General features: G+C 40.9%; 1 protein-coding gene across 1 annotated transcript; it reads left to right on the plus strand.

The window, feature by feature from the left end:
* Window positions 1–51,212: 51,212 nt before the first annotated feature.
* Window positions 51,213–52,058, plus strand: LOC138910321 (uncharacterized). The gene is made up of 2 exons (XM_070201552.1): window positions 51,213–51,329; window positions 51,720–52,058. Exons 1-2 carry the CDS (start codon window positions 51,213–51,215, stop codon window positions 52,056–52,058), a joined length of 456 nt encoding a protein of 151 aa, XP_070057653.1.
* The last annotated feature ends 20,031 nt before the right edge of the window (window positions 52,059–72,089 follow it).

Here is a 72,089-nt window from a genome sequence, read left to right on the forward strand (position 1 = left end):
TTGGGTCATTCAAAACTCGATCCGGACATACGCCAAAGTCCAAAATCATCATACGAACCTGTTGGAACCTTCAAATCTCGATTTCGAGGTCGTATACTCAAAAATCACACGTTAGTCAATTCATCCAACTTAAGGCTTCCAAAATTCGAATTTTCTTTCCAAATCAACTTCGAACTTCCCGAAATTAAATTCCGACCACGCGTTCAAGTCCTAATACCTGAAGTGAAGCTTCTCAGGGCCTCAAACCGCTGAATGACTTGCTAGAGCTCAAAACGACCAGTCAGGTAGTTACACGCTTGAACCCTCAAAATGTGTAAAACAACATCATGATACCCCAAACCAAATTGATTCGACTTAGAAATTTCAAATTCTTCAAACTTACTCCGAACGCGCCGAAACATACTCAAACAACTCGGAATGACACTAAATTTTGCGTGCAAGTCTTAAATTACCATATGGAGCTATTCCCAAGCTCGAAATTCCAAACGGACCTCAATTACTCCAAAACCTACTCCTAACCAAATTTAAAGAACCTTAACCTTTAAATAGTTGATTTTTCACTATTAAGCATTGAAACGCTCCCGGGTTGTCCAAAACCCAATTCGAACATACGCCCAAGTCCAAAATCATCATACGAATCTATTGGAATCATCAAATCACGATTCTGGGGTCATTTTCTTAAATTGTTGACCGAAATCAAACTTGGCCTTTTAAAGCCAAATTAAAGACCTAAGTGTTCTGATTTCAACCCGAACATTTCCAAATCCCGAACCAACTGTCCCAGCAAGTCATAAATTAGTAAATGCACATACGTGGAGTTTATTTAGGGGAAAGGGGTTCTAAAAATCAAAATGACCGATTGGGTCATTACATTCTCTTAAACAAACGTTCGTCCTCGAACGAGTTTAGAATTGTACCTAGAGTGATGAATAAGTGTAGATATTTGCTTCACATGTCTTCCTCGGCCTCCTAATTCACTTCCTCGACTGGTTGGCCCCTCCACTAGACCTTTACTGCAGAAATCTTCTTAGACCTCAACTGGCGAACCTGTCTATCAACAATGGAAACTGGATCCTCTTCATAACCCAAGCTTTTATCTAGCTGAACTGTACCGAAGTCTAACACATGTGACAGGTCGGCGTGATACTTCCGGAGCATAGATACATGGAAAATCGGATGGACTCCTGATAGACTGGGAGGCAAAGCAAGCTCGTAACCAACTTCCTCAACTCGTCTCAACACCTCAAATGGGCCTTTAAACCTTAGGCTCAACTTGCCCTTTTTCCCAAATCTAATGATTCCCTTCATCGACGAAACTTTCAAGAGAACTTTTTCACCCACCATAAATGATAAATCCCCCACTTTCTAATCCGCGTAACTCTTTTGTCTGGACTGTGCGGTACGAAATCGCTCCTGAATCAACTTTACCTTTTCCAAGGCATCCTTCACCAAATCAGTACCATACAACTTAGCCTCACCGGACTCAAACCACCCGATAGGCGAACGACATCACCGACCATATAAAACCTCAAATGGAGCTATCTCGATGTTGGATTGGTAACTGTTGTTATAAGCAAACTCGGCCAAAGGAAAGAAACGATTCCACTGACTTCCAAAATCAATCACACATGCCCTGAGCATATCCTCCAAAATCTGAATTGTCCGCTTCGACTGCCTGTCGGTCTGCGGATGAAAGGTTGTGCTGAGATCTACACAGGTCCCCAATTCACTCTATACTGCTCTCTAGAAGTGTGAAGTAAACTGAGGGCCTCTATCTGATATGATGGAAATTGGCACACCGTGCAATCGAACTATCTCCTGAATATAAATCTAGGCCAACCTCTCCAAAGTATACGTGGTCACAACCGAAATAAAGTGTGCCGACTTGGTCAACCTGTCGACAATGACCTAAACTGCATCAAACTTTCGCAAGGTCCGCGGCAACCCAACTACAAAGCCCATAGTAATCCGTTTCCATTTCCACTCTGGTATAGTCATCTGCTGAAGTAGGCCACCTGGCCTCTGGTGCTCGTATTTAACTTGCTGGAAATTTAGACACCTAGCTACATACTCAACTATGTCCTTCTTCATCCTCCGGCACCAATAATGCTGCCTCAGGTCACGATACATCTTTATAGCACCTGGATGAATAGAATACCGAGAACTGTGTGCCTCCTCTAGAATCTTTTTCCTCAGTCTATACACATTAGGAACACATAGACGATCCTGGAGTCGCAGAGCATCATCTGCGCCAATAGTAACTTCCTTGGCACCACCCCGTAATACCGTTTCTCGAAGAACCATTAAGTGTGGATCATCATACTGGCGAGCCTTGATTTTCTCAAATAATGAAGACTGGGCCACAACACATGTAAGAACTCGGTTGGGCTCTGAAATATCCAGCCTCACAAGTCTGTTAGCCAAGGACTGAATATCCAAAGCTAATGGCCTCTCCTCTGCTGAAATGAAAGCCAAACTACCCATACTTTCCACCTTTCTACTCAAGGCATCTGCAACCACATTTACTTTGCATGGATGATACAAGATAGTAATATTATAATCTTTTAGCAACTCAAGCCATTTGCGCTACCTCAAATTTAGGTCCTTCTGCTTGAACAAATGCTGCAAACTACGATGATCAGTGTAAAACTTAAAAGACACTCCATAAAGATAATGCCTCCAAATCTTAAGAGCGTGAACAATAGCGGCTAACTCTAAATCATACACCGGATAATTCTTCTCGTGGGGCTTCAGTTGACGTGAAGCATATGCAATAACTCACCCCTTCTGCATTAATACACAACCCAGACTAACGCGGGAATCATCATAATACAATGTATACATCCCCGAACTGGAAGGCAATACTAACACCGGTGTTATAGTCAATGTTGTCTTGAGCTTCTGAAAGCTCACCTCACAATCATCGGACCATCGGAATGGAGCACCCTTTTGGGTTAATTTGGTCAAAGGTGCTGCAATAGATGAAAAGCCCTCTACGAATCGACGATAATAACCGGCTAAACCTAGAAAACTCCTGATCTCATTCACTGAAGTGGGACGATACCAATTCTAAATTGCCTCTATCTTTTTGGGATCAACTCTAATACCCTTGCCGATACAATATGCCCCAAAAATGCTACAGAATTTAGCTAAAACTCACATTTGGAGAACTTAGCATATAGCTTTTGTTCCCGCAGTGTATGAAGCACCACTCTTATATGATGTTCGTACTCCTCCTTACTGCGCTAGTAGATCAGAATGTCATCAATGAAAACAATGGTAAACGAATCAATATATGGCCTGCATACCCTGTTCATCAAATCCATGAGCACCATCGGGGCATTAGTCAAACCGAACTACATCACCAAAAACTCATAATGACCATATCTAGTTTAGAAGGCAGTCTTTAGAACATCTGAATCCCGAATCTTCAACTCATGGTACCCCGACCTCAAATCGATCTTAGAGAATACCCTAGCACCCTGCAACTGGTCAAATAGATCATCAATACGTGGCAATGGGTACTTGTTCTTAATAGTGACTTTGTTCAATTGCCGATAATCAATACATATCCGCATAGTACCATCCTTCTTCTTTACAAATAATACCGGTGCACCCCAAGGCGATACACTCGATCTGATGAACCCCTTGGCTAGTAACTCCTTAAACTGTTCTTTCAACTCCTTTAATTCTTTCGGAGCCATGCGATACGGTGGGATAGATATAGGTTGGGTATCTGGAGCCAAATCAATACAGAAATCAATATCGCGATCTGGTGGCATGCCTGGAAGATCTGAAGGAAATACATCGGAGAACTCCCGAACTACAGGCACTGAATCAATAGTCGGAGTCTCTGCAGTAGTATCCCGAACATAGGCTAGATAAGCCAAATAACCCTTCTCGACCATATGTCCGAACATAGGCTAGATAAACCAAACAACCCTTCTCGACCATATGTCAAGCTTTTAGAAAAGAAATAACATGATTAGATGCGCTGACAGACGAACCCTTCCACTCCAACCTAGGTAATTCTGGCATTGCCAAAGTAACAGTCTTAGTATGGCAATTTAGGATGGCATGATGTGGGAATAGCCAGTCCATGCCCAGGATAATCTCAAAGTTGGTTATATCTAGCAGCAAAATATCTACTTTAGTCTCATAACCACAGAATGTAACAATACAGGACCGATAGATCTGATCCACAATAACAAAATCGCCCACATGAGTGGACACATAAACAGGAGTACTCAAGGACTCTCGAGAAACACCTAGGAAATGAGCAAATAGAGATGACACATATGAATACGTAGATCCTGGATCAAATAATATGGAGGCATCTTTGCTGCAAACAGAAATAATACATGTAATCACAACATTTGAGGCCTCTGTATCTGGTCTGGCCGGAAAAGCATAGAACCGAGCTGGAGCGCCTACTGGCTAGCCTCCACCTGGCTGGCCTCCACCTCTAGGACGGTCCCTACCCACCTGTCCTCCACCTCTAGGTGGTCGGACGACTGGTGGAGTAACTGGTGCGGTAATCATAGGTTGATGACCCTGCTGCATTGGTCTACCCCAAAGCCTAGGGTAGAATCTGCTCATGTGACTGAAATTCCCACATTCATAACAACTTCTCGGTGCGATGGGATGCTGAATAGAAGTCTGGCCCTAGTGTCCTGAATACCCACTGGAAGAACCATGAATAGACGGTGGGCGGTAAGAACTCTGTGGCATAACACTGAAATAAGGTCGCACTAGAGCACCCCGAAGAGGTGGTGGTGCTGGATATGGGGGCCTGCTGGAGTGCCCTCTCACGAACTGACCTTTACCCCTAGATGGAGCACCTCTGAACTCTCCAGAATATCTAAACCGCTTATCTCTCATAACCTGCTCTCAGCTACGCTGACGCACACCCTCAATCCTCTGGGCTAACTCCATGACCAGCTCATAAGAAGTACCCATCTCAACATCTCGGGCCATAGTGGCCTGAATACCAGAGTGCAAACCGGCAATAAACCTCTGTACTCTCTCTGCGTTAGTAGGGAGTATCATAAGTGTGTGGTGAGATAACTCAGAGAACCTTGCCTCATAATCGGTCACTGACATCTGGCCCTACTCGAACTAAAACCATAACTCTTCCCTCTGGGAGGGTGGAATATACCTATCCAGGAAAATACGGGTGAACCTGTCCCAAGTCATGGGAGGAGAATCTAGTTGTCTGCCAAGAAGGTAAGACTTCCACCACCTACGGGCCCTGCCCTCCAGCTGAAAAGTAGCAAAGTCTACCCCATGAGACTCCAATATCCTCATGTTGTGAAGTTTGTCCCTGCACCGATCAATGAAGTCCTGGGGATCCTCATGTCACTCACTCCCAAAGACAGGAGGATGTAGTCTAGTCCATCTGTCTAATAACTTCTGCGGCTCGGCGGCCGCAGCTGGTCTGGGCTCAGATGTAGTTGCTGCCACTGGTTGGGCTGTACCCACGGGTAGTGCACTCTGGGTCTGATATACAGCAACTGCCTGCCCATGAGATTATTTTGTAGGGGTCTGTGCTCCCCTGCCCTCCTGAGATGTGGCTGGGTCTGTCGGAAATAAAACGTCCTGAGTCATAGTGTCCATTAACCGCATCATACGACTCATGACCTCCTGGAATCCCGGTGCAGACGTAAAATCCATTGGAGCTGGCTCTGCCACGGGCACCTTGCCATGTTCCTCAATAATGGGATCCTCTACTGGACCCACTGGTGGCATAACTGGAACAATCCTAGGACGTCCTCGTCCCCTACCACGGGCTGGAGCCCTCCCTCGGCCTTTGCCTCGGCCTCTAGCAACTGGGGGAGTAGCTCTTCTCTGGTCTGGAACCTCATTAGAGCGCGTTCTCACCATCTGTGAGAGAATAAGAGAAAGATATTTAGTACTACATCAATTGCACGATGGAAGATGAAGAAATGTAGTTTCCTAACACCCTATAGCCTCTCGAAGATAAGTACAAACGTCTCTGTACCGATTCGCAAGACTCTATTAGGCCTGCTCATAACTTGTGAGACCTACGTGAACCTAGTGCTCTGATACCATGTTGTCACGACTCAATTTCACCTATAGGTCGTGATGGCGCCCAACATCGCAGTTAGGCAAGCCAACTAGTGATACACAAAATATTCAATTCTTTAAAAACTTTCCGAATAATTAAACTCTTCTTACGTGCAAGAATTAAGAAAATATGAAAGATCTGGTAAATTAAAAACCAAGAAAGTAATTAAATCCAAAATTCTACTAGTGTGTTCCAAGACTTGGTGTCACAAGCGTATGAGCGTCTAGGCGATAATACAAAGTTCTAAATATTGTCTAAAATAAAATAGACATAATACAAATACAAGAAGAGGCATTAGTTACTGCAGAACGGCTCAGAAAGGTAGCTCACCACTAAGCCTCGAGATGACGTGTGTACGCACCGGTAGGTCCAACTATAGCACCTATCTCAGGTCCCGCACAAAAAGTGCAGCAAGTGTAGCATGAGTCTGTAAACAACGTGTACCTAGTAAGTATCAAGCCTAATCTCGAAGAGGTAGTGACGAGAGGTCGACTTTGACACTCACTAAGGATCAATAATAATAAATAAAATAAAAATAGAAATATTTGTATCAACATGATTTATAGGATAAACATTAATTTTCTTTAACCAGCAGAAATAAATAAGTTCCTTCAAATGCGACGATTTCCATTTTATTAATTAACTTCACAAGCTGCAATAAATAGCAAGGTATTGTGTAATTATTTTTTATTGGGCACGATGTCTGCCAAGGTCATTCGGCCCTATCCAGAGTGTCATGTACACTGCCGAGGGACGTGCAACATGATCCATAGATGCATCTATACTGCCGAGGCGTTCGGCCCGCTCCACAAGAAAGGAGGACATTTTCTTATGTACATCCGGAATGATAGTATATATATTATAAGATTAATACGAGAGGATGTACAATTTCAATTTAGCAGTTAAAGATTTTTCACGAAAATTCAAGTACGTGAAATTTCAGTCTTTTACTATTTTCTCTAACAATTACAATATATTTCTAATACTTTAATTAAATAAAGGATACAATTATCACACGTAATTCATGATTTGAGTCCTAAACTACCCGAACTTTAACATACATAGTAGCTACGCACGGACTCTCGTCACCTCGTGCGTACGTAGCCCCCACATATAGCAACAATTATTAATTTAAATCACTTATGGGGTAAATTCCCCCATACAAGGTTAGACAAGAGACTTACCTTATCTCAAAGTCCACTTCCCGATCAAAATATCGCGTAAAAACCTCAATTCGATGTCAAAAAAATCTGAAACTATTCAAAGGTTATATAAAATAATTAATACATGTTCAATAATTCGAAATTAGACTATTAAATAAATTACCCTATCCAAAATGGTAAAAAATCTAAAATTCACCCGGGCCCACGTGCCCGGATTTCAGAAATATTCGGAGAAAAATGTTACCCATAATCTCAAGAACTCAAATATATAATTTCCATCCAATTCCATAACCATTTTCGTGGTTAAAATCTCATTTTTATACAAATCTAGGTTTTTCATCTAAACTCTTAATTTTCAAGATTTACAAGTTATAATCTACCCATAATCCAGGTATTTAACTCAAAGTGTGTAGAATTAATTTACTTTCAAATTTCTAGTTGAAATCCCCTCCCAAAAAGCTCTAAAATCGCCCAAAAATGAAGGAATTACGGGCTAAAAATGACTACGCCTCGCCCCTTTTTATCATTCTGTCCAACAGCCTTTTTCGCACCTGCGGAGGGCTAGCCGCACCTACGGAAAAACCTCACAGGTGCAAGTTTCCCTTGCCTGGCCATGCTTCGCATCTGCGCCCTAATGACCGCACCTGCGCGTCCGCTTCTACGGCGCTTCTTCCACACCTGCGCCCCTTTCCGCTTCTGCACGTCGATCTTCGCACCTGCGGGCTCGCAGGTGCACCCAAAATTCCGCTTCTACGGCGTGTGCCAGCCTCCCCTTTTCTCGCATCTACGGCTTGGGACTCGCTTCTGCGAGCTCGCACCTGCGGCTGCCTATGCGCAGGTGCGGTTGCAGCAGAAGCCTGGTGCAACAGCTGCTCTTCAAAATCCAACCTTTGTCTGATTCTCGTCCGATTAACACCTGAGGCCCCTGGGGCCCGCCCAAATATACCAACAAGTCTGACATAAAACGGACTCGCTCGAACCCTCAGAATGTGTAAAACAACATCAAAACTAAGAATTACACCCCAAACCAAATTGATTGGACTTAGAAATTTTAAATTCTTCAAACTTACTCCGAACGCGCCGAAACATACTTAAACTACTCGAAATGACACCAAATTTTGCGTGCAAGTCTTAAATCACCATACTGAGCTATTCCCAAGCTCAGAATTCCAAACGCACCTCAATTACTCCAAAACCTACTCCAAACAAATTTTAAAGAACCTTAACCTTTAATTAGTTGATTTTTCACTATTAATCGCAGAAACGCTCCCGGGGTTGTCCAAAACCCAATTCGAACATATGCCCAAGTCCAAAATCATCATACGAACCTATTGGAACCATCAAATCCCGATTTCGGGGTCGTTTTTCCAAAATGTTGACCGAAGTCAAATTTGGCCTTTTAAAGCCAAATTTAAGAACTAAATGTTCCGATTTCAACCCGAACACTTCCAAATCCCGAACCAACCGTCCCCGAAAGTCTTAAATTAGTAAAAGTACATACGGGGAATTTTATTTAGGGGAAGGGGGTTCTAAAAGTCAAAATGACCTGTCGGGTCATTACATTTAATGACTTTAAAAATAAAAACATTCAAGCAGTAAAATAAGATCATACATAAAATATACAAATTATTTATAAGGTAAGGAAAAAAATTAAATAATCAGTAAAAAATATTTTAATAACAAGAATAATAAAGTAATATTAGTATTGGCAAATCGGGCAAACAAATATTTTATACGTAATAAATATTTTTTATATAATTAAAATTTAAACTTAATAAGAACAAATCTTAACATGGCAAAAATAGATATTAAATTCAGACAATCTAATGAAAAGCCACATGCAATGTAATAAAATTAAGTATTGAGCAATATAATAGCAAAACTAAGGAACAAATAGAGAAAAAAATCAAAACATTCATCATACAAAAAAGAAGGTAAAACTTATTTAAATTTGAGATGTGAAAAAATTAAAAATATTAAATAATAAAAATAAATTAGAAATAATGTGACAATCTATATACTAAGATTAACTTTAGAAAATAAAATAAAGCAAGTATACAATACATAAAAATATTATTGATAAATTTAAATAATTTAAAATTTTCAAGCAATAGTTTAAAAATAATATATATATATATATATATATATATATAAAATTTAATATTAAATAGTTACATATTGTAACGACCCGACCGGTCGTTTTCAGTATTACAACTCTATTTCCCCAATTACTACTTAATTTGTGCTTTACAGTTATTATATGACTTGCTGGGATAATTGGTTCGGGTCCGGTGAGGTCTTGGAATGAATTGGAACACTTAGTTCCAAAGTTTAAAACTTAAGTTAAAAAGGTTGGCCGGATGTCGACCTATGTGTAAACGACCCCGGAATAAAATTTTGATAATTCCAATAGCTCCGTATGGTGATTTTGGACTTAGGAGCGTGTCCGGAAAATTATTTGGAGGTCCGTAGTTAAATTAGGCTTGAAATGGCTAAAATAGAAATTTGACTTTGGAAGTTTGACCGGGGAGTTGACTTTTTGATATCGGGGTCGAAATCTTATTCTGGAAATATGAATAGGTCCATTATGTCATTTATGACTTGTGTGCAAAATTTGAGGTCAATCGGACTTGATTTGACAGGTTTCGGCATTGAATGTAGAAGTTGAAAATTCTTAAGTTCATTAAGCTTGAAATGGGGTAGGATTCGTGGTTTTAGCATTGTTTGATGTGATTTGAGGCTCGACTAAGTTCGTATGATGTTTTAGGACTTGTTGGTATATTTGGTTGAGATCCCGGGGGGCTTGGGTGAGTTTCGGATGGTTAACGGATCAAATTTGGACTTTGAACAATTGAAACTTGTTGCTCCCTACCGATGCAATCGCACCTGCGGAATTTAGCTTGCAGGTGCGAGCTCACAGAAGCGAGCCTGGCATCGCAGAAGCGGATGGTCCGCAGAAGCGGATGAGGCGTCGTAGAAAAGCGACCGCAAAAATGACGCAATGGTCGCATATGTGGCATGGGCTAGGGGGCCTTGGACCGCAGAAGAGGATGCTTCATCGTAGAAGCGAGTCCGCAGAAGCGGGAGATTTACCGCAAATGCGGTTAAAAATTCCGCAGATGCGGAACCTGTGGGTAGTGTACAAAAACAGAGGGTTCCGAGTTTTTGTCATTTTTGGACATTTCCAACACAGTTTTGAGGCGATTTTAAGAGAGAATTCACGAGAAAACTTGAGATAAGTTACTTGTGATCATTGTTAGTCAATAGTATTGGATTATCATTGAGTATTTCGACTAGATTACATGTTTTGAAATGAAATTAGAGGATTTGGGCATAGGGATTTCAAAGTAAGAAATTGAGATTTGGAGGTCGAGTTGATGTCGGAATTTGATAAATTTAGTATGGTTAGACTCGTGGTTGAATGGGCGTTCATATTTTGTAACTTTTATCGGGTTCCGAGGCATGATCCCCATGGGCGACTTTTGAGTTGAAATTCGGATTTTTGTTGAAAAATCTGTATTTTCATATGAAATTAATCCCTATAATTTGTATTGACTAAATCGAATTAATTATGACTAGGTTTGAGCCGATCGGAGTCGGAAAATCGAAGAAAAGACATACTACTTGTTTGATTGTGCGAAATTCGACGTAAGTGGCTTGTCTAACCCTTGGGGGGGGGGGAGGGGAATCCCCTTAGGTTTTGGTACTGTTGTGACAAGTGTACGCGAAGTGACAAGTGCGTACATGTGCTATTTATTGAAAAATCCGGTTCTTGCTGATTTGTCATCTTTTAAAATACATTAACTGAGTTGCCTTAACATATGTAGTGATCAAGTTTAGCCTAGTATCACATGTTTACGTGCCTTAACTGTTACTTGCAATATGTGCAACATGCTTAGCTGAATTACCTGCTTTATTGATATGATTTAAATCATTAACTGTAAGAATTTTGCTGAAAATTTGTTGTTCCTCCGATTACCTGCTGCATATTTATTTTGGGACTACGAGGCGGTTTCTAGGGAAACCCCCTGTACTGCATATTTACTTTGGGACTACGAGGCGGTTCCTCGGGAGATCTCCCTGTACCGCATATTTACTTTGGGACTACGAGGCGGTTCCTCGGGAGATCCCCCTGTACTGCATATTTACTTTGGGACTACGAGGCGGTACCTTGGGAGATCCTCCCCATGTATTGCATATTTACTTTTAGGACTACGAGATGGTCTCTCGGGAGATCCACTGTTGAGCATTTATTTTTGGGACGACGAGACGGTATCTCGGGAGCTCCCCTATTGTTTACCTCTATTTGCTGTGTTGTTCACTCTTCAGTCATTTCATTATATAATTATATCCTCTGTCATAGTTTTCTATTATTTTCCAGTAGAGCCTGACCTGACCTCGTCACTACTCTATCGATGTAACGACCCGTCCGGTCATTTTGAGTATTACAATCCCACTCCCCCATTTACTGCTCAATTTGTGCTTAACAGTTGTTGTGTGACTTGCCGGGGTAATTAGTTCCGGTCGGGTGAGGTTTTAGAATGAATTGGAACATTTAGTTCCAAGGTTTGAAGCTTAAGTTTAAATAGTTATCGGATGTCGACTTGGGTGTAAACGACCCCGGAATGGAGTTTTGATAATTCCAATAGCTCAGTATGGTGATTTTGGACTTAGGAGCGTGTCCGAAAATTGTTTTGGAAGTTCGTAGTTAAATTTGGCTTGACATAGCGAAAGTTGAATTTTTGGGAAGTTTGACGAGGGAGTTGACTTTTTGAAATCGACATCAAAATCAAGGTCAGGAAATCGAGGTCAGGAAATTGAGGTCAGCGCCTGGACAAAGACTTTAAGTTATAAAATAGGGGCTTCGTCCCATTTTCCATTTTTGACAATTTAGAGCTTGGGGAGAGGCGATTTTTGAGAGATTTTCAAGGAAAAACATTGGGGTAAGTGATTCTAACTCGGATTTGGTCAATATACACGAAGATATAATTGTTTTCATCATTTAATTAGTGTTTTGAGATTGAAATTTGGGGAAAATTGTAGAAATCTCATAAAACAAATTTTTGAAATTTCGATGTCGATTTGGAGTTGTATTTGAGTGAAACTAGTATGGTTGGACTTGTAATTGAATAGGTTATCAGATTTTGTGAGTTTCGTCGGATTCTGAGACGTGAGCCCCACGGGCGACTTTTGTGTTAAAATTCGGATTTTGTTAGAAAATTTGTATTTTCTTATGGAATTTATTCCTATAATTTGTATTGATTGAATCGAATTAATTGTGATTAGATTTGACCGATCAGAGTCGAAAAATCGAGGAAAAGGCATACTACTTGACTGATTGAGCGTGGTTTGAGGTAAGTGACTTGTCTAATCTTGTGTGGGGGAAATTTCCCTTAGGATTGGTATTGATATGAAAATGTTGATGTGTTGAAAGCCGTGTACACGAGGTGACGAGTGTGTACACGGGCTAAATGTGGAAGATTATTTTTTTAAATTGTGTAGAGCACTGTTGCATATTAATTAAATTATTTTATTCGATTATATTCATCATCATTGATCTATTTTTATATTTTTTTATTTGCCTGACATTTTTCCTGCTAATTGCTTTACCTATTTAATTGAAACTGTGTTTCTTTCATTCTGTGCTCAATATTTGAAAGTTTAATTTTTTAATTGAATTATTATTAATATGAAGTATTTGACATTTAAAATTTGGTATTGAGGCAATGTGCTAAAAATTATGAAATATTATTTTTGTTGAGTTATTTATTCTCGAATATTTTGTGAGATTTTTATACTCATTGTGACTGAGCCGTGAGCTCCTTATTGTGGAAAATATTATTGTTGTTTATTTATTTTGGCAAGTTAAAATATTTAGGCACTTGAGGTGCAAATTGTGATATGTTGTGATATTGATACGCATGCAGTGGTATAGGGCCTGGGTGTGTGAAACGCATGCGGTAAGATAAGGGTGGCTTGATATGCATGGCTAGTAGGAGAACTACTAGAAGCCATGCGGTGTGATAAAGGTGGCTAAAACACGGGATGCTATTTCGGGAAAAATATTTTCTTTAAAATTAAATGTGAAGGCTCCCGCGGTGATATAAGAAAAAATGAGATATTGTGAATTTATTTATGATTTGGGACTACGAGGCGGTACCTCGGGAGTGCCCTTGTTGATATTTCTTTATGGATGCATTGCCTTTGGTTATTTTTGGTGCTTTCCTTAAAGTTGTAAATTTCTGTTTTCCTTCCGCGAGGTACTAATTACCCTTATTCTGTGTAGGTAAATTGTCACATACTACTTACTTGATTCATTCTCATTGTCTTTATTATTATGATATTGCTAAATGTTTTGCCCTGTCTTTTATTATTTCCAGTAGGACCCTGACCTGACCTCGTCACTACTCTACCGAGGTTAGGCTTGGCACTTACTAGGTACCGATGTGGTGTACTCATACTACACTTCTGCACATTTTTTGTGCAAATCTAGGTAATTGCTATCAGACCAGGTATCAGTGAACTAGCTGCACGCGAAGACTTCAAGGTATATCTGCCAGCGTCCGCAGACCTCGGAGTCCCCTTATATCTTTATTGTGTTGTTTTCCTTATTCTCTTTAGACTCTGATATATAGAGACACATATAATAAATTCTTAGAAGCTTGTGACTTATTTCTACCGGGTTTTGAGAGTTGTAACCATTTTAATCGCAATTTGATTTATTTTATATGTTGCGATTTGAGTTTTAGTTTTGTATTTCGCATAATTTATAGGCTAACCTGGTATTAGAGACTAGGTGCCATCACGACATCCTACAGAGGGAATTTGGGGTCGTGGCAAGTTGGTATCAGAGCTCTAGGTTCATAGGTGTTATGAGTCACAAGCAGGTTTAGTAGAGTCTCGCGGATCGGTACAGAGACGTCTGTCCTTATCTTCGGGAGGCTATGTAACTATTAGGAAAATGTTCACTTCTTTGATTGCTTATCGTGCGCATTTGTTGACTTCGAAGTTCTAAACCATTAACTTTCTATTCCCTCACAGATGGTAAGGACACGCACAACTGGATCCGATGATCAGACACCCGCGCCCCCTGTTGGAGCCGCAAGAGGCCGGGGCCGGGGCAGAGGTCGAGCAAGAGGCCAAGGAAGACCACGTGGTGTAGCCAGAGCACCTACACGAGCTGTTGCAAAGGAGCCACTAGTAGCTCCAGTTGGAGAGCATGCACCTGAGATGCCTGTTATTACTCCTGCACTTCAGGAGACTCTTGCCCGATTTCTGAGCATATTTGGCACTCTAGGTCAGGCAGGGTTAATTCCACTTGCTCCTACCACATCTCAGGACCGGGGAGGAGCACAGACTCCCGCATGCCCGTACCCTAGAGCCATGATCCCAAGTTGACCATGCCCCAGAGGTTATACTAGTGCAACCAGTTGTTCTAGTTCGGCCTGAGACTAGAGCAGCAGTTACAGAGGGGGAGCAAATCTGGCTCGAGAGGTACAAAAAGTACCACCCTCCCACTTTCAGCGGTTTGGCTTTAGAGGATGCTCAGGGTTTTCTTGAGGAATGTCACCGTATCCTCCATACTATGGGTATTGTGGATTCTAGTGGGGTTTCTTTCACGGCATTCCAGCTTAGAGGAGCGGCCTACTAGTGGTGGCGGCCATATGAGTTGGATAGTCCGGCTGAGGCAGCTTCACTCACTTGGACTCAATTTTCATATATGTTCTTAAGGGGGTATGTTCCTCAAAGTTTTAGAGATGCATGGCACACAGAGTTTGAGCAGCTGTGCCAGGATGCTATGACCATGTCAAAGTATGCGGTCCGATTCAGTGATTTGGCTAGGCATGCACCAGCCTTGGTTGCTACTGTTCGAGAGCGGATTCATCGATTTATCGAGGGGCTCCACCCTAGTATCAAATTTAGTATGGACTGAGAACTGGAGATGGACATCACATACCAACAGGCGGTGTCAATTGCTAGGATATTAGAGGGTATGTGGACTCGGGAGAGAGAAGAGAGGGAAGATAAGAGACCTCGGGATTATGGCACATATAACAGTTCGTGTGCCCCAGCTACAGCCCGTCATGGTAGAGGCTATGTGAGCCGTCCTATTCATTCAGCACTTCCAGCTTCCAGTGGTATTCTGGCTACTCCCAGACCCCAGGTTCCATATTATGCACCGCCAGTGTCTATGGTACCTCCTGTACAGGGTGCTTTTAACGGGCAGTCCAGTCTATCAGGCCTAAGCCAGTCCAAGTAGCCATGTCCTCCGAGGGCTTGTTTTGAGTGTGGGGACACTCGTCATATAATGAGTGATTGCCCTAGATTTAGGAGGGGTGCACCTCTACAGATTTCTTAGGCCCCACACATTCCACAGGGCCCTCAGGCTTCTCAGGCTATGATTATTGCACCAGTTTCCACTCCACCTGTACATCCAGCTAGAGGTGGAGGTCGGAAAGGTAGAGGTGACCCTATAGGGTGAGGCTAGGTCAGATATTATGCCCTTCCTTGTAGGATGGAGGCAGTTCCATCTGATTCTGTTATCACAGGTATTATTCCGATTTGTCATAAAGATGCATCAGTCTTATTTGATCCAGGCTCCACTTATTCTTATGTGTTATCTTATTTTACCATGTATTTGGATGTATCCCGTGATTCTTTGAGTTCTTCTGTTTATACACCCCTAGGTGAATCTATTATTGTTGACCTTGTGTATCGGTCATGTTTGATTGTTATTCGTGGTTTTGAGACCAGAACTGATTTATTATTGCTCAGTATGGTGGATTTTGATATTATTTTAGGTATGGACTGGTTGTCGCCCTATCACGCTATCCTTGATTGTTACGCCATGACGGTAACGTTGGCTATGCCAGGTCTACCACAGCTAGAGTGGAGAGGTACCATAGATTATGTTCCTAGAAGGGTTGTTTCATTTCTTAAGCCTCAACGAATGGTTGAGAAGGGGTGTGATGTGTATCTGGCCTATGTGAGAGATGTTAGTATTGATACTCCTACCATGGAGTTAGTCCCTGTAGTAAAGGAATTTTCTGATGTATTTCCAGCGGATCATCTGGGTATGCCACTCGACAGGGATATTGACTTTGGCATTGATTTCTTATCGGGCACTCAGTCCATTTTTGTAATGATCCGCCTGGTCATTTTGACAGTAATAGCCCCTATTCCCAATTTACTGTTTTCTCCATATCTTTTTTCTACTTATGTGACTTGTCGGGAGGCTTCGTTTTGGTTTTTGGAGTGTTTTGAGACACTTAGTCCCTAAAACGAGAACTTAAGCCTTAAGATTTGGATCGTAGTCACAACTATGTGAAGATGACACCGGAATAGAGTTTTGTCGGTTCCGTTAGCTTCGTTAGGGTATTTTGGGATTAGGGGCGTGTCCGGATTGAATTTTGGAGGTCTGTAGCTTGTTTAGGCTTGAAATGGCGAAAGTCGCATTTTTGGAGATTTGGACCGGTAGTGAAAATTTTGATATTGGGGTCGGATTCCAATTCCAGAAGTGGGAGTAGGTCCGTAATGTTGAATATCACTTGTGTGCAAAATTTGGGGTCAATCGGATGTGGTTTGGTAGGTTTCGGCATCAGTTGTGAAAATTTGAAGTTTCAAGTTCTTTATGTTTGAATTGGAGGGTGATTCATGATTTTAGCGTTGTTTGATGTGATTTGAGGGCTCGACTAAGTTTGTATGGTGATTTAGGTCTGGTTGGTATGTTTGGTTGAGGTCCCGGGGGCCTCGGGTGTGTTTCGGATGCTCAACAGGCCATTTTGGACTTAAGGAAGATAGTCGATTTTTCTGGTATTTTGTTGCAGACCTTTTCTTCATCGCGTTCGCAAGGGAGGTCTTTCGATCGCATAAGGCAATATGAGAGGCCAACCAAAGTTCTTCTTCACGTTTGCGAATTTGAGGACGCAGTCGTGTAAGCTAGCTAGGCGAGAGGATGGAATTGTTCTTTGCGTTTGCGGCCAGAGGCATGCGAACGTGTAGTGAAGTGAGGTGGTGCTTCGCTAACGAAGAGACAAGGTCGTGTTCGCGTGGTGTTTTACGCATTCGCGTACATTTAATTTCTGGGGCATCAAAGTTGTTCTTCGCGATCGTGTGGTTATTTCCGCGATCGTGATTAAGGAAATGTCTGGGTAGTATTAAAGTTTTCAAAAATGGGGGTTTTGTCATTTTATCAAAAACTTGAGTTGGGAGCTCAGATTTGGACGAGAGTTTGAGGGAGTTTCAGAGATATCGATTGGGTAATGATTCTACACTCCATTTTGGTTATATTCCACTAACCTATCATTAATTTCCTCTTTAATTTCGGATTTTGGGGTTGAAATTGGGAAAAATTGGAAGAACTTCTTCAACAAAGATTTCGAGTTTTGGAAGGGGATTTGTGGTCGGATTTGAGTAATATTTAAATGGTTAGACTCGTAAGTGAATGGGTGTTCGTATTTTGTAACTTTTACCCGATTCTGAGACTTGGGCCCGGGTCGACTTTTTAGGACGGATTTCGGGATTTTTATTAAAAATCTTGATTTCATTAATTTGATTAGTCTATTATAGTTGTATTTATGATATTTAATTGTTTTTGGCTAGATTTAGGCCATTCGGAGTCGGATATTCCTGTAAAAGGCATTGTTACTGATTGATTGAGCTTGGTTCAAGGTAAGTGGCTTGCCTAACCTGTTATGGGTGAACTCCCCATAGGATTTGTACTATTTTGATATATGAGCGCCGTGTATGTGAGGTGACGAGTACGTACACGGGCTAATTGTGTAAAACCCCGATTTTTCTACTAAGTAATAACCTGATTTCCTCCTTATTTGAGTTCCATCAGCATGTGTAGTATCCGGCTAGACTAGAATAGCATGCCTACTTGCCTTAACTGTTTACTTGAACTACGTGCAACATGTTTATTGAATTTAACTGTATTTCCTTAACTGGTACTTAGGTTGAGCTGTAGAATTTCGTGCCGTAACTATTGAATACTATTATTTTGCTGCATATTTACCTTGGGACTACGGAACAGTATTCCGAGAGATCCACTGTACTGCATATTTACTTTGGGACTATGGAACGGTATTCTGGGAGATCCCCCCTGTACTGCATATTTACTTTGGGACTACGGAACAGTATTCCGGGAGATCCCCCTGTACTGCACATTTACGTTTGGGACTATGAGATGGTATCTCGAGAGATCCCCTGTTGTTATCTCTGTGCACTGAGCTATTGTCTTCTATGATTTCATTCTTATTAAATTTTAGTCTTTATTTTACTGCGGTCTTTCATTCTATCTTGTTTTATTATATATATACCAGTAGGGCCTTGACCTGGCCTCGTCACTACTCGACCGAGGTTAGGCTTGGCAGTTTCTGGGTACCGATTGTGGTGTACTCATGCTACTCTGTGCACATGTTTTTCGCGTGCAGATCTAGGTGCTCCTTATCAGCCACACTATCAGTGAGCCGAGACAGCTTTGGAGACTTCAAGGTATATCTGCCGCGTCCGCAGACCTCGGAGTCCCCTTCTACTCTTCCCCATGCCCATTATCTTCTGTATTTTTCTTTTGATAGACTCTGATGTATAGAGACACTAAATTTTCCTTCTATAGTTTATGATTCACGATATTCCAAGTTTTGGGAAATGTTGTGTAGTATATTGAGGAGTTGGTTATTGTACATGCCAAGCAGCATGGTATTTAGTTACGGTGTTATTGCTACAGTTACTTGATTACTTGTCGTGCGAAGATTGTTGACTTCAAAAATTCTAAACTTTTGTATTCTATTCTCTCACAGATGGTGAGGACACACACAGGTGGATCTGATGACCAAGAACCCGCGCCCCTTGCTAGAGCTGCGAGAGGCCGGGGCCGGGGTAGAGGCCGAGGATGTCCACATGGTGTAGCAAGAGCACCCGCACGAGCTGCTAGAGAGGAGCCCCCAGTAGCTCCAACTGGAGGGCAGACACTTGAGGTATATGTTTCAGCCCCAGCCCTCCAGGAGACTCTAGCCCAGTTTCTGAGCATGTTCAACACCTTAGCTTAGGCTGGATTGATTCCACTTGCTCCTGCCACATCTCAGGCCGGGGGAGGAGCACAGACTCCCATCACCGGTACTCCAGAGCCGCGGGTCTAGGGAGACCAGGTTCTAGAGATTGTACCAAGGAAGCTGGTAGCTCCAGCTCAGCCTGAGGTTAGGGTAGTAGCTTTTGAGGTGGAGCAGCTCAGACTTGAGAGGTACAAGAAGTACCACCCACCTACCTTCAGTGGATTGGCTACAGATGATGCTCAGGGTTTTCTGGAGGAGTGTCATCATATTCTTCGTACTATGGGCGTAGCGGAGACGAGTGGGGTTTCTTTTACCACCTTACAAATTAGAGGAGCAGCCTATCAGTAATGTCGTGCTTATGAGTTGAGTAGTCCATCTGAGGTAGCTTCACTTACATAGACTCAGTTCTCGGACATGTTTTTGAGAGAGTATGTCCCTCAGAACCTCAGGGACTCATGGCACGTGGAGTTTGAGCAGTTGCGCCAGGGATCTATGACTGTTTCGGAGTATGCAATCCATTTCAGTGATTTGGCCCGATATGCACCGGCCTTGGTTGCCACAGTTCGAGAGAGGGTTCGACAGTTTATTGAGGGACTCCACCCTAGTATACGGATTAGTATGGCTAGGGAGTTGGAGATGGATATTTCTTATCAGCAGGTTGTGAGTATTGCCAGGAGATTGGAGGGCATGCTTGCCATGGATAGAGAGGAGAGGGAGGCCAAGAGGTCTCAAGAGACTTGTTCTTATTCTGGTGCTCGTGCCCCAGTAACTCGCCATGGTAGGGGTTATGTGAGTCGCTCCATTCATTCAGATCTTCCAGCCGCCAGCGGTGTTCCAGCTCCTTCTAGGCCCCAAGAGCCTTATTATGCACCACCATTATCTAGTGTGCCTCTTGCACGGGGTGTTCCTAGTGGCCAGTCCAGTAGACCGAGCCCGATCCAGTCACAGTAGCCATGTCCTCTCAGAGCTTGTTTTGAGTGTGGCGACACTTGCCATATGGTGAGGGATTGCCCCAGATTTAGGAGGGGTGCACCTCCACAGACTTATTAGCCATAGTGTGCTCCACCAGGTCCTCAGGCTATGATTACAGCACCAGCTGCCACCCCACCTGCTCAGCTAGCCCGAGGTGGGGGTCGGGGAGGTAGAGGTCGCCCTAGAGGGGGAGGCCAGGCCAGATATTATGCCCTTCCTGCTCATACAGAGGCAGTCGCTTCTGATTCTGTCATTACAGGTATTCTCCCGGTCTGTCATAGAGATGCATCGGTATTATTTGACCCAGGCTCTACATATTTTTATGTGTCCTCTTATTTTGCCCTGTATTTGGGCGTATCACGGGATTCTTTGAGTTCCCCTGTTTATGTGTCTACTCCTGTGGGAGATTCTCTTGTTGTGCACTGCGTGTATTAGTCGTTTTTGATTGCTCTTAGTGGTTTTGAGACAAGAGCCAATTTATTATTGCTCAGCATGGTGGACTTTGATATTATTTTGGGCATGGACTAGTTGTCGCCACATTATGCTATTCTTGATTGTCACACTAAGACCGTGACGCTGGCTATGCCAGGTTTACCGCGATTAGAGTGGAGAGGTACCTTAGAGTATATTCCAGCAGAGTTATTTCATTTCTTAAAGCTCAACTAATGGTTGAGAAGGGGTGTGACTCGTATCTAGCTTATGCGAGAGATGTTAGTATTGATACCCATGTAGTTGAGTCAGTTTCAGTAGTGAGGGACTTTCCAGATGTGTTTCCATCTGATCTTTCGGGCATGCCGCCCGATAGAGATATTTATTTTGGCATTGATTTGTGGCCGGACACTCATCCCATCTCTATTCCTCCGTACCATATGGGTCCTCCTGAATTGAAGGAGTTAAAGGAGCAGTTACAGGAGTTTCTTGATAAGGGATTCATTCGGCTCATTGTGTCTCTTGGGGTGCTCCTGTCTTATTTGTGAAGAAGAAGGATGGTTCTATGCAGATATGTATTGATTACCGCCAGTTGAACAAAGTCACAGTGAGGAACAGGTATTCATTGCCTCATATTTATGACTTATTTGATCAATTACAGGGTGTCGGAGTGTTTTCCAAGATTGACTTGCGTTCAAGATATCATCAGTTGAAGATTCGGGAGCCAGATATCCCAAAGACTGCTTTCAGGACCAGGTATGGTCACTACGTGTTTCTTGTTATGTCTTTTGGGCTGACCAATGCCCCAATAACTTTTATGCACTTGATGCACAGAGTGTTCCGGCCTTATCTTGACTCATTCGTCATTGTGTTTATTGATGACATTACGGTGTACTCCCGGAGTCTAGAGGATCATGAGCAGCACCTGAGCACTGCGCTTCAGACCTTGAGAGAAAAGAAGTTATAAGCAAAAATTTTAAAGTGTGAGTTTTGGCTAGACTCAGTGGCATTCTTAGGTCATATAGTATTGAGTGAGGGAATCCAGGTGGATCCAAAGAAGATTGAAGCAGTGTAGAGTTGGCCCAGACTGTCCTCAGCTACAGAGATATGGAGTTTTCTTGGTTTGGCGGGGTATTATCGTCGATTTGTAGAGAGTTTTTTATCTATTGCGGCACCTATGACCAGGCTGACCCAGAAGGGAGCTCCGTTCAGGTGGACATAGGAATGTGAGGAGAGCTTTCAGAAGCCCAAGACAACTTTGACTACAGCCCCAGTATTTGTATTGCCTACAAGTTTGAGGTCTTATACTATATATTGTGATGCATCGTAGATTGGTCTCGGTGCGGTGTTGATGCAGGACGGTAGAGTGATTGCCTACGCATCCAGACAAGTGAAGGTGCATGAAAAGAACTATCTTGTCCACGACCTTGAGTTAGCAGCTATTGTTCATGACTTGAAGATTTGGCGGCATTATTTGTACGGTGTCCCTTGTAAGATTTAAACCGATCACCTAAGTTTGCAACATCTGTTCAAGTAGAAGGATCTTAATTTGCGTTAGAGGAGGTGGGTGGAACTACTTAAGGATTATGATATCACCATTTTGTACCACCCTGGGAAGGCCAATGTGGTGGCCGATGCTTTAAGTCACTGGGCAGAGATTTTGGGGAGCTTAGCATATCTACCATCAGCAAAGAGGCCTATGGCGTTGAATGTTCAGGCCTTAGCCAACCAGTTTGTGAGATTGGATATTTTCGAGCCGAGTCGCGTATTGGCTTGTGTGGTCTCTCGGTCTTCTCTTTATGATCGTATCAGGGAGCGTCAGTATGATGACCCCTATCTGCTTGTCCTTAAGGACACGGTCCAACATGGTGATGTTAAGGAGGTCACTATGGGAGATGATGGTTCATTGAGGCTGTATGGCAGGCTATGTGTGCCCAATGTAGATGATTTGCATGAGTTGATTCTATAGGAGGCTCACAGTTCGCGGTACTCTATTCATCCTGGTGCCGCAAAGATGTATCAGGACTTGAGACAACATTATTGGTGATGGAGGATGAAGAAGGACATAGTAGAGTATGTGGCCCGATGTCTACATTTCCAGCAGGTGAAGTATGAGCATCGGTAGCCGGGTGGTTTGCTTCAGAAGTTGGAGATTCCAGAGTTGAAATGGGAGCGAATCACTATGGATTTCGTTGTCGGACTCCCACGGACGCAATGAAAGTTTGATGCAGTTTGGGTGATTGTGGATAGGCTGACCAAGTCGGCTCATTTCATTCCTGTGATGACTACTTATTCTTCCGAGCAGTTGGCTCGAATTTACATCCGTGAGATCGTTAGACTTCATGGCGTACTGATATCTATCATCTCTGACCGGGGTATGCAGTTTACATCATGGTTCTGGAGAGCTGTACAACATGAGTTGGGTACTAGGGTTGAGTTGAGCACAACATTTCACCCTCAGACGGACGGGTAATCTGAGCGAACTATTCAGATACTGGAGGATATGCTCCGCGCTTGTGTGATAGATTTTGGGGGTGCTTGGGACCAGTTTTTGCCACTTGCAGAGTTTGCTTACAACAACAGTTATCAGTCCTGCATTCAGATGGACCGTATGGGGCTTTGTATGGTAAGCGGTGTCGGTCCCCAGTAGGTTGGTTCAAGCCGGGCGAGGCCAGATTATTGGGTACGAACTTGGTTTAGGATGCCTTGGAGAAGGCTAAGGTGATTCATGATAGACTTCGCACAGCCCAGTCCAGAAAGAAGAGTTATGCGGATTGGAAGGTTTGTGATGTTGCATTCATGGTTGGAGAGCGGATCTTGCTCCGGGTTTCACCCATGAAGGGCATTATAAGGTTCGGAAAGAAGGGAAAGCCGAGCCCAAGGTTTATTGGTCCCTTTGAAGTGTTGAAGAAAGTTGGGGAGGTTGCTTATGAGCTTGCCTTACCTCCTAGCCTAGCAGGAGTTCATCTAGTATTCCATGTTTCTATGCTCCGAAAGTATCACGGATATCCATCTCATGGGTTGGATATCTAGGTCAGAAATCTAAGGTCAAAGAAAACTGCTTCGGTGAAGGTTCAGTGGAGGGGACAACCGGTCGAGGAGGCAATTTGGGAGACCGAGCAGGATACGCGCAGCCGTTATCCTCACCTTTTCACCACTTCAGGTATGTCTCTATTCGTTCGAGGACGAACAATTGTTTTAAAAGGGGGAGGATGTAACGACTCGTTCGGTCATTTTGAGAGTAATAGCCCCGATCCCCAATTTACTGTTTTCCCCGTATCTTTTTTCTGTTTATGTGATTTGTCGGGAGGCTTCGTTTTGGTTTTTGGAATGTTTTGAGACACTTAGTCCCTAAAACGGGAGCTTAAGCCTTAAGATTTGGACTATAGTCGGAACTATGTGAAAGCGACTCAGGAATAGAGTTATGTCGGTTCCGTTAGCTCCGTTAGGTGATTTTGGGCTTAGGGCCGTGTCCGGATTGTATTTTAGAGGTTCGTAGCTTATTTAGGCTTGAAATGGCGAAAGTCGAATTTTTAGAGATTTGGACCGGTAGTGAAAATTTTGATATTGGGGTCGGATTCCGATTCCGGAAGTAGGAGTAGGTACGTAATGTTGAATATGACTTTTTTAAAAAATTTGGGGTCAACCGGACTTGGTTTGGTAGGTTTCAACATCTGTTATGGAAATTTGAAGTTTCAAGCTCTTTAAGTTTGAATTGGAGGGTGATTCATGATTTTAGCATTGTTTGATATGATTTGAGGGCACGACTAAGTTCGTATGGTGATTTAGGGCTGGTTGGTATGCTTGGTTGAGGTCCCGGGGGCCTCGGGTGTGTTTCGGATGCTCAACGGGCCATTTTGGACTTAAGGAAGATAGCAGATTTTTTTGGTATTTTGTTGCAGACTTTTTCTTCACCGCGTTCGCGAGAGAGGCCTCGCGATCACGTAAGGCAATCTGAGAGGCCAACCAAAGTTGTTCTTCGTGTTCGCGTCTTTGAGGACGCGATCGTGTAAGCTAGCTGGGCGAGAGGATGGAATTGTTCTTCGCGTTCGCGAACAGGGGCATGCGAACGTAGAGACAATGTCGCGTTCGCGTAGGGTTAAGTGGACCAAAGCTGGGCCACGCACTTTGTTCATCGCGATCAGGTGAGGTCTTTCGCAATCGCGTGAGTCTGAGAGCCAGAGCATCGCGTTCGCATGGTGTTTTACGCGTTCGAATAGATTTAATTCCTGGGGCAACAAAGTTGTTCTTCGCGATCGCGTGGCTATTTCTGCGATCGCGATTAAGAAAATGTCTGGGCAGTATTAAAGTTTCCAAAAACGGGGGTTTTACCATTTTATCAAAAACTTGAGTTGGGAGTTCGGATTTGGATGAGAGTTTGAGGGAGTTTCAGAGATATCGATTGGGTAATGATTCTACACTCCATTTTGGTTATATTCCACTAATCTATCATTAATTTCCTCTTTAATTTCGGATTTTGGGGTTGAAATTAGGAAAAATTGGAAGAACTTCTTCAACAAAGATTTCGACTTTTGAAAGGGGATTTGTGGTCGGATTTGAGTAATTTTTATATGGTTAGACTCGTGAGTGAATGGGTGTTCGTATTTTATGACTTTTACTCTATTCCGAGATGTGGGCCCAAGTCGACCTTTTAGGATGGATTTCGGAATTTTTATTAAAAATCTTGATTTCATTAATTAGATTAGTCTATTATAGTTGTATTTATGATATGTAATTATTATAGTTGTATTTATGATATGTAATTATTACTGATTGATTGAGCTTGGTTCGAGGTAAGTGGCTTGTCTAACCTTGTGTGGGGGAACTCCCCATAGGATTTGTACTATTTTAATATATGAGCGTCGTGTACGTGAGGTGACGAGTACGTACACGAGCTAATTATGTAAAAACTCAATTTTTCTACTAAGTAATAACCCGATTTCCTCCTTATTCGAGTTCCACCAGCATGTGTAGTATCCGGCTAGACTAAAATAGCATGCCTACTTGACTTAACTGCTTACTTGAACTACGTGCAGCATGTTTGGTGAATTTACCTGTCTTTCCTTAACTGGTACTTAGGTTGAGCTGTAGAATTTTGTGCCGTAACTATTGAATTCTATTGTTTGGCTGCATATTTACTTTGGGACTACAGAACGGTATTCCGGGAGATCCCATGTACTGCATATTTACTTTGGGACTACGGAACGGTATTCCGGGAGATCCCTCCTATACTGCATATTTACTTTGGGACCACGAAACGGTTTTTCGGGAGATCCCCCTGTACTGCATATTTACTTTGGGACTACAGAACGGTATTCCGGGAGATCCCCATGTACTGCACATTTATGTTTGGGACTACGAGACGGTATCTCGGGAGATCCCCTATTGTTATCTTTGTGTACTGAGCTGTTGTCTTCTATGATTTCATTCTTGTTAAATTTTAGTCTTTATTTTACTACGTTGTTTCATTCTATCTTGTTTTATTATGTATATATATATACTAGTAGGGCCTTGACCTGGCCTCGTCACTACTCGACCTAGGTTAGGCTTGGCAGTTTCTGGGTACCGATTGTGGTGTACTCATGCTACTCTCTGCACATGTTTTTCGCGTGCAGATCTAGGTGCTCCTTATCAGCCACACTGTTAGTGAGCCGAGATAGCTTTGGAGACCTCGGAGTCCCCTTCTATTCTTCCCCATGCCCATTATCTTCTGTATTATTCTTTTGATAGACTCTGATGTATAGAGACACTAGATTTTCCTTCTATAGTTTGTGATTCACGATGTTCTGGGTTTTGGGAAATGTTGTGTAGTATATTGAGGAGTTGGTTATTGTACATGCCAAGTGGCATGGTATTCAGTTACGGTGTTATTGCTACAGTTACTGGTTAAATTTATGTTTTTATTTCATTATTCCGCAAATGTTAGGCTTACCTAGTCGTAGAGACTAGGTGCCGTCACGACGTCAAACGGAGGAGAAATTGGGTCGTGACAATTTCTATTCGACCATATCGTATGGCCCCGGCAGAATTGAAAGAATTAAAAGAGCAGTTACATGAGTTACTTGATAAGGGCTTCATTCAGCCCAGTGTATCACCTTGGGGTCCTCCTGTCTTATTTTTGAAGAAGAAAGATGGTTCTATACGGATGTGTATTGATTACTGCCAGTTGAACAAGGTTACAGTGAAAAACATGTATCAATTGCTACGTATTGATGACCTATTTGATCAGCTTCAGGGTGTCAGAGTGATCTCCAAAATTCGAAAACCAGATATTCCAAAGACTGCCTTCAGGACTCGGTATAGTCATTACGAGTTCCTTGTAATATCATTTGGGCTGACCAACACCCTAGTAACATTTATGCATTTGATGTACAGTGTATTTCAGCCCTATATTGACCCATTCATCATTGTGTTTATTGACGACATTTTGGTGTACTCCCGGAGTCGGGAGGATCATGAACATCACATGAGGACTGTGCTTCGGGCTTTGAGAGAAAAGAAGTTATATGCAAAATTTTCAAAGTGTGAATTCTGGCTTGATTCAGTGAGATTCTTGGGACATATAGTTTCATGCGAAGGGATCAAGGTAGATCCCAAGAAAATTGAAGAAGTGCAGAGTTGGCCCCGACCGTCATCAGCTACTGAGATCCGGAGTTTTCTTGGTTTGGCGGGGTATTATCACCGATTTGTAAAGGGTTTCTCTTTTATTACTGCACCTATGACCAAATTAACCCAGAAGGGTGCTCCTTTCAGGTGGACCGAGAAATGTGAGGAGAGATTTCAAGAGCTCAAGACAACTTTGACTACAACCCCAGTATTGGTATTGCCTACAGGTTCAGGGTCTTATACTATGTATTATAATGCGTCGCATATTGGACTCAGCGTAGTATTGATGCAAGAAGGTAGGGTGATTACCTATGCATCCAGACAGTTAAAGATACATTAGAAGAATTATCCGGTCCACGACCTTGAGTTAGCAGCTATTGTTCATGATTTGAGAAGTTGGAAACATTATTTGTACGGTGTCCATTGTGAGGTTTATACCGATCACCGGAGTCTACATCATTTGTTTAAACAGAAGGATCTTAATTTGCGGCAGCGGAGGTGGTTGGAGTTGCTTAAAGATTATGATATCACCATTATCTATCATCCCGGAAAGGCCAATGTAGTGGTTGATGCCTTGAGTCGTAAGGCAGAGAGTTTGGGTAGTTTAGATATCGACCGGTAGCAGAGAGGCCTTTAGCCTTGGATGTTCAGGCCTTGGCCAACCAGTTTGTCAGATTGGATATTTCCGAGCTGAGCCGAGTTTTACTCTTGTGTGGTTTCTCAATCTTCTCTTTATGATCGTATCAGGGAGTGTCAGTATGATGACCCACATCTGCTTGTCCTCAAGGACACGGTTCAGCACTGTGATGCCAAGGAAGTCACTAATGGAGATGATGTTGTATTACGGAAGCAGGGCAGGCTATGTGTGCCCAATGTAGATGGTTTACGTGAGTTGATTCTACATGAGGCTCACAATTCGCGGTATACTATTCATCCAAGTGCCGCGAAGATGTATCAGGATTTGAGGAAACACTATTGGTGGAGGTGGATGAAGAAGGACAGAGTGGAATATGTAGCTCAGTGCCTAAATTGTGAGCAGGTGAAGTATGAGCATCGGCGACCGGGTGGATTGCTACAGAAGTTAGAGATTCCAGAGTGGAAATGGGAGCGGATCACTATGGATTTCGTTGTTGGGCTCCCACAGACTCAGTGGAAGTTCGATGCAGTTTGGGTGATTGTGGATAGATTGACCAATTCGGCTTATTTCGTTCCTATGGTTACAACTTACTCTTCGGAGCAGCTGTCTCAGGTTTACATTCGCGAGATAGTTAGGCTTCATGGTGTACTGGTAACTATCAACTCTGACCGGGGTACACAGTTTGCATCACGGTTCTGGAGGGATTTACAGCGAGAGTTGGGTACTCGTGTGGAGTTGAGTACAACATTTCACCCTCAGACTGAAGGATAGTCCGAGTGCACTATTCAGATACTGGAGGATATGATTCGCGCGTGTGTGATAGATTTTGGGTGTGCTTGGGATCATTTCTTACCACTTGGGAAGTGTGCTTACAACAATAGCTACCAGTCGAGCATTTAAATGGCTCCATATGAGTCCTTGTATGGTAGGTCGTACTGGTCTCCAGTAGGTTGGTTCGAATCGGGCGAGGCTAGACTATTGGGTACAGACCTGGTTCAGGATGCTTTGGAAAAGGTTAAATTGATTCAGGATCGACTTCGTATAGCCCAATCTTGACAAAAGAGTTATGCGGATCGGAAGGTTCGTGATGTTGCATTCATGGTTGGTGAGCGGGTCTTGCTCCGGGTTTTGCCTATGAAGGGTGTTATGAGGTTCGGAAAGAAGGGAAAGTTTAGCCCTAGGTATATTGGGCCTTTTGAGATTCTTGAGAGAGTTGGAGAGGTGGCTTACAGACTTGCACTACCACTGTCACGACCCAATTTCAGCTATAGGTCGTGATGGCACCCAACACTATAGCTAGGCAAGCCAACAAATAAATTAAACATATATCAATTATTTTCAGAATAATTTTCCAAGTAATTTCATTATTTTACTAGAAATATTCAAGAATTAGAAAAGATATCGTTTAACTTAAATCTAAGAAAATAATATAATTCCAAATTCTATGAGCCATAGTGGCCTGAATACCAGTATGTAAACCGGCTACAAACCTCCACACTCTCTCCGCCTCAGTAGGGAGTATCATAAGTGCATGGCGAGATAATTCAGAAAACCTCGCCTCATAATCAGTCACTAACATCTGACCCTGCTGGAGCTGCTCAAACTGAAACCGCAACTCTTCCCTCTAGGAGGCTGGAATATACCTGTCCAGGAAGATATGGGTGAACCTGTCCCAAGTCATGGGAGGAGAATCTATTGGTCTTCCAAGAATATAAGACTGTCACCATCTACAGGCTCTGCCCTCTAGCTGAAAGTAGCAAAGTCTACCCTATGAGACTCCAATATCCTCATGTTGTACAGTCTATCCTTACACCGATCAATGAAGTCTTGTGGATCCTCATGTCGCTCACCCCCAAAGACAGGAGGATGTAGTCTAGTCCATATGTCCAATAATTTCTGAGGATCAGCGGCTACAGTTGGCCTGGGCTTAGGTGTAGCTGCTGCCACTGGCTGGGCTCCACCCACGGGTAGTGTACCCTGGGTCTGATATACAGCAGCTCCCTATCCATGAGCCTGTGCGGTAGGGGTCTGTGCTCCCCTGCCCGCCTGATATGTGGCTGGGTCTGTCGGAAATAAACCGACCTGAATCATATTGTCCATGAACCACAGGCATATGACCTATGACATCTTGAAATCCCGGTGCAGATGTGAAATCCACCGGAGCTGGCTCTGCCACAGGTACCTCACCCTGCTCCTCAATAATGGGATTCTCTACTGGACCTACTGGCGGCATAACTGGAATAGTCCTGGGACGTCCTCGCCCTCTACCACGGGCTGGAGCCCTCCCTCGGCCTCAGCCTCGGCCTCTGCCTTGGCCTCTAGCAACTGGGGAAGTAGCTCTTCCCTGGCCTGGAACTTCATTCGAGCGCGTTCTCACCATCTAAGAGATAATAAGAGAAGGATATTTAGTACTACGTTAATTTCACAATAGAATATGAAACAAAGTAGTTTCCTAACACCCTATAGACTCTCGAAGATAAGTACAGACGTTTTCGTACCGATCCGCAAGACTCTATTAGGCCTGCTCATAACCTAGGGCAGGCCTGCTTATACCATGTTATCACGACCCAATTTTACCTATAAGTCGTGATGGCACCCAACACTACAGCTAGGCAAGCCAACTAATATATTAAGCATACATTGATAAATTTTAAAACCAAGAAAATATAATAAAACCCAAACTCTACCAATGTGTGTGCCAGGACCTGGTGTCACAAGTGTATGAGCATCTAGTGATTATACAAAACCTCAAATACTGTCTGAAATAAAAATAGACAGAATGAAAAGTACAAAGAGAGACACTAGTAGTTTCAGAACGGATCAGAGAAACAGCTCACCACTATGCCCCTGGATAACGTGGGTGTAAGACGATAGGTCCCCCACTAGTACTTGCCTCAGTTCCTGCACAAAAAGTGCAGCAAGTGTAGTATAAGTACGTAAACAATGTGTACCCAGTAAGTATCAAGCCTAATCCCGAAGTGGTAGAGACGAGATGGCCGACTTTGACACTCACTATGGGTCAATAACAATAATTGAAATACAACTAGGATATTTAAATCAGCATGATTTATAGAATTTAAAATAATTTATTTAATCAACGGAAATAATCAAATTCTTTCAATTCAAAAAATATTCCAATTTATCAATTAAATATCATTTACAGGAATAACAAATAAATTCTTTAACAAGCAAGAATAATAATTCATTAAATTATAAGGATTTTCCAATTTATCAATTAGCTTCGCAAACTTGAAATAACTATTAAAGTATCGTATAATTATTATTATTAAGCACGATTTCTGCTGAGGACGTACGGCTCGATCCAAAGTGTCGTGTACACTGCCGAGGGACGTGCGGCGTGATCCATAGATACATCTATCCGGCCGAACGAAGCTAACTTGAAATAACTATTAAAGTATCGTATAATTATTATTTTTAAGCACGATTTCTGCTGAGGACGTACGGCTCAATCCAGAGTGTCGTGTACACTGCCAAGGGATGTGCGGCGCGATCCATAGATGCATCTATCCCTCCGAGGCATTCGGCCCCTTCCACAAGAAAGGAGGACATTTTCTTATGTACCTCCGGAAGGAGAGTATATTTATTATGAGATAAATTCGGGAGGAAGAACAATTTCTTTTAATAATAATTGATTTAAACTAAAAATCAAGCATATTAATTTTCCATCCTTTAATATCTCTATCTAACAATTCACAATATATTCACATATATCAATTTAATATTAATAAATCAGGGAATGCAATTTACACAAGTAATTCATATTTTGAGTCCTAAACTACCCGGACTTTAGCATTTATAGTAGCTACGCACGGACTCTCGTCACCTCGTGCGCACGTAGCCCCGCAATTAGCAATAATTATTTAATTTAATCCCTATGGGATAATTTTCCCCTCACAAGATTAGACAAGAGACTTACCTCGTCTCAAAGTCCACCTTCCGATTATCGCGTCGCGTAAAATTCTCGATTCGATGCCGAAAAATCCAAAACTATCCAAAAGTTATATAAAATAATTAATATATGTTCAATAATTCTAAATTCATCTATTAAATAAATTGCCCTATCCAAAATGGTAAAATTTTTAAAATTCACCCCGGGCCCACATGCTCGGATTCTGGAAATTTTAGGATGAAAACGTTACCCATAATCTCAAGAACTCAAATATATAATTTTTATCCCAATTCCATAATCCTTTTCGTAGTTAAAATCTCATTTTTATAAAAATCTAGGTTTTTCACCTAAACCCTTGATTTCTAAGATTTACTAGTTATAATCTACCCATAATCTATGTATTTAACTAAAAGGGTGTAGAATTAACTTACCTCCAAGTTGTTAGTTAACTCCCTTCTCAAAAGCTCTTAAATCGCCCGAAAATGGAGGGAAAATGGGGTCAAAATATCTGAGCCCCGATTTTTAACCATTCTGCCAAGCAGTGGTTTCGCACCTGCGGAAGGGGTATCGCACCTGCAGCTTTCGCACCTGCGAAAATTCCTCGCAGGTGCGAGTTCCACTCGCATGGGCCACGGTCGCATCTGCGCAAGAATTCTCGCAGGTGCGCGTTCGCAGGTGCACCCAATGTTCCGTACCTGCGATGGCAAGCCTTCTTTTCCCTTTCCGCTTCTGCGATTGAAGCTCGCATCTGCGAGGGTCGCACCTGCGGCTGTCCAAGCGCAGGTGCAAACGTACCAGAAGCAGAAAGCTTCAGCATTTTTCTCCCAAGTCTGAAATTGGTCCGAGCCTCATGCGGTTAACACTCGGGACCCCCGGGGCCCCGCCCCGAACATACCAACAGGTTTGAAATCATAAAACGGACTCGCTCGAACTCTCGAAATGCGTAAAATATCATCAAATCTAAGAATCATACCCCAAATCAAATTGATCCAAATTTAAGAATTTCAAGTTCTTAAATTTACTTTCAATACGCCGAAATATACTTAAGCTACTCGGAATGACACGAATTTTTTCCATGCAAAACTTAAATCACTATACAAAACTATTCCCAAACTTGAAATTCCAAACGGACTTCAATTACTCAAAATCCTACTCCAAACCAAATTTAAAGAAGTTTTAAACCTTCAAATAGTTGATTTTTATTATTAAGCGTCAAATGCTTCCGGGTTATCCAAAACCAGATTCGGACATACGCCCAAGTTCAAAATCATCATACGAACCTATTGGAACCGTCAAATCCCGATTTCGGGGTCGTTTTCTCAAAATGTTGACTGAAGTCACAACAGCTTTCCTATTCCGAACTCTTTATATATACTAGTCTTCGGGTACGTGCTTTGCGCGTGTAAACATATCAATGAATACAAAGCTTTAAAGAATTAAATTAATATTATCCATCTACTTTAATTTAGCTTAACTGGATACATAATTTAAGAAAGCAGGAAAGGAAGACTTTTAAAACTTGTGATCTTGCACATACCATAATATTTGAGTGGATATAAAAGTTTGTCATTAAGGACAAATAAAATATTCATATTTAATTATTTTTAAATTTAAAAGTACTATTAATTTTTTAAACGAATTAAAAAATAAATAGTGTTATACTTTTTGGAATGAATAGAGTATTAAATAATATATTTGATCTCAGAAAAGAAAAAAATCTTGAACCACAAAAGTTCTCAGATGCTAAGAGTTTAATTAATTGAAAATTAATTTCTCACGTGATGAATTTGAAAGAGAACTAAATTTATTTTTTTTGCTAATTAGTTAATGTAAAGAATTAGTTATTTCTTTTCAACATTAAAGGTAACTTAATTTAAACATTTGATTATTTTTTCCTCAATATTAGATGTAATAACTTATTTTTCATTATTCAAATTTTAAATACTAACTCATCACAATTTTTTATTATTTTAGCGGCAATTATAAATTTTTCTACTAAGCATTCTACTCTCAAAGAATAAAAAATTTTATCTGAGATTTTTCTTTTGAATCTTTATTTTTATTGACTATTGCCAACGGTTTTTTTCTCTTTTTTATATTCTTAAATATTTTTATTTGTTCTAATTATTCAATGTATTTTTAAAATAATGTCTTACAAAGACCAATGAAAAAAGACTTCCTTTTGAATGGGAAAATAATTTTTTCGACATGATTGTGTTAAGTATTCAATTTATAATTAAGGAGAACGTTGAACCGTGAAATAGATTTTGCTCCAAAATGAACTGTTATTGTATGTTCCTACTCATATTATCCTACTCCATAATGTTCATGTGCTTTCCTTTCTGTAATTCCTAACTAATTTAATCTATTTGTTGATTTCCTGCTAATTCAACTAATTTCATCTTTTAATAAATTAAATAAGTTAATTCTAAAGTTCTAATACTAAAAATTTAACGCGGAAGGGTTCAAATAAGGAAAGGATATACGTAAGTTGAAATCTTTAACAAATTTTAAGGTCCTAAATTTTAGAACTTTATGCATAATTCAAATAAAGAAAGATTTAGAACTTAAAATCTCAGACCCCATTTATGGGAATACATTGGATTTGTTGTTGTTATTTAATGCTTAAAATTTTAGTTGTTTTTTAACTCCTAAATTTTAGGAAAAATTATCAAATTACAGTTTTGTCTAATGTGTTTATTTTTAAAAGGTAAAAATATCGAACGAGATTTTGCTAAGGGCCTTTTGTAACGACCCGGCCGGTCGTTTTGAGAGTAATAGTCCCGATCCCCTATTAACTTCTTTCCCCATATCTATTTCTGCTATTGTGACTTACCGAGATGATTGGTTTTGAGTTTCGGAGTGCTTTGGGACACTTAGTCTCTAAATGAGAGCTTAAGCCTTAGGATTTGGACCGTAGTCGGAACTGTATGAAGACAACTCCGGAATGGAATTCTGTTAGCTCCGTTAGGTGATTTTGGGTTTAGGGGCATGTCCGGATTGTGTTTTGGAAGTCTATAGCTCATTTAGGATTGAAATAGCGAAAGTTGAATTTTTGGAGTTTTGGGCCGGTAGCAGAATTTTTGATATCTGGGTCGGAATCTAATTCCGGAAGTTGGAATAGGTCCGTAATATTGAATATGACTTGTGTGCAAAATTTGGAGTCAATCCGACGTGGTTTGATAGGTTTCGACATCGATTGTAGAATTTTAAAGTTTCAAGTTCTTTAAGTTTGAATTGGAAGGTGATTCGTGATTTTAGCATTTTTTGATATAATTTGAGAGCTCGACTAAGTTCGTATGGTATTTTAGGACTTGTTGGTATGTTTGGTTGAGGTCCTAGGGGCCTCGGGTGAGTTTCGGATGCTTAACGGATCACTTTTGGACTTTGGAAGATAGCAGATTTTTGGTGTTCTGCTGCAGGCATTTTCTTCATCGCGTTCACGAAGGAGTCCTCGCGTTCACGTAAGGTATCTGGGAAGGGCATCTGAATTACGCTTTCGCGTCCGTGATGTCGCTCTCGCATTCGCGAAGGTGTGGTACCTCGAAGCTACGCGTTCGCGACATGGTCCTCGCGTTCGCGAACAATAACTGCAGGCAGGTGAGATTTCGTTCTTCGCGTTCATGATGGAGATCCCACATTCGTGAAGGGTCAAGCTGAGTGGTCTTCGCGTTCACGTTCACGATGGAGATCCCGCATTCGCGAAGGGTCAAGCCGAGTGGTCTTCATGTTCGCGACATGTGCATCGCGTTCGCGATGGAGGAGTTTTGGGCAGAAGTAAATTGTACTTCGCGAACGCGAGGGTGTGGCCGCGTTCGCGAAGAAGGACGCGTCTGGGCAGTATTAAAGTTTTCAAAAATGGGGGTTATGCCATTTTTATCAAAAACTTGAGTTGGGAGCTCAGAATTTGGACGAGGGATTGAGGGATTTTCAGAGATATAGATTGTGTAATGATTCTTAACTCATTTATGGTTATATTCCACTAATCTATGCTTGAATTCATCGTTTAATTTCGGATTTGGGGTGAAAATTTGAGAAAATTTCTTAGGCCGAATTTTGGAATTTTGATCGAGATTTTGGTATCGGATTTGAGCAATTTTGGTACGAGTAAACTCAGGATTGAATGGGTGTTCGTATTTTGCGACTGTTACTCGATTCCGAGACATGGGCCCCACGGGCAATTTTTGAGTTAATTTTGAAATTTTTGCTAAAGTATTGATTTCATTAATTAGATAAGTCTATTTTGGTTGTATTTATGATATGAAATTGCTTTTGGCTAGATTTGGGCCATTTGGAGCTGGATATTTGTGGGAACGACATTATGACAGATTTGATTTGAGCTTGGTTCGAGGTAAGTGGCTTGCCTAACCTTCTGTGAGGGAACTCCCCTTAGGATTTGGTACTGTTTTTGATATATGAGCACGTGTACATGAGGTGACGAGTGCGTACACGGGCTATCGTTGCAAAACTTCATTTGCATTTAGTAAAATACCTGTCTTCCTTAACTGAGCTACACTAACATATGTAATTATCCTATTTAGTTTACAACAACATGTCTACGTGTCTTAATTGTTTACGTGAACTCTGTGTAGCATGCTTAGTGAATTTCCTGCTTCTTCCTTGACTTGTACTTAGTCTAAATAGTAATAATTCGTGATGTAGTTGTATATCTATTATTTGCGCTGTATATTTACTTTGGGACTACGGAACGGTATTCCTATAGATCCCCCTGTCTTGCATATTTACTTTGGGACTACGGAATAGTATTCCGGTAGATCCACATGTCTTGCATATTTACTTTGTGACTACGGAACGGTATTCCGGTAGATTCTCCTGTTTTGCATATTTACTTTGGGACTACGGAACGGTATTCTGGTAGATCTCCCATGTCTACTTTGGGACTAAGGAACGGTATTCCGGTAGATCTCCCCTGTCTTGCATATTTACTTTGGGACTAAGGAACGGTATTCCAGTAGATCCCTCCTGTCTTGCATATTTACTTTGGTACTACGGAACGGTATTCCGGTAGATCCCTCCTGCACATTTACGTTTGGGACTACGGGACAATATCCTGGGAGATCCTCTGTTGTTATCAATGTGTTTTGAGCTGTTGTCTTTCATTGATTCTATTCCTGTTAGATTTCCGTATTTATTTTTATTGCGATATTTCATTCTGTTTTATTTCATTATATTTATACAAGTATGGCCCTGACCTGATCTCGTCACTACTCGACCGAGGTTAGGCTCGGCATGTCATGACCCAATTTCACTTATAGGTCATGATGGAGCCCAACACTACAGCTAGGCAAGCCAACTAATAAGTCATACGTACATTGGTTAAACTTTTATTCCAAGAAAATAATAAAATACCAACTTCTACCAATGTGTGTGTGTCAAGACCCGGTAACACAAGTGCATGAGCATCTAGTAGATTATACAAAACTCCAAATACTGTCTGAAATGAAATAGATAGAATATAAATATAAGAAGAGACACTGGTAGCTGCAGAACGGCTGAGAAAGGCAGCTCACCACTATGCCTCGGGATGACGTGGGTATGTGATGATAGGTCCTCCACTAGCACCTGTCTCAAATCCTGCACAAAAAGTGCAGCAAGTGTAGTATGAGTACATAAACAACGTGTACCCAGTAAGTATCAAGCCTAATCTCGAAGTGGTAAAGACGAGATGGCCGACTTTGACACTCACTATGGGTCAATAATAATAACTGAAATATATCTAGAATATTTAAATCAGCATGATTTACAGATCGGAATGGGGCACCCTTCTGGGTTCATTTGGTCAAAGGTGCTGCAATAGATGAAAAATCTTCCACGAACCGACGATAATAACCTGCCAAACCCAGAAAACTCCTGATCTCAGTCGCCGAAATGGGACGATGCCAATTCTGAACTGCCTCAATCTTTTTGGGATCAACTTTAATACCCTCGCCCGATACAATATGTCCCAAAAATGCTCCAGACTCAAGCCAGAACTCACATTTAGAGAACTTAGCATATAACTTTTATTCCCGCAATGTCTGAAGCACTACTCTCATATGCTGCTCATGCTCCTCCTTACTGCAAAAGTAGATCAAGATGTCATCAATGAAGATGATGACAAACGAATCAATATATGGTCAGAATACCCTGTTAATCAAATCCATAAACGCTATCGGGGCATTAGTTAAACCAAAGGACATCACCAGAAACTCATAATGACCATATCTAGTCCGAAAAGCAGTCTTCGGAACATCCGAATCCCGAATCTTCAACTGATGGCACCCCGACCTCAAGTCGATCTTAGAGAACACCCTAGCACCCTGCAACTGGTCAAATAGATCATCAATACGCGGGAATGGATACTTGTTCTTAATAGTGACTTTGTTCAATTGGCGATAATCAATACACATCCGCATTGTTCCATCCTTCTTTTTCACAAATAATACCGGTGCACCCCAAGGCGATACACTCGGTCTGAGGAACCCTTTGGCTAGTAACTCTTCAAGCTGTTCTTTCAATTCTTTCGGAGCCATGCGATACGGTGGGATAGATATAGGTTGGGTATCTGAAGCCAAGTCAATACAGAAATCAATATCACGATCAGGTGGCATACCTGGAAGATCTGACGGGAATACATCGGGGAACTCCGAATTACAGGCACTGAATCAATAGCCGGAGTCTCTGCAGTAGTATCCCGAACATAGGCTAGATAAGCCAAACAACCATTCTCAACCATGTGTTGAGCCTTTATAAAAGAAATAACTCGATTAAATGAACTAACAGGCGAACCCTTCCACTCCAGCTTAGGCAATGCTGGAATAGCCAAGGTAACAGTCTTGGCATGACAATCTAGAATAGCATGATATGGAGATAACCAGTCCATGCCCAGAATAATTTCAAAATCGGTCATCTCAAGCAATAGAAGATCTGCTCTAGTTTCATAACCACAGAATGTAATAATACAGGACCGGTAGATCCGGTTCACAACAACAGAATCTCCCACAGGAGTGGACACATATACAGGAGTACTCAAGGACTCACGAGAAACACCCAGGAATGGAGCAAATAGAGATGACACATATGAATACGTAGATCCTGGATAAAATAATACTGAGGCATCTTTGCCACAAACAGAAATAATACATGTAATCACAGCATCTGAGGCCTCTGCATCTAGTCTAGCTGGAACAGCATCGAACCGAGCTGGAGCGCTAACTGTCTGGCCTCTGCCTGGCTGACCTCCACCTCTAGGACGGCCCCTACCCACCTGTCCTCCACCTCTGGGTGGTCGGACTACTGGTGGAGCAACTGGTCCGGTAAGTAGAGGCTGCTGACCCTGCTGTACTGGTCTACCTCGAAGCCTGGGGCAAAACCTCCGCATGTGACTGGGATCCACGCACTCGTAATAACTCTTTGGTGCGATGGGCTGCTGACTAAGTGTCTGGACCTGGGGACCTGAATACCCACTGGGAGGACCCTGAATAGCTGGTGGGCGGTAAGAACTCTCTAGGATAGCACTGAGATAAGGTCGCACTGGAGCACCTCGAGGAGGTGGTGGTGCTGGATATGGGGGTCTGCTGGACTGTCCCCTCACGAACTAACCTCTGCCCCTGGACGGAGCACCTCTGAACTCTCCAGAGTACCTGAACCGCTTATCTCTCATAATCTGCTCTCGGCTCCGCTGATGTACACCCTCAATCCTCTAGGATATCTCCACAACTCGCTCATAAGAAGTACCCATCTCTACCTCTCGAGCCATAGTGGCCTGAATACCAGTATGTAAACCGGCTACAAACCTTCGCACTCTCTCCGCCTCAGTAGGGAGTATCATTAGTGCATGGCGAGATAATTCAGAAAACCTCGCCTCATAATCGGTCACTGACATCTGACCCTACTGGAGCTTCTCAAACTGAAACCGCAATTCTTCCCTCTGGGAGGGTGGAATATACCTGTCCAAGAAGATACGGGTGAACCTGTCCTAAGTCATGGGAGGATAATCTGCTGGTCTGCCAAGAGCATAAGATTGCCACCATCTACGGGCTCTACCCTTTAGCTTAAAAGTAGCGAAATCAACCCCATGGGATTCCAATATCCTCATGTTGTACAGTCTATCCTTGTAACGATCAATGAAATACTGTGGATCCTTATGTCGCCCACCCCCGAAGACAGGAGGATGTAGTCTAGTCCATCTGTCCAATAGTTTCTGAGGATCCGCGGCTACAGCTGGCCTGGGCTCAGATGTAGCTGTTGCCATTGGCTGGACTCCACCCACGGGTAGTGCACCCTGGGTCTGATATACAGCAGCTGCTTGTCCATGAGCCTGCGCGGTAGGGGTCTGTGCTCCCCCGCCCGCATGAGATGTGGCTGGGTCTACCGGAAATAAATCGGCCTGAGTCATATTATCCATGAATCGCAGCATACGACCCATGACATCCTGAATTCCCAGTGCAGATGTGAAGTCCACCGGAGCTGGCTCTGCCACATGCACCTCACCCTGCTCCTCAATAATGGGATTCTCTGCTGGATCTACTGGCGGCATAACCAGAATAGTCCTGGGACGTCCTCGCCCTCTACCACAGGCTGGAGCCCTCCCTCGGCCTCTAGCAACTGGAGGAGTAGCTCTTCCCTGGTCTAGAATCTCATTAGAGCGTGTTCTCACCATCTGTGAGAGAATAAGAGAAGGATATTTAGTACTACATCAATTGCACGATAGAATATGAAGAAAGGTAGTTTCCTAACACCATATAGCCTCTCAAAGACAAGTATAGACGTCTCTATACCGATCCGCAAGACTCTATTAGGTCTGCTCATAACTTGTGAGACCTACATGAACCTAGTGCTCTGATACCATGTTGTCACGACCCAATTTCACCTATAGGTTGTGATGGCGCCCAACACTACAGCTAGGCAAGCCAACTAATAAGTCATACGTACATTGGTTAAACTTTTATTCCAAGAAAATAATAAAATACCAACTTCTACCAATGTGTGTGTGCCAAGACCCGGTGTCACAAGTGCATGAGCATCTAGTAGATTATACAAAACTCCAAATACTGTCTGAAATGAAATAGACAGAATATAAATATAAGAAGAGACACTGGTAGCTGCAGAACGGCTGAGAAAGGCAGCACACCACTATGCCTCGAGATGACGTGGGTATGTGATGATAGGTCCTCCACTAGAACCTATCTCAGATCCTGCATAAAAAGTGCAGCAAGTGTAGTATGAGTGCGTAAACAACGTGTACCCAATATGTATCAAGTCTAATCTCGAAGTGGTAGAGACGAGATGGCCGACTTTGACACTCACTATGGGTCAATAATAATAACTGAAATATATTTAGAATATTTAAATCAGCATGATTTACAGAATTTACAATAATTTGTTTAATCAGCAGAGATAATCAAATTCCTTCAAATGTAACAATTCTCAATATATTAATTAAATTCCTTCAATTCAGAAAAATTCCAATTTACCAATTTAAATCTCATTTACAGGAGTAAAAATTAGTTTCATAAACAAGCAAGAATAATAATTCATTAAATTTCAAGGATTTTTCCAATTTATTAATTAGCTTCTCAAGCTGAAATAAATTATTAAAGTATCGTGTGATTATTATTATTAAGCACGATTTCTGCCGAGGACGTACGGCCCAATCCAGAGTGTCGTGTACGCTGCCGAGGGACGTGCGGCGCGATCCATAGATGCATCTATCCTGCCGAGGCGTTCAGCCTGCTCCACAAGAAAGGAGGACATTTTCTTATGTGCCTCCGGAAAGACAGTATGTTTATTATAAGATAAATTTGAAAGGAGAACAATTTCTTTTGATAATTAATTGATTTAAATAGAAATCAAGCCTATAAGATTTCCATCCTTTAATATCTTTATCAAACAATTCACAGTATATTCATGTATATCAATTAATATTAATTAATCAAAGAATACAATTTACACAAGTAATACATGCTTTGAGTCCTAAACAACCCGGACTTTAGCATTAATAGTAGCTACGCACGGACTCTCGGCACCTCGTGCATACGTAGCCCCCACAATTAGTAACAATTATTTAATCTTAATCACCTATGAGGTAATTTCTCCCTCACAAGATTAGACAAGAAACTTACCTCGTCTTGCTCCAATTTAATCCATAATTTTACCTTTTTCACGATTATCCAACTCCGTTTGGCTCGAATCTAGCCAAAATAATTCGATACAATCACTAAATATTGTAGAAATTAATTCTATAAGAAAATACTACATTTTTAAGAAAAGATAACGAAATTAATTAAATATTCGCTCGCATGGCCCACATCTCGAAATACAGCGAAAGTTATGAAATCCGACAACCCATTCAATTACGAGTCCAACCATACCAGTTTCACTCAAATCCGACTCCGAATCGATACCGAAATCTCAAATTTTCGTTTCTATGAGATTTCTAAACTTTTCCAAATTTGAATCTCAAAACACTAATTAAATTGTGAAAACAATGATATACTTGTATATGTAGACCAAATCCGAGTTAGAATCACTTACCCCAATATTTTTCCCTTGAATCTGCCAAAATTCGTCTCTGCTAAAGCTTAAGTTCGTCAAAAATGGCAAATGGGACGAATGCCCTCTTTTTATAAAACTGCCCAGCAGCCTTCGGAACTGGTCCTCGAACTGGGCCTCGATCGGGGCTTCGATCAGAGACTCGAGCCTGGACCTCGGTCATGGCCTCGATCAGGGCATCGAGGTTGGGCCTTCGATCATAGCCTCAATCATGGCATCGAGCTTGAGCCTTCGATCAGGGCATCGAGCATGGGTCTCGATCCTAGCCCTCGAGCCTTACCTTCGATCATGCCCTCGAGCCTTGCCTTCGATCGAGGCTTCGATACTGAGCCTCGTCCCTGGCTTCGACTCATGCCTCGATCGTGGGCTCGATATCTGGGTTCGATCTGGGGCTCGATATGAGGCTCGATCACAGCCAAGAATATGCAGCACAAGAGAAAATTGCAGCAGCTTTTTAAGTCCAACTTTTGATCCGTTATCCATTCGAAACTCACCCGAGGCCCTCGGGACCTCAACCAAATATACCAACAAGTCCTAAAATATCATACAAACTTAGTCGAACCTCTAAATCACATCAAACAACGCTAAAACCATGAATGATACTCCAATTCAAGCTTAATGAAACTAAGAGTTTTCAACTTCTACATTCAATGTCGGAACCTAACAAATCAATTCCGATTGACCTCAAATTTTACACACAAGTCATAAATTACATAACGGAGCTATGAAAATTTTTGAAACTGGATTCTGACTCCGGTATCAAAAAGCCAACTCATCGGTCAAACTTTCAAACTTAAATTCTTGTTTTTAGCCATTTCATGCCTAATTTAACTACGGACTTCCAAATAAAATTTCGAACACGCTCCTAAGTCCAAAATTACCATATAGAGTTGTTGGAATCATCAAAATTCTATTCCGAGGTTATTTTCTAAAAATGTTGACCGAAGTCAAACTTAGCACTTTAAGGCCAACTTAAGGAACCAAAAGTTCCGGTTTCACCCCAAACACTTTCAAATCCCGAACCAACCATCCCCGCAAGTCATAAATCATTACAAGCACCTACGGAAAGTTTTATTTTAGGGAACGGGGTTTTAAAAGTTAAAATAATCGATTGGGTCATTACATGGCACTTACTGGGTACCGTTGTGATGTACTCGCGCTCTTTCCTACACATATTTTTTGTGTGCAGATCCAGGTTCATCTTACTAGCCTCATCACTAGTTGCAGTCGCTGCTGCTTATTGGAGACTTCAAGGTACATCTGCCCGCGCCCGCAGATCCTCGGAGTCCTCCTCTATTCACCTATGTTCATTTTTCCTTCCTTCTGTAGAAATGATGTATAGAACAATTAAGACTTCTCAGTAGCTTGTGACTTGCGGGTTTCTGGGATTTGGAAAAATGTTTTTCGTACTTTTCAGAGGTGATAATTGTATATACCGAGTGGCATTCAGTTTCCTATTAGATATTTGTTACTGTTAGTAGTTAATGTTCATGCTTTTGTTTCATTTTCGCAAAGTGTTAGGCTTACCTAGTCGTAAAGATTAGGTACCGTCACGATGGTTCACGGAGGGAGAAATTGGATCGTGACACCTTCGTGCTTTTAATATTAACCAGTTTTAGGGTACGTGCGTTACACGTGTGTATTATTTCTTGTAGTACAAGTTTTTAAAAACTACATAAATATTATTAAAGCATGTGTATGAAGTATAAATAAAGATTGAAGGTTAAAAAATGCTAGATGGATATGCAAAATGTGAAGTCAATATTAACTATGAAGTGTTTTGGTATCACAACTTGTTAAATGTCATTACTACCAAAATCAAAATTTCGGACCGGAAGTTCTGGAAACAAAAATAGAGGTTTGGTAGCAACTATAGGAAATACTGACAATAAAGCAAAAGGTCACCTATCTCATAAAAATGTGAAAAATATTTATTTGTTTGTGTAGCTCAAACTAACGTTTTTGTTTAAATCCCTTTTTTTTAAAAGGCGTGTTTGTTTAAATTTCTTTTAAGAAGTTTTTGTCATTTTTAAGAAATTGCTTTTAAATATTTTTCAAAGAAAATTAGTTTTTTCTCTCTGAAAACACTTTAAAATCTTGCCAAAAACTTTTAATTATCCAAAAAATAAAGTTCTGGAGCGATTTTTGAACTTTGCTCACTTAGCATGTAATATCCTAAAAAGTTGATGTGTTCTGAAATCTAAATATAAAGAACCAAAAAACAATTAAAATCATCCATCGAAAAAAAAATACCAGGAGTAATTAGGGAAGATTTTTGTCCATATGTAGCACCTCAAACTATTATCCATTACAAAAAAATATTGAGAGAGAGAGAAATCGGCAAACCTACTAAGACTTTACTGGTTAGATTGACTAAATTAGATAAAAATAGACTCTTGAAATATGTTATTTATCTATAAATTGTATGATTATAGACTTGTAAATTTTCTAAATTTGCTATGAAAATTAGTCATGTATGATATTTTGTAGTAAAAATGAATATTCGACTATTTGTACTAACTTAATAGAGCTAGCTTATCAACAGAAAAGTATAAACAAACAAATGATGATTGATTGTAAAGAACATTGTAATTTTCATTAAAAGTTATCACTGATAACATGCCTTTTAGTGTTTAAATTCACCATAATATAATTTGCTAATCTTTTTATTCCGCTCGGGCAATTGCACTCAACCAGAATGGCTGTCTAATATGCATTATATTATTTTGATATCTCATACGTTTGTTTTCACAAGTTATAATTGTGCATTAACGTAGTTTACTAACAAATGAAGATCATAGCATCTGTATCAATCAAAGAAAGGCTATATAATCAAGCAAAAAAGATGAGTTAAGAAAAAAAATATTGCTACTCCATTAAGTTTTTGAACCAGAAGTTTTGAAGGCATTGCATATGTCTAAAACTTCTTTAAGACACTATTATTTGTTAACACATGGTTTACTTAATTAAGGAGGAGTGTACGTGGTTGTGATAACCCAAAATGTCATCTTTAAATTTAATAATTAATTATATATTCTAAGACCTCAAAAAGTACTATTTATCATTCCTCGACTTGCGTGCGCAATCCGTAAAATTTTTTGGAAAGTTTTTATATGAAAAATGGATTAAAATGTGAATTAGAGCTTTAAAACTCAATTAAGTTAACTTTGGTCAATATTTTGAACAAACGGACTCGAATCAATGTTTTGACAGTTTCAGTAGACCCGTATCGTGATTTGGGACTTGGGCGTATACCCGAAATCAAATTCCGAGGTCCCTAGCCCGAGATATGGAATTTTGATAAAAAAATTAAAAGTTTAAGTTCAAATAGTGACCGGATGTCTAATTATGTGCAAAAGACCCCGGAATAGAATTTTGATGATTCCAATAGCTCTGTATGGTAATTTTGAACTTAGGAGTGCGTTCGAAATTTTATTTGGAAGTTCGTAGTTAAATTAGGCTTGAAATGGCTAAAAACAAGAATTTAAGTTTGGAAGTTTGACCGAGGAGTTGACTTTTTGATACCGGAGTCGGAATCCAGTTCTGAAAATTTTTATAGCTCCATTATGTTATTTATGACTTGTGTGTAAAATTTGAGGTCAATCGGAGTTGATTTGATAGGTTTCGACATTGAATGTAGAAGTTGGAAATTTTAAGTTTTATTAAGCTTGTATGGGAGCATAATTCATGGTTTTAGCGTCGTTGTATGTGATTTGAGGTTTCAAATAGGTTCGTATGATATTTTAGGACTTGTTGGTATATTTGGTTGAGGTCCCGAGGGCCTCGGATGAGTTTCGGATGGTTAACAAATTAAAAGTTGGACTTAAAACATTTGCTGCAATTTTTCCTTTCTGCTAGAAATTCTGGCCCAAAATCGAGCTCCCAAAAAAAAAATCGAGCTCTTAAAAATCGAGACCCATGATCGAAGCCACGATCGAGGCCGAGGATCGAGGCCATGGATCGAGGGCTGCCTGGGCAGAATTATAAAAGAGGGCATTCGTCCCATTTGCCATTTTTAACAAATTGGAGCTTGAGGAGAAGTGATTTTTGATAGATTTTCAAGAAAAAGACATTGGGGTAAGTGATTCTAACTTGAATTTGATCTATAAACATAAATATATCATTGCTCTCATTATTTAATAAGTGTTTTAAGATTGAAATTTGGAAATTTTTTAGAAATCTCATATAAACGAATTTTTGAGATTTCGGTATCGATTCGGAGTCGGATTTGAGTGAAACTGGTATAGTTAGACTCATAATTTAATGGGTTATCAGATTTTATAACTTTTGCTGGATTCTGAGACATGAACCCCACAGACGAATTTTTAATTAATTTTGAGTTTTTATTAAAAATATAGTATTATCTTATAGAATTGATTCCTATAATTTTGGATAATCGTGGAAAAGGCCTTCTAGTGGATTAAATTAGAGCAAGATGAGATAAGTCTCTTGTCTAATATTGTGAGGGGGAAATTACCTCTTAGGTGATTAAAATTAAATAATTATTGATAATTGTGGGGGCTACGTACGAACGAGGTGACGAGAGTCCGTGCGTAGCTACTATTAATGCTGAAGTCCGGGTAGTTTAGGACTCAAAGCATGAATTACATGTCTACATTGAATTCTTTGTTTAATTAATATTAATTGATATATATGAATATATTGTGAATTGTCAGATAAAGATATTAAATGATGGAAATCTCATATGCTTGATTTTTTATTTAAATTAATTAATTGTTAAAAGAAATTGTTCTTCCTCCAGAATTTATCTTATAATAAATATACTCTCCTTCCTGAGATACATAAGAAAATGTCCTCCTTTCTTGTGGAGTGGACCGAATGCCTCGGCAGGATAGATGCATCTATGGATCGTGTCGCACGTCCCTCGACAGTGTACACGAAACTCTGTATCGGGCCGTACGACCTCGGTAGAAATTGTGCTTGATAATAATAATAATTACACGATTTTTGGACAATTGAATTATAGCTTGTAAAGCTATTTGATAAATTGGAAGTTTTATTGAAATTGAAGGATTTAATTAATAGATTGAAAATTATTGCATTTGAAGGATTTTTATTATTTCTGCTAATTGAATAAAATTATTGTTAACTCACTGAATTATGCTGATTTGAATAATTATAATTTATTCCAATTATTATTGTTGACCCTTAGTGAGTGTCAAAGTCGTCCATCTCATCTCTACCACTTCGAGATTAGTCTTGATACTTATTGGGTACACGTTGTTTACGTACTCATGTTACACTTGTTGCACTTTTTGTGCAGGATCTGAGACAGATACTAGTGGAGGACCTATCATAGCACATCCTCATTATCCAGGGGCATAGTGGTGAGCTGCCTTTCTGAGCCGTCCTGCATCTACCAGTGACTATTCTTGTATTTTAAATTTTGTCTATTTTCATTTCAGACAGTATTTGGATTTTTGTATAATCTACTAGATGCTCATACACTTGTGACACCAGGTCTTGGCACACAAATTGGTACAATTTGGTGTCTTATTATTTTTCTTGGTATTAAATTTTATCGATATATGTTTAATTTTTTAGTTAGCTTGCGTAGCTATAGTGTTGGGCACCATCATGACCGATAGGTGAAATTGGGTAGTGACAACATGGTATCAGAGCACTAGGTTCACGTAGGTCTCACAAGTTATGAGCGGACCTAATAGAGTCTTGCGGATCGGTACGGAGACGTTTGTACTTATCTTCGAGAGGCTATGGGGTGTTAGGAAACTACCTTTCTTCATATTCCATCATGCAATTAATGTAGTACTAAATATTCTTCTCTTATTCTCTCACAGATGGTGAGAGTGCGCTCTAATGAGGCTCCAGACCAGGGAAGAGCTACTCCCCCAGTTGCTAGAGGCCGAGGCCGAGGGAGGGCTCCAGCCCGTGGTAGAGGGCGAGGACGTCCCAGGACTGTTCCAGTTATACCGCCAGTGGGTACAGTATCCCATTATTGAGGAGCAGGGTGAGGTACCTGTGGCAGAGCCAGCTCCGGTGGATTTCACATCTGCACCGGGATTTCAGGATGTCATGGGTCGTATGCTGCGGTTCATGGATAATATGACTCAGGCCGATTTATTTCCAGTAGACCCAGCCACATCTCAAGCGGGCGGGGGAGCACAGACCCCTACCGCGCAGGCTCATGGACAGGCAACTGCTCTATATCAGACCTAGGGTGCACTACCCGTGGGTGGAGCCCAGCCAGTGGTAGCAGCTACACCTGAGCCCAAGCCAGCTGTAGCCGCCGATCCTCAAAAACTATTGGACAGATGGACTAGACTACATCCTCTTGTCTTTGGGGGTGAGCGTCGCGAGGATCCCCAGGATTTCATTGATCGTTGCAAGGATAGACTGTACAATATAAGGATATTGGAGTCTCATGGGGTAGACTTTGCTACTTTTCAGCTAGAGGGCAGAGCCCGTAGATGGTGGCAGCCTTATGTTCTTGGCAGACGAGCAGATTCTCCTCCCATAACTTGGGACAGGTTCACCCGTATCTTCCTGGACAGGTATATTCCACCTTCCCAGAGGGAAGAGTTGAGGTTTCAGTTTGAGCAGCTCCAGCAGGGTCAGATGTCAGTGACCGATTATGAGGCGAGGTTTTCTGAGTTATCTCGCCATGCACTTATGATACTCCCTACTGAGGCGGAGAGAGTGCGGAGGTCTGTTGCAGGTTTACATACGGGCATTCAGGCCACTATGGCTCGAGAGGTTGATATGAGTACTTCTTATGATCCAGTCTTGGAGATAGCCCGGAGGATTGAGGGTGTACGTCAGCGGAGCCGAGAGCAGATTATGAGAGATAATCGGTTCAGGTACTCTGGAGAGTTTAGAGGTGCTCCGTCTGGGAGCAGAGGTCAGTTCGTGAAGGGGCAGTCCAGCAGACCCCCATTTCCAGCACCACCACCTCCTCGAGGTGCTCCAGTGCGACCCTATCTTAGTGCTATACCAGAGAGTTCTTATCGCCCACCAGCTATTCAAGGTTTTTCTAGTGGGTCTTCAGGTCACCAAGGCCAGACTTCTAGTCAGTCGCGTATCGCACCGAAAAGTTATTACGAGTGCGGGGATCCCAGTCGCATGCGGAGATTCTGTCCCCGACTGCGGTGTAGACCAATGCAGCATGGTCAGCAGACTATGATTACCGTACCAGTTACTCCACCAGTAGTCCGACCACCAAGAGGTTGAGGACAGGTGGGTAGGGGCCATCCAAGAGGTGGAGGTTAGCCAGGCGGAGGCCAGCCATTTGGCGCTCCAGCTCGGTTCTATGCTTTTTCGGCTAGACCAGATGCAGAGGCCTCAGATGCTATGATTACAGGTATTATTTTTTTTTGCGGCAAAGATGCCTCTGCATTATTTGATCCAGGATCCACGTATTCATATGTGTCATCTCTATTTGCTCCATTCCTGGGTATTTCTCGTGAGTCCTTGAGTACTCCTGTTTATGTGTCCACTCCTGTAGGTGATTCTGTTATTGTGAACCGGATCTACCAGTCTTGTATTATTACATTCTGTGGTTATAAAACTAGAGAAGATCTCTTATTGCTCGAGATGATTGATTTTGAAATTATTCTGGTATGGACTGGTTATCTCCATATCATGCTATTTTAGATTGTCATGCCAAAACTGTTACCTTGGCTATTTAATCTTTGCCTAGGCTGGAGTGGAAGGGTTCATCGGTTATTTCATTTAATCGGATTATTTCTTTTATAAAGGCTCAACACATGGTTGAAAAGGGTTGTTTGGCTTATCTAGCCTATGTTCGGGATACTACTGCAGAGACTCCGGCTATTGATTCAGTGCCAGTAGTTCGGGAGTTCTCCGATGTATTTCCTTCAGATCTTTCAGGTATGCCACCTGGTCGTGATATTGATTTCTGTATTGACTTGGCTCCAGACACTCAGCCTATATCTATCCCACCGTATCGCATGACTCCGAAAGAATTAAAAGAACAGCTTGAAGAGTTACTAGCCAAAGGGTTCGTCAGACCGAGTGTATCGCCTTGGGGTGCACCGGTATTATTTATGAAAAAGAAAGATGGAACAATGCGGATGTGTATTAATTATCGCCAATTGAACAAAGTCACTATTAAGAACAAGTATCTGTTACTGCGTATTGATGATCTATTTGACCAGTTGCAGGGTGCTAGGGTGTTCTCTAAGATCGACTTGAGGTCGGGGTGCCATCAGTTGAAGATTCGGGATTCGGATGTTCCGAAGACTGCTTTTCGGACTAGATATGGTCATTATGAGTTTCTGGTGATGTCCTTTGGTTTAACTAATGCCCCGACAGCGTTTATGGATTTGATTAACAGGGTATTCTAGCCATATATTGATTCGTTTGTCATCATCTTCATTGATGACATCTTGATCTACTTTTGCAGTAAGGAGGAGCATGAGCAGTATATGAGAGTAGTGCTTCAGACATTGCGGGAATAAAAGCTATATGCTAAGTTCTCTAAATGTGATTTCTGGCTTGAGTCTGGAGCATTTTTGGGACATATTGTATCGGGCAGGGTATTAAAGTTGATCCCAAAAAGATTGAGGCAGTTCAGAATTGGCATCGTCCCATTTCGGCGACTGAGATCAGGAGTTTCCTGGGTTTAGCAGGTTATTATCGTCGGTTCGTGGAGGGCTTTTCATCTATTGCAGCACCTTTGACCAAATTAACCTAGAAGGGTGCTCCGTTCCAATGGTCTGATGATTGTGAGGTGAGCTTTCGGAAGCTCAAGACAGCATTGACTACAGCACCAGTGTTAGTGTTGCCTTCCGGTTCGGGGATGTATACAGTGTACTGTGACGCTTCACGCGTTGGTTTGGGTTATGTATTGATGAAGGAAGGGCAATTTATTGTATATGCTTCACGTCAGCTGAAGCCCCATGAAAAGAATTATCCGGTACATGATTTGGAGTTAGCTGCGATTGTTCACGCTCTTAAGATTTGGAGGCATTTTCTTTATGGGGTGTCTTGTGAAGTTTACACTGATCATCGCAGTTTGCAGCATTTTTTCAAGCAGAGGGACCTAAATTTGAGGCAGCGCAGATGGCTGGAGTTACTAAAAGATTATGATATTACTATCCTGTATCATCAGGGCAAAGCAAATGTGGTTGTAGATGCCTTGAGCAGAAAGGCGGAGAGTATGGGTAGTTTGGCTTTCATTTCAGCAGAAGAAAGGCCATTAGCCTCGGATATTCAGTCCTTGGCTAACAGACTTGTGAGGCTGGATATTTCAGAGCCCAGCCGAGTTCTTGCATATATTGTGGCCCAATCTTCACTATTTGAGCAGATCAAAGCTCGCCAATATGATGACTCACACTTGATGGTTCTTCATGAAACGGTACTACGAGGTGGTGCCAAGGAAATTACTATTGGTGTGAATGGTATTCTGCGACTTCAGGGTCGTCTATGTGTTCCTAATGTGGATGGACTGAGGAAAAAGATCCTAGAGGAGGCACACAGTTCTCGGTATTCTATTCATCCAGGTGCTACAAAGATGTATCGTGACCTGAGGCAGCATTATTGGTGGCGACGAATGAACAAGGACATTGTTAAGCATGTAGCTAGGTGTCTAAATTGTCAGCAAGTTAAATACGAGCACCAAAGGTCAGGTGGCCTACTTCAGTAAATCACTATACCATAGTGGAAATGGGAACGCATGACTATGGACTTTGTAGTTAGGTTGCCGCGGACCTTGCGGAAGTTTGATACAGTTTGGGTCATTGTTGACAGGTTGACCAAGTCAGCACATTTTATTCCTGTTGTGACTACGTATACTTCAGAGAGGTTGGCCCAAATTTATATTCAGGAGATAGTTCGGTTGCACAGTGTGCCAATTTCCATCATATCAGATAGAGGTCCTCAGTTTACTTCACATTTCTGGAGAGCAGTATAGAGTGAGTTGGGGACCCGTGTAGAGCTCAGCATATCTTTTCATCCGCAGATTGACGGGCAGTCAGAGCGGACAATTCAGATTTTGGAGGATATGCTCAGGGCATGTGTGATTGACTTTGGAGGTCAGTGGGATCGTTTCTTTTCTTTGGCCGAGTTTTCCTATAACAACAGTTACCAATCCAACATCGAGATGGCTCCATTTGAGGCTTTGTATGGTCGACGATGTCGTTCGCCCATCGGGTGGTTTGAGCCCGGTGAGTCTAAGTTATATGGTACTGATTTGGTAAAAGATGTCGTGGAAAAGGCAAAGTTGATTCAGGAGAGACTTCGTACAGCACAATCCAGACAGAAGAGTTACGCAGATCAAAAAGCGCGCGATTTATCTTTTATGATGGGTGAAAACGTTCTCTTGAAAGTTTCGCCGATGAAGGGAATCATGAGATTTGGGAAAAAGGGAAAATTGAGCCCAAGGTTTATAGGCCCATTTGAGGTGTTGAAACGAGTTGGGGAGGTTGCGTATGAGCTTGCATTACCTCCCAGCCTATCGGGAATTCATCCGGTTTTCCACGTATCTATGCTCCGGAAGTATCATGCCGACCTATCACATGTGTTAGACTTCAGCACAGTTCAGCTAGATAATATTTTGGGTTATGAAGAGGAGCCAATTGCCATTGTTGATAAACAAGTTCGCCAGTTAAGGTCCAAGAGGATTTCTGCAGCAAAAGTCCAGTGGAGGGGCCAACCAGTTGAGGAAGCAACTTGGGAGGCCAAAGAAAACATGCGGAGCAGATATCCACACTTATTCAGCACTTCAGGTATAATTCTAAACCCGTTCGAGGACGAACGTTTGTTTAGGAGGTGGAGAATGTGATGACCCAAAATGTCATCTTTAAATTTAATAATTAATTATGTGTTCTAAGACTTCGAAAAGTACTATTTATCATTCCTCCACTTGCGTGCGCAATCCGTAAAATTTTCTGGAAAGTTTTTTATGTGAAAAATGGATTAAAATGTGAATTAGAGCTTTAAAACTCAATTGAGTTGACTTTGGTCAATATTTTGAGCAAACGGACTCGGATCAGTGTTTTAACAGTTCCGCTAGGTCCGTATCGTGATTTGGGAATCAAATTCCGAGGTCCCTAGCCCGAGATATGGAATTTTGATGAAAAATTTAAAGTTTAAGTTCAAATAGTGACCGGATATCTAATTATGTGCAAACGACCCAGGAATAGAATTTTGATGATTCCAACAGTTCCATATGGTTATTTTGGACTTAGGAGCGTGTTCAGAATTTTATTTGGAAGTCTGTAGATAAATTAGGTTTGAAATGGGTAAAAATAAGAATTTAAGTTTGGAAGTTTGACCGAGGAGTTGACTTTCTGACACCAGAGTCGGAATCCAGTTCCGAAAATTTTTATAGCTCCGTTATGTCATTTATGACTTGTGTGTAAAATTTGAGGTCAATCGGAATTGATTTGATAGGTTTCGATATCGAATATAGAAGTTGGAAATTTTAAGTTTTATTAAGCTTGAATGGGAGCATAATTCGTGGTTTTAGGGCCGTTTTATGTGATTTGAGGTTTCAAATAAGTTCCTATGATGTTTTAGGACTTTTTGGTATATTTGGTTGAGGTCCCGAGGGCCTCGGGTGAGTTTCGAATGGTTAACGGATCAAAAGTTGGACTTAAAACAGTTGCTGCAATTTTTCCTTTCTGCTAGAAATTCTGGCCCAAAATCGAGCTCCCAAAAATTGAGACCCATGATCGAAGCCACGATCGAGGCCGAGGATCGAAGCCACGATCGAGGCCGAGGATCGAAGCCACGATCGAGGTCGAGGATCGAGGCCGAGGATCGAGGCCATAGATCGAGGGCTGCCTGGGCAGAATTATAAAAGAGGACATTCGTTCCATTCGCCATTTTTAACAAATTGGAGATTGAGCAGAAACGATTTTTGATAGATTTTCAAGGAAAAGACATTGGGGTAAGTTATTCTAACTTGAATTTGGTCTATAAACATAAATATATCATTGTTCTCATCATTTAATTAGTGTTTTGAGATTAAAATTTGGGAAATTTTTAGAAATCTCATAGAAACAAATTTTTGAGATTTCGGTATCGATTCGGAGTCGGATTTGAGTGAAACTGGTATCGTTGGACTCGTAATTTAATAAGTTGTCTGATTTCGTAACTTTCGCCAGATTTCGAGAAGTGGGCCCCATGAACGAATGTTTAATTAATTTTGGAATTTTTATTAAAAATATAGTATTTTCTTATAGAATTGATTCCTATAATTTTTAGTGATTGTATCGAATTATTTTGGCTAGATTCGAGCCAGACAAAGTTGGATAATCGTGGAAAAGGCCTTCTAGTGAATTACATTGGAGCAAGACGAAGTAAGTCTCTTGTCTAATCTTGTGAAGGAGAAATTACCTCATAGGTGATTAAAATTAAAAAATTATTGCTAATTGTGGGGCCTACGTACGCACGAGGTGATGAGAGTCTGTGCATAGCTACTATTAATGCTAAAGTCCGAATAGTTTAGGACTCAAAGCATGAATTACATGTGTACATTGAATTCTTTGTTTAATTAATATTAATTGATATATATGAATATATTGTGAATTGTCAGATAAAGATATTAAAGGATGGAAATCTCATATGCTTGATTTTTCTGTTTAAATTAATTAATTGTTAAAAGAAATTGTTCTTCCTCCCGAATTTATCTTATAATAAATATACTCTCCTTCCGGAGGTACATAAGAAAATGTCCTCCTTTCTTGTGGAGTGTGCCGAATGCCTCGGCATGATAGATGCATCTATGGATTGTGCCGCACGTCCCTTGGTAGTGTACACGAAACTCTGGATAGGGCCATACGATCTCGGCAGAAATCGTGCTTGATAATAATAATAATAATTACACGATTTTTGGACAATTGAATTGTAGCTTGTAAAGCTATTTGATAAATTGAAAGTTTTATTGAAATTGAACGATTTAATTAATAGATTGAAAATTGTTGCATTTGAAGGATTTTTATTATTTCTGTTAATTGAATAAAATTATTGTTAACTCTGTGAATCATGCTGATTTGAATAATTATAATTTATTCCAATTATTATTGTTGACCCTTAGTGAGTGTCAAAGTCGGTCATCTCGTCTCTACCACTTCGAGATTAGGCTTGATACTTACTGGGTATACGTTGTTTACGTACTCATGCTACACTTGCTGCACTTTTGTGCAGGATTTGAGACAGATACTAGTGGAGGACCTATCATAGCACATCCTCATTATCCAGGGGCGTAGTGGTGAGCTGCCTTTTTGAGCCGTCCTGCAGCTACCAATGCCTATTCTTGTATTTTTAATTCTCTCTATTTTCATTTCATATAGTATTTGAATTTTTGTATAATCTACTAGATGCTCATACACTTGTGACATCAGGTCTTTGCACACACATTGGTAGAATTTGGTGTCTTATTATTTTTCTTAGACTTAAATTTTATTGATATATGTTTAATTTATTAATTGGCTTGCCTAGCTATAGTGTTGGGTGCCATCATGACCTATAGGTGAAATTGAGTCGTGACAATGGTCAAACCAAGAACGGTATAAACAGAATAAATCATGTGAAACGAATAGTCCGCAAGAGAATGTTAATAGAATATTACTAATAGTATTATTATAATGTATATTGGCATCACAAAACTAAAAGATAGATACATAATAATGATATGTTAATTGAAGAGTATTTATATCTAATAGCTTCATTAGAGTATATATTGACATCACAAACTTGATAGAAGATATCACAAACTTGTTAGGTTGCAGCATAGTTTGATATGTTTCATAAAAAAAAAAGATTTTGCATAAACTGAAATGACAAAAAATTTCTTGCTTTTCAGTGCCATAGATTCAAGCCAAAACATCCAAATTAAATCTCCCAACCTAGCTCCCAACGCCACCCACCATTGTAAACAACTATCACAGAATACGATATAACCAATAAAAAGTCAAAGTACAACTAACTTTTTTTGCATAAATATTTTATTTCTTTTGCTGTCAACTCCAAGATCTTTGAATTCAAATGTTTCAAGATTTTTTCTCAACCCTCAAATATCAAAAGATTTGAGTTGACTTTGACTTTTAGTCTCGTCTAGCAACACATTCATCCCCGAATTAATTTTTAAAACTCCTACAAATTAGACTTCATATCTCTTAAGTTCAAGATTATCTAAAACAAAAGAAAACATACAAATAAATTATGTAGAACAACGGCAAATATATCAAGTAACGTATAAAAAAACACAGTCGACAAAAACGAAAAGCAAGGCAAAGAGTGAGGCCAAAAATTACCTATGTGATTGTGGTTGCTTATTATGGGGGAAGGCGAAAGAGTCTTGAGAGCAATTTCGTCCAAAAACAAATTAAAATCGGAATATTAATCGGCGGCACTTAAAGACTATAAAGTCATATTATACAGAAATTTTAGTAAAAGAATCCTAGTTCTACAGCATTAATTGCTGCGCAAATTTTGGAAGAAGAGACCTAAATCTAAAGTGAGCGTAATTGTTTGGATACTATTTGCTAGCGATATTAATTATAGCTAGCTATTACGTGTTCGAAACAATTTTGGTAAAAGAATCCTAAGTCTAAATTGACATTAATTGTTGGTTCAATTTTGATAATTTTGTTTTTTTTATGTATTTGAAAAATTATAATTTTATCCAACATAAAATACACTTATGAAGGGTTAAAAAGGCGAACGACATTTCGCTAAGAGCCTTCGTGCTTTTAATATAATATAGATATAGATATAGATATAAAAAGAGGCACAAAAAATATTATTTAAGTGAAAGGTAGTTCACATTTAATATAGAACTATGAAATTGACTATTGAACAAATTATTCATCATTAATTGCTACCGTGACATTTAACTATCTATATTTCTCTATTGTACTTATTTTGACCTCAATTAGAAATTGATTTATGCTATCAAGAAATTAGCACCTCCACTATTTCATTCACGTTATTTAATACTAACAGTTTGTTTGACAAATAACATAAGCTAAACTTTATTGGACTTTGAAGTTCTAAATATTAGGAATCTTTACATAATTCAAATAAGAAAAGATTTTAATAACTAAAATTTTAGTTGATTTCAAAGATTTAAATTTTAGGACAAATAATTAAATGACTATTTCGTCTAGTGTGAAATCAATTTCTAACGGGTAAAAATGACGAACGACATTTCGCTAAGGGCCTTCTGTTTTTAATATAGTTGTTTACCCAAAAAACAGATAACAATTGAATTTATATACGGTTTTAAGGATACATGATATAACTTGGCACAAATTGAGAAAATATATATTAATATTGAGATTGATTGTAAAAGAAATAAATACAAACCATATGAATCGAATAGCCTTGGACCTCGAGTTCGATCACCCTCGAACCAAGTGAAGATTCAACTGATACAAGAACAGAGTAACAAGATATTGAAAGCTAGAAGAAGGCATTATATTGCTTTGTATTGCGTAAATGTGATGTGTCTTACATGTGATCAGACCCCCCTTTATATAGTAGGGGAGTCCTACTCTTGGTATAATTCTAAATATAGTAAGAAATCTCATGATAGGCTAATTAATCGGCCTCTTCTTGATACGTGTCGGGATTTCCGCCACGATCCTCGCCCGATTGCAGATATTTCAGCTTTCAGTTACTTGGCTCGGTAAACTTCCCTCGGTCTCACTCGATCTCTATCTTTCTCAGTCTCGATCTTGGCCGATCTCTATCTCGATCGGTCTCTGGGTCACGAGCTCGGCAATCTAACTTCGCACCATGGTTCGATATAACACGAGGTTGAACCTTGGCCTATCATGTTCCAGTCTCGATTGATCATACGAATGGCAAGCCCGGTTTTGACCGTATACAGATAGTCCCCTTGTTTCTCGGAAAGAAGGTGACGAGAAACGATATGAATTTCCGAGCTCCGTCTCGATGGGTAATGACGTAAGCGACGAACCCGACTATGACGCAAGCGACGAATGGATACCGAGACGTCCCGTCGGTCCAGTTACCAAGGTATTAAATGCCTGTCAGTCGCTGGTCGGCCACTACCGGTTCTGAACCATCACCAGCAAGCTATAAGTACCCTAGCTTTTACTCATTCAAACTTTTACGTTCAAAGCTCTTCCTACTCTTGCTTTTTCTTCAAAAATCCCTTTGCTTTACAACTTTTGCACCCAAATTTCTTGAACTCTCATCAAACCGCATACTATCTTAATTCTATTTTCTCTTGTTCATCAATGGCGAAAACTTTCAAGACCGTACCACAAAAGGAGGCTTCTTCTTCATCACGACCCGCCCGCGGTGAGGCTGCGGCGGAACTCATCCTGAGGAATTCGTTCCGACAGGGTACCCGACTATCACAACCCAAAAATCTATTAAAGGTCATGATGGTGCCGGACACTGCTGTCAGGCAAGCCAATATTACATACTTAATTTGGTTCACATTTTAATATTTTGAAATCATATTTTTCCTTCAGTTAAATAGTAAAAGATGGAATTTACAAAGTAATTAATAATATTTTTAACAATTTCAATACAGGACAACCCATAATTACCCCAAAATCTGGTGTCACAATGTCACGACCCAACATCCATAAAGGTCGTGATGGCGCCGGACACCATTGTCAAGCAAGCTAACAATGAATACTTAAATGGGTTCTCATTTTTTTGTTACTTTTGAAATCATATTTTCCTTCAATTTGAATCGTAAAAGATGAATCTTACAAAATAAATAATAATATCTTTAAAAGAAATTCCAATACAGCACGACTCATAATCATCCCAAAATCCGATGTCACAAGTACATGAGCATCAACCAGGAAGATAAATAAAATATAATAACTGTTCGAGATATAAATTTGGACAGAAAAGAAAATATAATACTCCGACGGAGACTCCGTTGGCTGCGGATCATCGTAAAGAATGCAGCTTACCTAAGTCTCTGCCATAATCGCGCCTCTGCGCCCACAAAGCCGCTAAACATATGTCTACCGGCACAAAAATGTGCAGCAAGTGTAGCATGAGTACGTAAATCAACGCGTACCCAGTAAGTATCACGCCTAACCCCGAAGAAGTAGTGACGAGGGGTCGACTTCGACACTTACTAGTGGTCCAATAATATCAGGTACAGTAAAGCAGTGAATAAATATGGGACAGAGTAAATATATGAAACAAACAAGTATAAAATACGTAGTACAATTTTCCTCTTTTCAATTTACTCAAGCTCTCAACTAGCAAGTTCCCTCCGTAATCGGAGCATATATATAGATATAGTGGATTTCATCAAAGAGGTTGTCATAATTCAAATCAAAGAAAAACCCTCAGATACACTAGCTTCTTGCCAAATATTACGCATAATTCCATAAGGATAATATATATATATATATATATAGGAAGTGCCGAGGCGTACGGCCCGATCCAACATAAAAGTAAATTGTGCACTACCGAGGGTCAAACGGTGCGAACCATAGATGCATCAATTAACCTGCCGAGGCGAACGGCCCGCTCCCATGAGAGTGTGGTACATAAATCCTCCTAAGGCGAACGGCCCGATCCCATAAGAGTGGTAGAAGGAAATACCCCGCTCGCGAATCATACGTGCGATGCAGTCAAATATAAATTTAAGGAATCTCCCCACTCGCAGATCATACTTGCGATGTGGTCAAATATAAATTTAACATTAAAATCATATCTCTTTCTTGATTCTTTTCAACATAAGGGAAATTCAGCTTGTAGCTTTTTAAGGAAATTACACCGCCCACGAAACATATATGCGACGCGGTTACACATAGATTTCTTAAGCTATTATAGCGTTACTCAACCTTTTCGAAATTACGAAGTTCAAATAAAACCTTTTAAATCTTAAGTTCTTCAATTTCAACTCCTTTCAAAATATTTAATAAACAAACTCAATCTCGCTAGTAACTACGTACGGGCTCTCGTCACCTCGCGCGTACGTAGCCCCCACAAATAGAAGCACACAATAATTTAATTCACCTATGGGGTTAATTCCCTCTTACAAGATTAGAAAGGAGACTTACCTCGCTCCGAAATTCCATAACCGGCTCCAAAGCCTCCCTAACACCTCAAATCGATGCATGTCGCTCCAAAACTAGTCAAATAAGTTGCAACCCAATCAAAATATACTCTAATATTCATAATTAATCAATTTATAACAATTTTTAGCTCCGCTCAAAAAATCGATAAAGCAACCCTCATGCCCACGTGCCCGGATTCCGAAAATTTTCAAAGACAAACACTACCCATAGCACTACGAACTCAAATATATAATTTATTCTAAATTTCATGCCCAAAATTCATGATCAAAATCCAAGAATACCAATTTCTAGGTTTTTCTTCAAAATCCCAAATTTCTACCAAATTTCCATACTTGAATCCACATAAAACCATGTATTTGACTCAAAATAGGTGGGAGTTACTTACCTCATAATAGACGATGAAATTCGCTCTTCAAAAGGTCCAAAAATCACCCAACCAAAATGAAAAATGGGTGAAATGAACCCAAACCCCGCTTAAAAGCATTCTGCTCAGCCCGACTTTTGCACCTGCGGCCTCTTCGTTGCATCTGCGGTCTTGCAGGTGCGGCCAACACCTCACACCTGCGCATTCCCTCTGCCTAGCACGACTCCACACCTGCGCCTTTCCTTTCGCATCTGCGCCTTCGCAGGTGCGGACATACCCTCGCACCTGCGCTCCCAGACTCTTCTCTCACTCTCGCACCTGCGACGCACCTCCGCATCTGCGACCTCGCAGGTGCGGACAACCCTTCGCACCTGCGGTCACTGCCCAGCTTCTCCCAAATAGCACATGCGACCATTGGCTCTCACCTGCGACCTCGCACTTGTGGCCCTTTTTGCGCAGGTACAATCACACCAGATATCAGCTGCCTCATCTTTTCTTCCAAGTCCAAACTCGATCCGTTAACCATCTAGAATCCACCCGAGGCCATTGGGACCTCAACTATTTATACCAACACGTCCCAAATCACGTCTGATTGACCTCAAATTTTGCACACAAGCCATAATTGGCAATACAGACCTATTCCAACTTCTGGAAACATAATCTGACCCCGATATCAAAAAGTCCACTCCTGGTTAAACTCTCCAAAAATTTTCAAATATCTAACTTTCACCAAATGACCCCGAAATGACCTACGGACCTCCAAATCCACTTCCGGGCGCGCTCCCTAAACCGGAATCACTATACGGAGCTATTCCCAGACTCAGAATCGCAAACGGACATTGATAACATAAAAATGCACTTCAACTCAAATTAATGAAATTCTTCCAAAATGCCAACTTCCATAATAGGAGCCGAAACACTCTCGGGTCATCCAAAACCCGATCCGAACATACGCCCAAGTCTAAAATCATCATACGAACCTGTTGGAAACTTTAAATCCCGATTCCGAGATCATTTACTCAACAATCACACCTTAGTCACTCTTTCCAACTTAAAGTTTCCGAAATGAGAATTTTCTTCCCAAATCAACTCTGAACTTCCCGAAATTAAATTTCGACCACGCGTACAAGTCGTAATACCTGAAATGAAGCTGCTCAGGGACTCAAACCGCCAAACGATATGCTAGAGCTCAAAACGACCAGTCGGGTCGTTACACACAAGTGCATGAGCATTTACTAGGAGTATAAATAAAATACAGCAACTGTCCGGAATACAAATTAGACAGGAAAAAGATAAATAACTCTGAAGGAGACTCTACTGGCTGTAGATTATAATATAGAATGCAGCTCACCTAAGTCTCCGCATTAATCACACCTCTACGCCATAAGGCCGCTAGACATATATGTACCTGCACAAAAATATGCAGCAACTGTAGCTAGAGTACGTAAATAACATGTACCCAGCAAGTATCAAGCCTAATCTCGAAGAAGTAGTGACAAGAGGTCGACTTTGACACTCACTAAAGATCAGTGATATTGAAATAGAAATATTTAAATCAACATGTTTTATAGGAATGATAATAATTTTTCTTTACCCAGCAGAAATAATTAATTTTGTAAATGCGATAATTTCCAATTAATTAATTAACTTCACAAGTTGCAATTAAAATAGCAAGATATCGTGTAATTATTATTATTAGGCACGATTTCTGCCGAGGTCGTACGGCCCATTCCAAAGGGTCGTGTACACTGCCGAGGGATGTGCAGCGTAATCCATAGACGCCTCTATACTGCCAAGGCATTCGGCCCGCTCCACAAGAAAGGAGGACATTTTCTTATGTACCTCCGGAATGAGAGTATATATATTATAAGATTAATATGAGAGGATGTACAATTTCAATTTAGCAATTAAGATTTTTCACAAAATTCAAGTACGTGAAATTTCAGTATTTTACTATTTTCTCTAATAATTACAATATAGTTCTAATACTTTAATTAAATAAAGGATACAATTAACACATGTAATTCATGATTTGAGTCCTAAACTATCCGGACTTTAGCAAAAATAGTAGCTACGCACGGACTCTCGTCACCTCGTGCATATGTAGCCCCCACAATTAGCGACAATTATTAATTTAAATCACACATGGGGTAGATTCCCCCTTACAAGATTAGACAAGAGACTTACCTCACTCCGAAGCTCCATAGCCGGCTCCAACGCCACTTTAATACCTCAAACCGATGATTGTCGATCCAAAACTATGCAACCCAGGTGCAAACCACTCAAAATGTTCTATAATACCCATAATTAATCACTTTCAATAAATTTTCAATTTCGCTCGAAACTTTGACAGTGGGGCCCACATCTCAGAACCCGACGAAACTCATAAATCCGACAACCCACCCAATTACGAGTTCAACCATATAAATTTCACTCAAATCCGACTCCGAATTGGTATTCAAAACTCGAAAAATCGTTTTTATGAATTTATAGAAATTTCCTTCAATTTCTCTTGAAGATTCGATAACCATACACCAAATATTAAGATTAATTCAAGAAATATAATTATAAGGGAGTCAAGAACACTTACCCCAAGTTGTGTGAAAAAATTCCTCTTCAAAATCGCTCAAACCGAGCTCCAAAATCCAAAAATGGCCAAAAATAGGGAAACCCCGAATTTATGCTTCTGCCCAGCGACTTCCGCATCTGAGGACAAGAGGTCGCATCTGTGCCTCTCGCTTCTGCGGAAATTGTTCCGCACCTGCGGCTACTGACCTCGCAGATGCGCCATCGCAGATGCGCAACTCTTTTTGCTCCTGCAATTCTCAGCAATCTTGGCCCCTTCCCTTTCTGCGAGCCATTCTCCGCACCTGCGGTGCTCGCACCTGCGGCCCTCTTCCAAATTCGATCAGTTAACCACCCGTAATCCACCCGAGGCCCTCGGGACCCCAACCAAACATATCAACATGTCCTAAAACACATTACGAACTTAGTCGAGCCTTTAAATCATATCTAACAACACTAAAAACACGAATCACCTTCCAATTCAAACTTAATGAACTTTGAAATTTCAAACTCCTACAATCGATGCCAAAACCTATCAAATCACGTCCGATTGACCTCAAATTTTGCACACAAGCCATATTCGACATTACGGACCTATCCCACTTCCGGAATCAAAATCCGACCCCAATATCAAAAAGTCCACTCCCGGTCAACTTCTCAAAATCATCCAAATTTTCAACTTTCGCTCATTAACGCCGAAATGACCTACGGACCTCCAAATCAACATCCGGACGCGTTCCCAATACCGGAATCACCTTACGGAGCTATTCCCAAACTAGAAATCTCAAACGGACATCGATAACATTGAAATGCACTTTAATTTAAATTTATGAAATCTTTCCAAAAATGCCAACTTCCATAATAGGCGCTGAAATGCTCCCAGGTCATCTGTAACCCTATCTGAACATACACCCAAGTCCAAATTCATCATACGAACCTATTGGAACCGTCAAATCCCAATTCTGAGGTCATTTTCTAAAAATATTGACCGAAGTCAAACTCGCCCTTTTTAAAACCAACTAAGGAACCAAGTGCTCCGATTTCAACCCGAACACTTCCAAGCCCCGAATCAACCATCCCTGCAAGTCATAAATTAGTAAAGCACAAACGGGGAGTCTTATTTAGGGGAACGGGGTTCTAACAATCAAAATGACCGGTTGGGTCGTTACATTCTCTCCCACTTAAATATACGTCCGTCCTCGAACGTGCTGAGGACTACTCCGGAGTTGTTCGAAATCACTGTTTAACACCTCGTGCACCTGCCCGTGCTACCACTACTCAGTTGAGCACATTAGCTCGAGCCAATCTAAAGATACTCCCCTTTATTTAGGCAAATAATCCTTAGAACCCAATTCTAACATCCAGAATCCTCCACCATGCCTGTTTCCAACATACGAACATCGTATCAATCACTACACGATGCACTAATATAAGATTGCATACCTTTGTTGAATTTAGACCATGTACCGCATAATTCACATGACTATAATAACATCCTCCGATAACACTAGCCAAAATTTCATGAATCTGTAGCCCATAATACACCCTATAGCACATATAAGCGCTGCTCCAATACTCGCAATACTGCCACGACGAAAGAGATATGTAGAAACTCATAACCACTTGCCGAATTAACAAATCATAGAGTCTCTCCTCCTGACAAGGATCATCACCTCATTCTGAACTGAATGGCGATATTCGTTCTTTAATACACCTTATATAAACCTGATTGCACTGATTTCAAGTCCAATAGTCTCGTCTCACCCAGTATAAGCTACACAGGCAAAAAGCCATCTCAAACACTGACCACAATGCGCCAACTGGCTACAAACTCGAATGTGATACATAAGGAAAAAAATGAACTATGGAAAGAACTACACAACCCGCGTAACTAATTTAACAACTGAAAAGATGTCATGAATTCTCCTCAAAAAAAAATATGCGGGACAAAACACACAGGAATAGATATAGGGATCTGTGCTCAACATCACGCTATTGCGGTGTGCCACCCGATTCACACATGATACCGTTGCGGTATGCAACCCGATCCAAACAACATACATGTGGCGGCGTGCCACCTGATCCATACATAATAATCTAAAGAAACACCCATCGCGCCGTAATGCTCATACTCACGCAATGCCCAAATATCAACCATAAGCATGCCAAGTGCATAATATAAATCTTGGGGAGACGGGTAGCGTCATACGCTATAAAACTCAAGCACAACTAAGGTGAAATAAATGACCTATATCTCGAGAGCCATCCTGCTCATATAACACTGCAAGCTACTCGCGACCATAATACATGTATGAATAATTAAGCCGTCTCACAACCCATATGGCATAATGAGGTATTACATAGAATAGATGACGACAGAGATAGCATCCAAGGTCCAAAGACTCCCCCGCAAATAACGCTATGCTGAAATGAACACATCCGGCCTGATATAGAGCTCACATTCACATTTAGGTTCATCCACGGACCTCAAGCCAATTCTGACCGTTCAGCACTAGACTAATAACCTTTCAAGGATCCAGAATAACCCTCTTTCCCTTGACACACAAGAATAACTGTCAATCCCGGAACAACCTCCAACAGTCCACAACCAAATGAACCGAGCGCCCTTCAGGCACAATTTCCCACATAAGCGATAGTACCAAAATCTCCATACTTGGTTTCCATATTTAATCAACCAAGTGATTACATGTCGCACTTATACAATCCCTCCGCGTGATATGCTCCCACAACCTTCTGTACCAAGCAACTAGTCTGCACATCCATACCGCCGGCCACACTAATATTGAAGAGAAAAATCAGAAATCCGCAAATCAATACACAAAGCCTCTCACACAGGACACCGATCTCAGGTGACACTAAAGACAATACTAGCTTACTCTAAACATCTGAATCCTTCCCTGCTCTTCCGAGCTCGTGATATCCCTATCAACACCGAACTGCAACCTTGATCCTTAACTTTCAAATTTCGTGCAGCTCACCGCACCCACCTTACCAACACGCGAAAGCCCAAGAATTTCATCATAACTCCTGAACCACTAATAGGATACACATCTTCATCATATAGAAACCTTTCACTTATCTCGTTTCAGGAGAACTATTGCAACATGTAACTGAATTCTCAAACTGCAAAAAATACAGACCTCAAGTCATGATCTAAGCTGCCGTAACTCTTCCGGGATCCATTTACAAAATAAAGCCATTCGAATCAAATACCTCTCGAATCAACCAAGTGCTGATGGCACTCAAGCCCTAGTGTATAACCACAAACTACATGTATAACTTCACGCTAAAGAAACTGATCACTACCACAATCATGCTGACTCAACCATTACTAACCGACCCCGCTTCTTCCAATTTATTCTCTACTTGCCTTAGAAATAGTAGCAATAGCTCCATTCCAGCGTAACGAACCAAGTCCGCACTAGCCCTGAGTGACCCCATTTCACGAGACTACATTATCTTAAAACCCACAAATCATCTCATGCCCTCCTTGTGCGCATATTCGCACCTTCAACTGGTACACCAATTCTGATATTTCCTTTATGAATCCGAAGTCATTTTCTCCCATTCCTCTAATGCTACACCGCAGACCAAAGATAACATAGAACACCCAAACCCTTTTCATAATCTACTACAAAAGCTCGATACTTAACTATACTATAGGCTTGAAATCCTTAGGCACCGCACTTTAACGTTTTAGATCCACTAAGACCATTGTTGAGAGTCACCCATTCCGACCTGATCCCGAATATAATCAACTCCAAGGCTCTACTAGCAATTGAACACTCTCTCAAAGAAGTACCCGGCTGAATCGCCTTCCTTGTACGTCACATCAACTTGAAGCATAAACTCTGAGTCTTTCCAAAGCAAGAACATGAACCGATAAAGCCCAAGTATAGCACACATTCCTCCAATCCTTTGCCCAAACTACACCTGATGTTTTCTTTCTTTAGTCGTAATAATCCACCAATATACTGATAACCAGAAAACCTCACCAGTAGATAACTATGCAATCCAATCGTAGACGGTGGGTCTCTCCCACTTAGCTTGAAGCTACAGTTACATAACTCGGGAACCCACCAAGACTCCTTATCCCCCATTGACATAATCTCGCATAATCGACTCACCAAATTCCTCGAAATCCTTATGTTAAACATTTCACGAATATTCTGAATCACTAGCCACATTCACATATTCGACATCTTACTGGATAGCCAGTAAAATTCTCCGTAGGACCTCCATCAACACCACGCAACTGCTAACCTGCTCATAGGAGATATCCTACCTGTGGAAATTCCATGTTGACATCTTCCAACAACGTTGCACCGAGTACTATTACCACTAAACCAACAAACCATCCTGAGTCGTGCTCGTTTACCAACTGTACAAGTCCGTTCACTCCCCATTGACATCAACTAAAGGTGCATCGATACATTCCAACCCAAAGTCATGTTGCATCCTTCTTCGTATTAAGCAACTCCCTCCAGTCGTATCCAGTCCTCCTCAATATAGTAGCCAGTGTTCCAAATTAGTCCGTAGACCTAGTCACTGCCCACCATGAATCCCAACTCACTCCAAACTCTCCTTAAGGCGTGTGGTTATCTTACCACGTAACCCATATGCTACCTTGCCACTCTCCCACTTTGGTCAAACCCTCTCCTTTAAGCAACTACTCGACTTTTTTTTTCTTACACTTGGCCTTCTAGAAGTTTAACCACCGCAAGACAACTCCCACGTCCTTCCTCATCCTTCGTTACCCAAATATTGTATCAAATCAAAATCCATCTTTGTAACACCTGAACTAACAAATTGCTACTAGCCTTAATCCTCCTAGAAGATCATCTTCCTGGAGTCGTCAATACTAGGAACATAGCTTTGGTCTATAACCACTGCACCTCGCGGTCTCTTACAGCCGCTTCCCCGACATCATTTCACAATATCCTGCCCCAAAGGTAAAATCAAAGAAGATTATAACACCGGCGAACTTAACACATTCAATCACGAACGACGTCAACACATCATAGATGAAAATTCCACCACGCTCGAAAAATACCAAGTCCCGTTACTCCATCAACCCAAACCTGAACATTCTTAGTCTGATTGCCATTCCTCCGCTTGAAATAAAATACTGAATCTCTGAATCATGCACTGAGTATGAACCTACTTCCAAGTCATTCACTGCCTCGACGCATAGACAAGCATTCTACCATTACACGAAATCTGTGTGATGGCAACGCACGAATCGTCATAACAATCAATGCTAAATCTCAAAACCTTAGGTAATACTGATACTGAGCTAAAACAATAGAGCGGCCTTTCGCAAGGCGACGACAATGGCCCAATCAAATATGCAAGGAGAAACATCCTGCACCACATCCGTAGTACCATTAAAATCTCCTCGATCCCTAATTTATAACCAACGCTTCACATCACATAAGATTGAATAGAAAGGAAATGAAGGCATAAGCCTCAAAGGAATCGAATCGCACGATGTGGAATCAAGAAGGGAAATGCTCCTAACAGCCTTGTAGCCTCTCAAAGATATCGATCTACAAGACTCTACTAGACTCGCTCATGACTCGTGAAACCTAAGTGAACCTAGTGCTCTGATACCATATTGTCATAACCCAAAAATTCATTAAAGGTCGTGATGGCGCCGGACACCGCTGCTAGGCAAGCCAACAATAAATACTTAATTTGGTTCTCATTTTAATATTTTGAAATCATATTTTTCCTTCACTTAAATAGTAAAAGATAGAATTTACAAAGTAATTAATAATATTTTTAACAATTTCAATACAGGACAACCCATAATCACCCCAAAACCTGGTGTCACAAGTGCATGAGCATTTATTATGAATATAAATAAAATACAGCAACTGTCCGGAATACAAATTAGACAGGAAAAATATAAATTACTCTGAAGGAGACTCTACTGGCTGCGGATCATAATATAGAATGCAGCTCACCTAAATATCCGCATTAACCACACCTCTGCGCCCACAAGGCCGCTAGACATATATGTACCTTCACAAAAATGTGCAGCAAGTATAGCATGAGTACGTAAACAACGTGTACCCAGCAAGTATCAAGCCTAATCTCGAAGAAGTAGTGACGAGAGGTCGACTTTGACGCTCACTAAGGGTCAATGATATTGAAATAGAAATATTTAAATCAACCTTATTTATAGGAATGATAATAATTTTTCTTTAACTAGCAGAAATAATTAATTCTTTAAATGCGACAATTTCCAGTTTATTAATTAACTTCACAAGCTGCAATTAAAATATCAAGATATCGTGTAATTATTATTATTAGGCATGATTTCTGCCGAGGGACGTGCGGCACGATCCATAGATGCATCTATACTGCCGAGGCGTTCGGCCTGCTCTATAAGAAATGAGGACATTTTCTTATGTACCTCCGGAATAAGAGTATATATATTATTATAAGATTAATACGAGAGGATGTACAATTTCAATTTAGCAGTTAAAGATTTTTCACAAAATTCAAGTACGTGAAATTTTAGTCTTTTACTATTTTCTCTAACAATTACAATATAGTTCTAATACTTTAATTAAATAAAGGATACAATTAACACATGTAATTCATTATTTGAGACCTAAACTACCCGAACTTTAGCATAAATAGTAGCTACGCACAGACTCTTATCACCTCGTGCGTACGTAGCCTCCACAATTAGCAACAATTATTAATTTAAATCACTTATGGGGTAGATTCCCCCTTACAAAATTAGACACGAGACTTTCCTCGCTCCGAAGCTCCATAGCCGGCTCCAACGCCACTTTAATACCTCAAACCGATGCTTGTCGATCCAAAACTATGCAACAAAGGTGCAACCAATCAAAATGTGCTATAATACCTATAATTAATCAAATTTAACAAATTTCGAATTCCACTCGAAAGGTTGACAGTGGGGCCCACATCTTGGAACCCGACGAAACTCACAAAATCCGACAACCCACCGAATTATGAGTTCAACCATATAAATTTCACTCAAATCTGACTCCGAATTGGTATTCAAAACTCAAAAATTCATTTTTATGAATTTATAGAAATTTCCTTCGATTTCTCTTGAAGATTCGATAACCATGCACCAAAAATGAAGATTAATTCAAGAAATATAATTACAAGGGAGACAAGAACACTTACCCCAAGTTGTGTGGAAAAATTCCTCTCCAAAATCGCACAAATCGAGCTCCAAAATCCGAAATGGCCAAAAATAGGGAAACCCCGAATTTATGCTTCTGCCCAGCGACTCCCGCATCTGGGACAAGAGGTCGCATCTGCGCCTCTCGCTTTTACGGAAATTCTTCTGCACCTGCGGCTCTTGTCGCTTCTGCGGCTATAGACCTCGCACCTGCGCCATCGCAGGTGTGCAACTCTTTCCACTCCTGCGGTTCTCAGCAGTCTTGGGCCCTTCCGCTTCTGCGAGTCATTCACCCTCCAATTCAAACTTAATGAACTTTGAAACTTCAACTCCTACAATCGATGCTGAAACCTATCAAATCACGTCCGATTTACCTTAAATTTTACACACAAGCCATATTTGACATTACGGACCTACTCCACCTTCCAGAATCGGAATCCGACCCCTATATCAAAAAGTCTACTCCCGGTCAACTTCTCAAAATCATCCAAATTTCGCTCATTAACGCCGCAATGACCTACGGACCTCCAAATCCACATCCGGATGCGCTCCCAATACCGTAATCACCATACGGAGCTATTCCCAAACTCAAAATCCCAAACAGACATCGATAACATTGAAATGCACTTCAACTCAAATTTATGAAATCCTTCCAAAAATGGAAACTTCCATAATAAGCGCTGAAATGCTTCTGGGTCATCCGAAACCCGATCCGATCATACACCCAAGTCCAAATTCATCATACAAACCTATTGGAACCGTCAAATTCTAATTCCGAGGTCGTTTTCTAAAAATGTTGACCGAAGTCAAACTCGCCCTTTTTAAAACCAACTAAGGAACCAAGTGCTCCGATTTCAACCTGAACACTTCCAAGTCCCGAACCAACCATCCCTGCAAGCCATAAATTAGTAAAGCACATATGGGGAGTCTTATTTAGGGGAACGGGGTTCTAACAGTCAAAACGACTGGTTGGATCATTACACCGATTGTTACTGATTTTAGGATCGAAACAACCTCCTTGGTACCGGGCCGATGTGAGCCGGTCTTGAGGTACATATGCATAATTACTGAGGACCTCCTTGCCAAGGTTAAAAGAACTGTAACTTGAACAATAAGCATGGGGTATTTCCTTCGCCCGAGGAATCGATCACTACCTGCGTTGAGGGTTTCATAACTGTTTACACTTACCCCTTGGCCAGGTCCATCCTTCCTTCTGGAGAATAGTGATTCTCCTTCGATTTTTCGTAAACAAAATCGAGGGATGTCCTTTCACCCCCGATCATCTTATGCACCTTTACAGTCCTCGACTCTATCGAGGAGTGGTGATCAAGCTTGCTCGTCGGGCCAACAAAGCCCCGTTCTCGAGTATAGACGAGGTTTGTGACCGAGGTTCGATGGGCTGATTTGTCTGAATAAGGACTTCGGACCTGATCTCTGCGGCAGACATGTTGTTTCCTGAGAAATGGAACATGAATCGTGAGTAGCATTTTGCCTTGATTGTTCAATTTTGCTATTTTACTT

The sequence above is a fragment of the Nicotiana tomentosiformis genome, chromosome 4 (genome assembly GCF_000390325.3).
Source record: "Nicotiana tomentosiformis chromosome 4, ASM39032v3, whole genome shotgun sequence".
NCBI classification, from domain to species: domain Eukaryota; kingdom Viridiplantae; phylum Streptophyta; class Magnoliopsida; order Solanales; family Solanaceae; genus Nicotiana; species Nicotiana tomentosiformis.

Excerpts from the sequence above, each read along its gene's own strand:
- LOC138910321 (XM_070201552.1), top strand. The coding sequence starts at position 51,213 with ATGTATACAGTGTACTGTGACGCTTCACGCGTTGGTTTGGGTTATGTA. Across the intron at positions 51,330-51,719 it reads CCCATGAAAAGAATTATCCG|ATCAAAGCTCGCCAATATGA; the intron begins GTACATGATTTG and ends CTATTTGAGCAG.